This window comes from Somniosus microcephalus, chromosome 4, assembly GCF_052327205.1.
Source record: "Somniosus microcephalus isolate GS21.2 chromosome 4, FLI_Smic_1.0, whole genome shotgun sequence".
NCBI classification, from domain to species: Eukaryota; Metazoa; Chordata; class Chondrichthyes; order Squaliformes; family Somniosidae; genus Somniosus; species Somniosus microcephalus.
In genome coordinates, this window is record NC_140990.1 from 79440499 (window position 1) to 79512587 (window position 72089).

General features: G+C 47.8%; 2 pseudogenes; one reads left to right on the forward strand and one right to left on the reverse strand.

Annotated features, from left to right (window-relative positions):
• Positions 1–7018: 7018 nt before the first annotated feature.
• On the reverse strand, positions 7019–34587 carry LOC147119320 (uncharacterized; annotated as a pseudogene).
• LOC147119321 (uncharacterized) lies at positions 27856–28660 on the forward strand (annotated as a pseudogene).
• Positions 34588–72089: the final 37502 nt, after the last annotated feature.

Genomic DNA, 72089 nt, shown 5'->3' on the forward strand with positions numbered 1-72089 from the left:
ATATTCATTCGGACAGTTGGAGTTTGTTTCTGCTGATGTTAATAACCCCTATAACTAGGTTGGATTTTAATATTTTGATACCTGTCAAATAAATCAACTTTGTTTCAAACACACAGTGTGTTGAGTATTTGATTTCTCCAAGATAAGAGGAAACTAATTGATGTCCTGTTACTGACTGCTCCATTTTTGGGCCTTTTCTGCTTTCTAACTCTAGATTATTTCAGTTCTCATACCTTCGGTTACTCTCATGGACAAGTCCCAGCTCCCCATACCTTCCAGAGTGCCTCTCCCAGCCTTGGTATCCAGGGAAGGTATCGGTAACACGCCCGGGATCACTAAACACAAACCCAGTCTGTTAATCACTGTCAGCTACTGGACTTAGCGTGTGACCCACAGCATCTCTCTCACCTTCGATGTGTGAATAGAGCATCACGCCTCAGAACCTGGTTTTAAATTTAAATGCACGCAGAAAATGTATTGAACAAGAGATGAACAAGTAAACAGATCACGGCCCATCCTCCAGCTCTATATTGCAGGTCGATGAGACTCTGTTAAGGTGCCATGTGCTGCTGGACCGCTCTGCATTGTGCCTGTAATGAAAATAACTGAAGATTTGTCCCAGTGTAACCTTTGCTGTCATGAAATGAGTGTGTCTTTTAATGAGCCTCACGTCCTTGCTCATGTCGGCTGCAATTGTGTAGAAAGGGGATGTGTAAAGAGATGGTCTGTGTATGGAGATGTGAAAGAAGGAAACGGTGTGTGTGTGTGATAGTGACACAGCCTTGTGGTCACAGTCAGAACAATGACAGATATCCTTGTGGTTATAGTTTGGGCAGGGCCAGGTCAATAATGTAGTAAACAAGTTAAATATAAATATCGCCAGTGTAGTCGCAGCTTGTTAGAACAGACCTGGGGAAAAGAGAGCTCTGAATCCACTGTATTGTCTCTGTTCTCTGGATCGGGTAACTATACTCTGTCTGTATTTTTGCAGTGCTGTTAATAAAGTCAGTAAAAGACAATCTGTTGTTGTGAGCTTGATTATCTGGTGCATGAAATCACAAGACTCAAATTTTAGAGTCAACAAGATGAACAAGTAAACACATCATGGCCTAATACTCCAGCTCTATATTCACAGGAAAAAGTCTGTTATCACACTCCTCGAGTGGACAGAATAAAGAAAGATCCCAACTCGAAGAGCCTCTAGAATCATTTGTAAATATCTTTCAAATCCTGACTGATATCAATTGTCACTGTACATTCCATTGAAGTCAATGGAAGGTGAGAGAGGGGCTGGAGAGTAGGGGTGAAAGAGGAGTTGGGGTGAGGGGTTGGAGAGTAGGGGTGAAAGAGGAGTTGGGGTGAGGGGGGGTTGGGGAGTAGAGGTGAAAGAGGAGTTGGGGTGAGGGGGTTGGAGAGTAGGGGTGAAAGAGGTGTTGGGGTGAGGGGGTTGGAGAGTAGGGGTGAAAGAGGAGTTGGGGTGAGGGGTTGGAGAGTAGGGGTGAAAGAGGAGTTGGGGTGAGGGGGTTGGAGAGTAGGGGTGAAAGAGGAGTTGGGGTGAGGGGGTTGGAGAGTAGGGGTGAAAGAGGGGTTGGGGTGAGGAGGGTTGGAGAGTAGGGGTGAAAGAGGAGTTATGGTGAGGGGGGTTGGAGAGTAGGGGTGAAAGAGAAACATAGAAGATAGGAGCAGGAGTAGGCCATTCAGCCCCTCGAGCCTGCTATGCCATTCAATGAGATCATGGCTGATCATCCAAATTCAGTATCCCGTTCCCGCCTTCTCCCCATATCCCTTGATCCCTTTAGCCTTAAGAAATATATCTAACTCCTTCTTGAATATATTTAATGAATTTGCCTCCACTGCCTTCTGTGGTAGAGAATTCCACAAGTTCACCACTCTCGGGGTGAAGGAATTCCTCCTCTTCTCAGTCCTAAATGGCCTACCCCTTATCCTAAGACTGTGACCCCTAGTTCTGGACTCCCCGGCCATCAGGAACATCCTTCCTGCATCTAGTCTGTCCAGGCCTGACAGAATTTTATAGGTTTCGATGAGATCCCCTCTCAATCTTCTAAACTCCAGTGAGTACAAGCCCAATCGACCCAATCTCTCCCCATATGTCATTCCTGCCATCGCAGGTATTAGCCTGGTGAATCTTCGCTGCACTCCTTCCATGGCAAGTACGACCTTCCTCAGATAAGTCGACCAAAACTGCACACAATACTCAAGGTGCGGTCTCACCAAGGCCCTGTACAACTGCAGCAAGACATCCTTGTTTCTGTACTTGAACCGTCTTGCTACGAAGGCCAACATACCATTTGCCTTCTTAACCGCCTGCTGCACCTGCATGCTTACCTTCAGCGACTGGGCCACAAGAACTCCCAGGTCTCTTTGCACTTCCCCTTCTCCCAAGCTATTGCCATTCAAATAATAATCTGCCTTCCTGTTTTTGCCACCAAAGTGGATAACCTCACATTTATCCACATTATAGTGCATTTGCCATATTTCTGCCCAATCACCCAACTTGTCCAAATTGTACTGGAATTTAAACAACATCCTCCTCACAGCATACCCCCACACCCAGCTTTGTGTCGTCTGCAAATTTGGAGATACTACATCCAATTCCCTCGTCCAGATCATTAATATATATTGTGAACAGCTGGGGTCCTAGCACCGATCCTTGTGGTACCCCACTAGTCACTGCCTGCCACTCAGAAAACAACCCATTTATTCCAACTCTTTGCTTTCTATCTGCCAACCAGTTCTCTATCCAAGTCAATACCTTGCCCCCAAGCCCATGTGCCTTAATTCTACAAGCTAATCTCTTATGCAGGACCTTATCGAAAGCCTTTTGAAAGTCCAAATACACCACATCCACTGGTTCTCCCTTATCTATTTTACCAGTTACATCCTCAAAAAATTCCAGTAGATTAGTCAAGCACGATTTACCTTTTCTAAATCCATGTTGACTTTGTCCAATCATGTCACTGCTTTCCAAGTGCTCTGCTATTACATCTTTTATAATGGACTCTAGCATTTTCCCCACTACTGATGTCAGGCTTACCGGTCTATAATTCCCAGCTTTTCTCTACCGCCTTTTTTGAATAGTGGGGTAACATTAGCTACCCTCCAATCCATGGGTACTGTTCCAGAGTCTATCGAGTTCTGGAAGATGACCAGCAATGCATCTACTATCTCCAGGGCCACTTCCTTAAGTACCCTAGGATGTAGATTATCAGGCCCTGGGGATTTATCGGCCTTCAATCCCGTCAACTTCCCCAACACCATTTCCCTACAAATACTGATTTCTTTCAGTTCCTCCCCCTCATTAGTCCCTATGTTCCTGGACATCGCTGGGAGGTTATTTGTATCCTCCTTTGTGAAAACAGAACCAAAATATGTGTTTAATTGGTCTGCCATTTCTTTGTTCCCCATTATAAATTCCCCTGATTCTGACTGCAAGGGACCTATGCTTGACTTCACTAATCTTTTTCTCTTCGCATATCTATAAAAGCTTTTACAGTCAGTTTTTATGTTCCTTTCAAGCTTACTTCCATAATCTATTTTCCCTCACTTAATTAATCCCTTTGTCCTCCTTTGCTGAATCCTAAACTGCTCCCAGTCCTCAGGTTTGCTACTTTTTTTGGCGAATTTACATGCCCTCTCTTTGGATCTTATGTTATCCCTAATTTCCCTTGTTAGCCATGGTTGAGTCACCTTTTTTTATTTATTTTTATGCCAAACTGGGATTAACAAATTCTGCAGTTCATCCATGTGATCTTTGAATGTTTGCCATTGCCTATCCACCGTCGACCCTTTGTGTGACATTACCCAATCAATCCTACCCAACTCACGTCTCATACCATCATAGTTCCCTTTATTTAAATTCAGGACCTTAGTCTCTGAGTCAACTACTTCCCTCTCCATCTTAATGAAGAATTCGATCATATTATGATCGCTCTGACCCAAGGGGCCTCGCACAACAAGATTGCTAATTAATCCTTTCTCATTGCATAATACCCAGTCTAAGATGGCCTGATCTCTAGTTGGTTCCTCAACATATTGGTCCAGGAAACCATCCCGTATACACTCCAGGAATTCCTCCTCCACAGTATTGTTACTAATTTGGTTAGCCCAATCTATATCTAGATTAAAGTCACCCATGAAGACTGCTTTGCCCTTATTGCACGCTTCTCTAATTTCCCTTTTAATGCCATCCCCAACCTCTGCATTACTGTTTGGGGGTCTATACACCACTCCCACTAATGTTTTCTGCCCTTTGGTATTTCTCAGTTCTACCCATACAGATTCCACATCATCAGAGCTAATATCTTTCCTTACAATAGTGTTACTCCCCTCTTTAAGCAGCAATGCTACCCCACCTCCTTTTCCTTTTTGCCTATCTTTCCTGAATATTGAATACCCCTGGATGCTGAGTTTCCAGCCTTCGTCCCCCTGGAGCCATGTTTCCGTAATTCCAATCATATCATATTCATTTACCTCTATTTGCGCTGCTAATTCATCCACCTTATTACGAATGCAATAAGGTGAATGAAAGAGGAGTTGGGGTGAGGGGGTTGGTGTGAAAGAAGAGTTGGGGTGAGAGGGGTTGGAGAGTAGAGGTGAAAGAGGAGTTGGGGTGAGGGGGTTGGAGAGTAGGGGTGAAAGAGGTGTTGGGGTGAGGGTGTTGGAGAGTAGGGGTGAAAGAGGAGTTGGGGTGAGGGGTTGGAGAGTAGGGGTGAAAGAGGAGTTGGGGTGAGGGGGTTGGAGAGTAGGGGTGAAAGAGGAGTTGGGGTGAGGGGGTTGGAGAGTAGGAGTGAAAGAGGAGTTGGGGTGAGGGGGGGTTGGAGAGTAGGGGTGAAAGAGGAGTTGGTGTGAGGGGGTTGGAGACTAGGGGTGAAAGAGGAGTTGGGGTGAGGGGTTGGAGAGTAGGGGTGAAAGAGGAGTTGGGGTGAGGGGGTTGGAGAGCAGGGGTGAAAGAGGAGTTGGGGTGAGGGGGTTGGAGAGTAGGAGTGAAAGAGGAGTTGGGGTGAGGGGGGGTTGGGGTGAGGGGGTTGGAGAGTAGGGGTGAAAGAGGAGTTGGGGTGAGGGGGTTGGAGACTAGGGGTGAAAGAGGAGTTGGGGTGAGGGGGTTGGAGAGTAGGAGTGAAAGAGGAGTTGGGGTGAGGGGGGTTGGAGAGTAGGGGTGAAAGAGGAGTTGGGGTGAGGGGGTTGGAGACTAGGGGTGAAAGAGGAGTTGGGGTGAGGGGTTGGAGAGTAGGGGTGAAAGAGGAGTTGGGGTGAGGGGGTTGGAGAGTAGGGGTGAAAGAGGAGTTGGGGTGAGGGTGTTGGAGAGCAGGGGTGAAAGAGGAGTTGGGGTGAGGGGGTTTTGGAGAGTGGGGGTGAAAGAGGAATTGGGGTGAGGGGAGTTGGAGAGTAACAACAACAACTTGCATTTAGATAGCACCTTTAACGTAGTAAAACATCCCAAGGTGCTTCACTGTAGCGTTATCAAACAATCTTTGACTCTGAGCCACATGAGGAGATATTAGGGCAGATGACCAAAAGCTTGTTCAAAGAGATAGGATTTAAGGAATGTCTTAAAGGAGGAATAAGAGGTGGAGAGGCGGAAAGGTTTAGGGAGGGAATTCCAGAGCTTGGGGCCTCGACAGCTGAAGGTACGGCCGCCAATGGTGGAGCGATTAAAATCGGGGATGTGCAAGACGTCAGAATTGGAGGAGGGCAGAGATCTCAGAGGTTGTAAGGCTGGAGGAGTTTACAGAGATAATGAGAGGGGAGGCCATGGCGGATTCCTCTGGTACTGGAATCATGAACAAGAGGCCAGAATCTTAAAATTAGAGCTCGGCCGTTCAGGGGTGAAATCAGGCAGCACGTTCTCACACACAGGGTAGTAGAAATGTGGAACTCTCTCCCCCAAAAGGCTGTGGATGCTGGGGGTCGATTGGAGCTTTCAAGACTGAGATGATCGATTTTTGTGAGGTCATTGTTCCAAGGGATGTGGAATAAAGGCGGGTAAATGGAGTTAAGATACAGATCAGCCCTGATCTAATTGAATGGTGGAGCAGGCTCGAGGGGCTGAATGGCCTCCTCCTGTTCCTAATGTTCCTGTGACACACTCAGAAATGCCCTGGAGCAGTGAAATCCCACTGGGCCCCAGCACATGCTCAACAGAAAGCCCAGGTCAAGGGCAAAGCCAGCATGCCCTCTCTGAACCCAGTTTGCTGCTCCCTCTGTGCCCAGCATTGCCTGCACCCCCGGCACACGGCAGTGGAATTTCAAAAGAAGGAAGGAATGTGTCAGCATGTGAAAGACTTTTAGAAAGAATTCAAGGAGTTTTCAGAGAGTTGGGATCTTTCTCTACTCTTGGGGAGTTCGATATCAGCCTTTCTCCTGTGAATATAGAGCTGTCTTATAGGGCCGTGATCATCTTTGAAAGAGCTGCCAATTAATCCCACTCCCTTGCCCTTTCCCCATAGCCCCACAAACTTTTCCTTTAAGCAGATTCAATTCCCTTTTGAAAGTTACTATTGAATCTGCGTCCACCCCCTTTCAGACAGTGCATTCCAGATCACCACAACTCACTGAGCGAAAAATGGCTCATCTCCCCTCTGGCTTTTTGTCCATTATTTGACGTGATGTGTTTATTTGTGAAATATATTTTCTGAGTGGAATTAAATTTAAAACCAGGTTCTGAGGCGTGATTCTCTATTCACACATCGAAGGTGAGAGAGATGCTGTGGGTCACACGCTAAGTCCAGTAGCTGAAAGTGATTAACAGACTGGGTTTGTGTTTAGTGATCCCGGGCGTGTTACCGATACCTTCCCTGGATACCAAGGCTGGGAGAGGCACTCTGGAATGTATGGGGAGCTGGGACTTGTCCATGAGAGTAACCGAAGGTATGAGAACTGAAATAATCTAGAGTTAGAAAGGAGAAAAGGCCCAAAAATGGAGCAGTCGGTAACAGGACATCAAGTCGTCTCCTCTTATCTTGGAGAAATGAAGGACGTGTCACACTGTGTGTTTGAAACAAAGCTGATTTATTTGACATATCAAAATATTAAACTCCAGCCCAGTTATAGGGTTATTAACATCAGCAGAAACAAACCCGGACTGCCAGAATTAATATGGTTCAGTCCTGGATGTGATTAACAACAGCAATAACAGCAGAATCCAACCCCTGCAGTCGGTCTTGAACTCGCTGGTGTGTCTGCAGGTTGGATGACTGAGTGAATCCCTTCCCACACACGGAGCAGGTGAACAGCCTCTCCCCAGTGTGAACTCGCTGGTGTCTCAGCTGGTGAAATGATTTAATGAATCCCTTCCCACACACAGAGCAGGTGAATGGCCTCTCCCCAGTGTGAACTCGCTGGTGTACAGTGAGGTGGAATGACTGAGTGAGTCCCTTCCCACACACGGAGCAGGTGAATGGCCTCTCCCCAGTGTGAACTCGCTGGTGTCTCAGATGTTGGGAAGAACAAATGAATCCCTTCCCACACACGGAGCAGGTGAACGGCCTCTCCCCAGTGTGAACTTGCTGGTGTACAATGAGGTTGCATGAATGCCTGAACCTCTTCCCACAGTGAGAGCAGCTGAACGGTCTCTCATCAGTGTGAACTTGCTGATGCTGAATTAGTCCCTCAGAACTTTTAAAGCAGTTCCCACAATCAGCGCATTTAAAAGGTCTCTCATCACTGTGAACTCGCTGGTGTGATCAAAGGGCAGATGAGTGAGTGAAACCCTTCCCACACACGGAGCAGGTGAGCAGTCTCTCCCCAGTGTGACAGCGCTGATGAGTTTCTAGCTGGGATGGGTAATTAAATCTCTTCCCACAATCCTCACATTTCCAGGGTTTCTCCATGTGTCCTTGTGTCTCTCCAGGTTGGACGATCAGTTGAAGCCTCGTCCACACACAGAACACGTGTACGGTTTCTCCCCGCTGTGAACAGTGCGATGTTTTTTCAGGCTGTGTAACTGGTTAAAGCTCTTTCCACAGTCAGTGCACTGGAACACTCTCACTCGGGTGTGTGCATCTCTGTGGTTTTCCAGTCACACTGATGTTTGAAATCTTTTCCCACAGACAGAACAGACAAATATTTTTCCTTCCACATTCAAAGGCCGATGATATTCGGGTTCTGATGAATTGAGTGACTGTGTCAGATCTTGTTGTGATGTTTGGTTTGAGTTTCCCGTCTGTAAATCCTCACCTTCTAATACCCTGTAAAAGGAGTTTACAAAAGACATCACTGTAAGTACAGGATTAAAATTCAGAACAGACAATTCTAGTTTCTATGGAACATTTTTTCCTCTCTTGTTCCCACAGAGCTGTAAATCCCCATCCCACACACTCTCCCTCCTCCCTGTGCTGAAATCCAAACCCATTGCACCATCTCCAACATTTCTGTCCCACACTCCCAGTTTTCCCCCTCTCTCTACTCTGGTTGGGTTCAGTTCTACACCCGCTGTGTGCAGAGTGAGAATAAAATCAATGACTCAATGATTGTCTCTCCTGGTGACTGGGACCCTGAAGCCCCGCCCACTGTCTGTTCCTGTACAAAGATGGCTGCACATGCGCCGTGCTGCAGGTGGAACCGGCCTGTCTTTCCTCCACCAAGATGGCGGCGCGTAACCCGGGCCTGTCATCGAGAAAAAGCCTCACCGCTGCCGTCCGGTGGAACACAGACCGGGCCGCAGGATCTCATTCGGGCCTGAGGTCGTTCTCCAACCTTATAAACCCTGCAGCATGGCCTACCCGCAGTTTATTAATCTCCCGACCCCGCTCCCGCCGACCTGCAGCTCCGCCCAGCGACCGCGCAGAACCTGTCCTGCACCTGCGCGCTGGGGTCCTGACATCCTCCTCAGAAAACCTGACAGAGGAATCTGGATTGTCCCCGTCACTCATTCTTAAAGGGACAGCACCCTGTGTCTGGGCAGCTGCCATTAAAGGCACAGACACAGCTTCACCCTTCACTATTATAAATAAAAACAGGAAATACTCAGCATGTCAGGCAGCATCTGTGGAGCGAGAATCAGCGTTAATAGACAGATCTTCCCTAACCAACTTCTTTTGAAAGAGGTGACATCCCGAATTAAATGGGGTGTATCCCGAATTAAATGGTGTAGTGTACCTGGACATCAAAAAGACCTTTGACAAAGTATTGCATGAGGGACTTCTTTACAAACTAAGGTCCGTAGGTTTCAAGGTGAAACATGCATATTGATTGATTACTGTCGAGGTGAAGCTAGGTTGCAAAGGGAGGATACTGAGTGGGTTACCCCAGGGGTCCTTGCTGGGAATCCCTCCTGGTCTTGGTCTACAACAGTGACCTGGAATCATAATCATAATATAAAACAGTTACATTTGGAGATGACACCAAGCTAGGAAAGAATGTGAATTCAGATGAGGCAACTAGGATCTTATAAAGGGAGCTTTCAAAGAATGACCATTGGCAGATGAAACTCAAGATAGAAAAAGGCAAGATACTGCTTATATGGGAAAAATAGAAATGGGTGGGATAGAACTTGTCAAGTGGGAAGTTGAGACAAACCTTAGGGTGTTAGATGAGTCACCACTCATCATTCCTAAAAGGTGTGGCTCATCAATAAACAAAGGAAATAGCATGCTGGATCATTGTCAAATCAGTTCAGTTCAAATACCTAGAGCTAATGTCGAAGCTGCCCTGGTCACATTGCACTTGGTATGCTGCATATAGTCCTGGTCATCGTGATATTATGGGCGCCATCCAGGTCTTACTGGCAATCCAGAAGAAAGCAACAAACCCTGATCCATGGTGTTAGAGGGAGGAGTTATGATGTACAACTTGATCAGCAAGTCCTCTTCTTCAACCTCAAGAAGACAGGTCTTAGAAGCAACATTAATAGAGGAATATAAATACTTACCTGGATAGATGGGTAAATCTGGAACAATAATTTCAGATATGTCTGGGCAGCAGGACATGAGGGCACAGGGTTCATGGGTGTGAAGAGCAAATTTAGGATAGACGGCAGGAAATCTTTCTTTACTCAGAGGGTGATCAACAGCTGAAATGGGTTGCCAGCAGGGTGGTTTATGCCAGGACACTGGAGTAATTAAGAAACAGATGCTGTAATGGAAAGATGGTAAGGTTGGTATTCTAGAAGGAGATTAAATGGGCTGAAGGGCCATCTTCATCCAAACCTATCCTGTGATCTTGTACAAACAAAATTCAGAATATTCCACCAGGAATTGTAAAAGATTTTTGCTGTTTGCTTTAGATGCCAATAAGTCAGGCATCTTTTTAAAGCTGCTAATAGCCAATGTGTACCATCTGTCTAAATATAAGAACATTATAGCAAACGATTTTATGGTTTTCACAGGAAAAAATGGATGAATTGCAGAATTCAGCCTCCAAAACTCTGGTAACATTCGCAGAATCCCATGTAGTAAAAATAGAATTTGCCTTGTTCGGTCGCCAGTAGTCAGTGGTCCTGTGGGTGTTCCCTCCTCCTTCTAGCAACATTACATTTGGTTATTAGTCTCCCACAGGGCCACTATATCTGTAGCCAAAATTCCAATGTCGTCACATCATTGCCAGTCACTCTCACAGCTTGCTGTTTGAAATCCTCATAACCTTGGGTTTCGTTTTCAGCCACTTTACAAGGCTGCTTATGTTGTGTCAGGGAACATGAAGGGCTGTATTTAGTGTTTTTAATTTTTGGTGTTGACATGATCATTGAATTGCTTTATGCACCTGTTCCCATTTAAAAAAAAGCAAGTGTGACTTTATCCACAAAATATGGTGCAGCATCACTGATTAAATTATCTGCATTGCTTTGTGGAGGAAGGTTTCCTTCCTGTCATTGTATGTCCCAAAAGAGCAGCAAGGTTATGCTAAAATTGTATAAAACACTAGTTTGGACACAGCTAGAGTACTGAGTACAGTTCTGGTCACCACATTACACGAAGATGTGATTGCACGAGAGAGGGTACAGAGGAGATTCACGAGGATGTTGCCAGGACTGGAGAATTTTAGCTATGAGGAAAGACTGGATAGGCTGCGGTTGTTTTCTTTGGAACAGAGGAGGCTGAAGGGAGACCTAATTGTGATGTATAAAATTATGAGGGGCCGAGATAGAATGGATAGGAAGGGCCTATTCCCCGTAGCAGAGAGGTCAATAAACAGGAAGCATAGATTTAATGTAATTGGTAGAAGGATTAGAGGGGAGTTGAGGAGAACTTTTTTTTCCACTCAGAGGGTGGTGGGGGTCTGGAACTCACTGTCTGAAAGGATGGTAGAGGCAGAGACCCTCATCACATTTAAAAAGTATTTCGATATGCACTTGAGGTGCTGTAACCTACAAGGCTACGGACCAAGAGCTGGACAGTGGGATTAGGCTGGGTTGCTCTTTTTCGGCCGGCACAGACAAGATGGGCCGAATGGCTTCCTTCTGTGCCGTAAATTTCTGTGATTTCTATGATTCTAATAACGTTTCAGGTCGATGAACTTTCGTCAGAACTGGAAAAAGTCAGAGATGTAACAGGTTTTATGCAAGTACAGAGGCAGGGAAAGTGGTGGGGGGGGGGCGGGGGAGGAAAGAACAAAGTGGAAGGCCTGTGATAGGATGGAAGACAGGAGAGATTAAATGACAAAACGGATGTTGGTGGACGTCAAAAGGAGATGGTAAAAGGACTTTTAGCAATTTATGTGTGTGTATTTCCAGATTTCTTTGCTACTTTACTCCATTTAGTTTCTTACCTTCTTAGGAATAGGTGGCCTCCTTATTCCTCCCACCAAAATGAACCACCTCACATTTGACTATATTGAATTTCATTTCCCATTTATCTGCACAGTCTGCAAACCTGTTTATGTATTCCTGTATTTCTGTGCAGTCAAAATTATTAGCTATATATCACCCAATTTTACGTCATCTTCAAATTGCGACAATATGCCTCCAATTTCTGAGTGCAGTTTATGGTAAACAAATATTTACAATTGGGGCTTTCCATAGTGGGGCGTTTACCCAGAATCCCCCGCGCGGCAGACTGTGTCCCATCAATGAGCACAGGAGCTCAGTGCGCAGGCGCAAGACTGGGCGGTGCTCTGAGCATGCGCAGTGCCAGTGGAGGCTTTGGGCTGATGAGGAAGACACGGATCCAGGAGGCGGTAGGAGATTGTGGGCTCGGGAGGAATTGGACCCGCGGCTGGGCTGGAAAGCTGCATAAACACCCGGTGTTGGCCTCAGGCCCCGAATAAGAGCCCACAGGCCCCGTGTTTGCCCCGCGGTGACAGGCCCGGCCGCCCGGCGTCAATGGCCGCCATCTTGGACAGAGCGGGATCACGGCGCATGCGCGGCCATCTTGGCCAGGAGCAGAGAGTGGGCGGGGCTTCAGGGTCCCAGTGACCAGCAGAGACAATCATTGACTCATTGATTTTATTCTCACTCTGCACACAGCGGGCGGAAAACTGAACCCAACCAGAGTAGAGGAAGGGAGAAAACTGGGAGTGGAGGAAAGAAATGTTGCAGATGGTGCGATGGGTTTGGATTTCAGCACAGGGAGGAGGAAGAGTGTGTGGGATGGGGATTTACAGCTTTGGGGTTAAAATGTGTTATTTTGGTCATATTTCTAGGTTTGCCATTTTCTGCCCACAGGTCAATCACAGTGCACTGACTGACACCTTCGCTTGTCAGAATAGGGCAGGTGGAACCGAGCCAGAGGCAGCTCTGGGACTTCATTCTCTGAGCATTGGGTTGGGAAACAAGAATTCCATTGTTTATTGGGCCCTGGGCGAGCACTGCCCTCCCCCCCCACAATTTTAATATTTTGATGCATCTGTCTATTTATATACTGGGAATCTTTTAATTGCTTCCATAGCAAAATGCATTTATTATTAAACCTTCACAGAAGACAACTGTGGCAACAATTGAATAAAACTCAGAGAGTTGTCGGGATCTGGAACGCTCTATCTGGAAAGGTCATGAGCTGATTCCATCAATGATTTTAAAAGGGAGTTGGGCGGGTACTTGAGGATGAGGATCTTACAGGGTTACGGACAACAAGCAGGGATGTGGGACTAAGCACGAGTGCTCATTCTAAGAGCCAGCACAGGCACGATGGGCCGAATGGCCTCCTTCGTGCTGTACTTTTCCATGATTCTATGAAAACTAACAGAACCAAACAAAGAAATTATCTTCCTTGGTTATCGATCATTTCACTAAATTTCAACAGAGTACTCTATACACCAACAACAATTTACATTTATATAGAGCTTTTAAAACATCTCATGGCACTTTACAGTAGCGCAGTCAGACAATAATCGACACATACTTTGTTTGTGGTCCAGTGCACTGACACAAAGTTCCTTCACAACTGTAACAATTTTATTGCAGTTGCTGTGAAGGCTGCGCTCACTCTACTCGTAAACCTGGTCTCCAAAGGAGGCAAAACAGGACTAATGCTGCCGAGCTCAGCTCTTTTTGATCAGAAAATATCAACTGTTTCGCCTCGCCAGGAAATGCACAAAAGAGACAGCAGTGCTGATTGGCTGCTCAGGAAAGTCCTATTTAGATTAAACTCCTTCACCCAGAGAGTGCTGAGAATGTGGAACTTGCTGCCACAGGGAGTAGTTGAGGCGAAGAGCAGGGATGTATTTAAGGGGAACCTGGATAAACACATGGGAGAAAGGAATAGAAGGAGATGCTGATAGGGTGAGATGAAGAGAGATGGGAGGAGGCTCGTGTGGAGCATAAACACCGCATGGACCAGTTGGGCCGAATGGCCTGTTTCTGTGCTGTACAATCTGGGTAATTCTATGTAATAAGAGAGGAGAGAATGTTCCATAGAAACTGGAATTATCTGTTCTGCATTTTAATCCTGAACTTACAGTGATGTCTTTTGTAAACTGCTTTTACAGGGAATATCATCGGCCTTTGAATGTGGAAGGAGAAATGTTAGCCTGTTCTGTCAGTGGGAAAAGATTTCAAATATCAGTGTGACTGGAAAAGCACCAAGACACAGACCCGAGTGAGAGTGTTCCAGTGCACTGACTGTGGAAAGAGCTTTAACCAGTTACACAGTCTGAAAAACATCGCACCATTCACAGCGGGGAGAAACCGTACACGTGTTCTGTGTGTGGACGAGGCTTCAACTGATCGTCCAACCTGGAGAGACACAAGGACACCCGCACCACGGAGAAACCGTGGAAATGTGGGGACTGTGGGAAGGGATTCAGCTCCCCGTCCCGGCTGGAAATTCATCGACGCAGTCACACCGGGGAGAGGCCGTTCACCTGCTCCGTGTGTGAGACGGGATTCACTAATTCCTCCGACCTTCTGAGACACCATCGCATTCACACTGGGGAGAGGCCGTTCACCTGCTCCGTGTGTGGGAAAGGATTCATTCGGCCATCCCACCTGCTGACACACCGGCGAGTTCACACTGGGGTGATGCCATTCACCTGCTCCGTGTGTGGGAAGGGATTCACTCAGTCATCCAACCTGCTGACACACCAGCGAGTTCACACTGGGGAGAGGCCGTTCACCTGCTCAGTGTGTGAGAAGGGATTCACTCGGTCCTCCCACATGCTGAGACACCAGCGAGTTCACAAGTGAGTGCAGGGGTTGGATTCTGCTGTTATTGCTGCTGTTAATCACATCCAGGACTGAACCATGTTCATTCTGGCAGTCGGAGTTTGTTTCTGCTGATGTTAATAACCCCTATAACTGGGCTTGAGATTAATATTCTGAATATATAGCTGATTGACTTGTCGGGGCTGCAGTGTTCATTTAAGAACCGCTGTCTGATCTTTCCCCTTAATTTCTGATGAGAGTCCCTGAATTATTTTACAATAAAATTATGAACTTTTACTGTAATCGTATATTAATCTTTAGTATAAAATCTACAATTCAGTGCCTGAAAGGTTCCACTGATTAACATCTCCATTTAGAAAGTGCTGATGAATCCTCGCTGACAATTCTTACTGACTTGCACATTACACACAGTGGCACCTCCATTATCCACCAGAAAGAAGGGGAATGGGAATTGGTGGAGAATCGAGAGTCCCCAAATGTTGCCCCTCCCGTCTGGTACAGCAATCCCCTCGGCATGGGAATGGAGACAAGTCCAGTAATAGTAACGGGATGAGTTAATGATATTTACTCAGACGGGCGGAAGGTGGGAAGTGGTGTTCCACGGGGAGCAGTGCTGGGACCACTGTTGTTCATCATTTACATGAATGTTTTGGACTTGGGAATCAGAAGTACAATTTCAAAATTTGCAGTTGACACTAAATTGGGGGATGTAGTTAATACTGAGGAAGACTGCGATAGCATCCTTGTAGAATTATTCAGTTGTGTTCAGTAAATAGCAGCATCTTTTAATTTGCTTTGACTGATCACATCACTTTGTAGTTATGTGAAAAACAGAAATCATTAACAGCTCCCAATTTCAGAATTGTCAGATTGAAACTCACTTCTTCCAAGTACAATCTAACATTTCAAAAATTGTAATGATGTAGACGAGATATTAGGACTGTTGTCTAACACAATCCAAACACAGTGACACACAGACAGATGGGCAGGTGTAGCTTCAAAGCGAATCCTTTCAAGCCTCACTAAAAAGTGGCAGACTGGCAATCCATTGTTCACTAATGGAGTTGTGATCTTTGTAAATTAAGAAAGGAAATGCATGGGAATGTGTCAAAGAGTTGATTAACAGAGTGGGGCATCATCTCCCTTTGATTTCTATTTCTGACACCAGGCAACAGAAAAAGGTCATTACAACACGACATAAACAGACTCTTCAGGTGTGAGGCATCAGACTTCAGAACAACACGTCTGCCAGCTCTGGCCACAAACCTCAGTACAGTCAACCTTTCAGCAGCTGCAGCCCTGATTAAATAACTAGTAGTTTAACATGTCTAGTAGAGATTTTGTATTTCTATTCAAAATAGAAGAAATCTATTTGTGACACACACACAAAGGTCGCTACAAACTTCCCTGAACTCCAACCCTCTGATTTGTTTTTTGTAGTGATCTTTCCATCCATTCTGCTGCCTGGCCCTTCACTCCACACGGTCATCTTGTCGATCTTACAAACTGGATAGCAAGCTGGTTACAAAACAGGAAACAGAGAGTAGGGGTTGGGAGTAGCTAATCAGACTGGCAAAAGGTGGGAAGTGGTGTTCCACAGGGATCAGTGCTGGGATCACTGTTGTTCATAAACAATTTGGACTCGGGAATCAGAAGTACAATTTCAAAGTTTGTCGATGACACCAAATTGGGAGGTCGAGTTAATGCTGAGGAAGACAAAATGCAAGAAGACTTTAATAAATTTCAGAATGGGCGTGTAATTGGTAAATGAATTTCATGATAGATCAGTGTGAGGTTGTGTGTTAATGAATTTCACTATAGATCAATGTAAGGTGGTGTGTTAATGAATTTCACTATAGATCAGTGTGAGGTGGTGTGTTTTGGTGGGAAGAATAAGGAGGCCGCACACTACTTGGACAAGGGGGAGAAATTGGGTTGCTTTGCACCTCCCGCGATATTCAGCAGGAGGTTAGCGGTGGCGGTAGTCGGTAGTACCCCGCGGCACTGCACCGCCGGCAATGACGTCATCGACATGCACAGCACCCCGGCTGCAACCTTGGGTTGCGACCCCTGACCTATCGCCGGACGATATGTCTGACAGGGTCAGGGGTCGTTCCTGCAGCCGCGGCGGCGCCACTTAAAGGGCAGCTGTCGGGCGGCAACTTTTTATTTTGGCCGACTGCCAGCACCTGCCCCCTTCCCCTTCTTCGGGGTGCCGGCCGCGATCGCTCAGCCCGGCGCTCCTCTTGATCCGACACCCCACTCCCCGGTGGTCCAGCAGGGCCCTGGTGTGCGCAGTGATAGGCCCCTCCCCTTTAATCAGGGAGGGAGGTCTGCTATGACGCGGTGCTATGTGCCGACGGGTGTGACGCTGTTGAACGAAGTGCCGTGAAATTCACTGGTAGCGCCTCAAGAGGGAGGGGAGCGCTTCCAGTAGCACCCCGCCTCCTACCTGGGGCGCTACCACTGAAATTAATGCACAGGGGCGCTAACTTTTTCGGGGGGCTAAAATTAGCCCCAGCGACGTCAGCGACCCAAAGGGGGCGCCACCGAATTTTTCCTCCTAAGAGTCTAAATGGGCTGGAGGAGCAGAGGGATCCAGGGCTGCAGATACACAAATCACTAAAAGTAGCGACACACGTTAATAAGGCCATTTTTAAAAAAAACACTCGGGTACATTCCTGAAGGAGCCTCCTGTTCCGTGCCTAGGAGCTCTGAACCATGGCAGAGAGCGGCTGGGACACGTTTCTCACACGCCTCGAGATTAATCCACACGGGGACTTTGCTGTCAGTGCAGACAGACGAGAAAGACCAAAGTGCCATTTGCCCCTCTCAGTGTGGCCCTGAAGGACTGTGTCCAGGCTGAAGTTCTGTTCCCGCCGTACGATCCTCCCCCAGATTGTCCTTTCTGAGCTCCAGCCAGGTGATGCTAAACACTCAGGTGGGAAAGACAAAAATCTACAACAATGTGTTCAAAACAAAGCTGATTTATTTGACATCTATCCAGAATATTAAACTCCAGCCCAGTTACAGGAGTTATTAACATCAGCAGAAACAAACCCCAACTGTCAGAATGAACATGGTTCAGTCCTGGATGTGATTAACAGCAGCAATAACAGCAGAATCCAACCCCTGCAGTCACTTGTGAACTCGCTGGTATCTCAGCAGGTGGGATGACCGATTGAATCCCTCCTCGCACACGGAGCAGGTGAACGGCCTCTCCCTGGTGTGAGTGCGCTGGTGTACAGTGAGTTCAGATGACTTCCTGAACCCAGTCCCGCAGTGAGAGCATCTGAACGGTCTCTCGTCAGTGTGAACAGGTTGATGGTATGTCAGTTCCCAGGAACTTTTATAGCACTTCCCACAGTCCAGGCATTTAAAAGGTCTCTCATCAGTGTGAGCGCGCTGATGATTCAGCAGGTTGGATGACTGAGTGAATCCCTTCCCACACACCGAGCAGGTGAACGGCCTCTCCCCAGTGTGAACATGCTGGTGTCTCAGTAGGTGGGATGAATTAGTGAATCCCTCCCCACACTCAGAGCAGGTGAACGGCCTCTCCCCAGTGTGAACTCGCTGGTGTCGCAGTAGGTGAGATGAATTAGTGAATCCCTTCCCACACTCAGAGCAGGTGAATGGCCTCTCCCCAGTGTGAATGCACTTGTGTGTCGATCGGCCAAAGGATTGGCTGAAGCCTCGTCCACACACAGAACACGTGTACGGTTTCTCCCCGCTGTGAACGGTGCTTTTTGCTTCCATTTTCAGAGGCCGGTGATATTCAGATACGATGAGTCGAGTGACTCTGTCAGATCTTGGCGTGATGTTTGGTTTGAGCTTACCATCTGCAAATCCTCCCCTTCTACTATCCTGTAAAATTAATTTAAAACGGGGAGCGTGAGAGAGAACCCACAAGAAACCAGGTTGTGAAATTGAGCTCAATGAATCTGGTCATTTGTGGGGCCGGCACTAGAAAAAAGTGACCATGAAAGCTGCCGGATTGTCAACAAAACCCAACTGGTTCACTAATGTCCCTCAGGGAAGGGAATCCACCACCCGGTCTGGGCCTACACACGACTCTGGCCTCTATGGGAGGAGAGAGAGAGAGAGGGGGGAGGGGGGCGAAGGAGATGAACTTTATACATCTGCAACTCGACCAGAACTTTGACAGAACATCCAAAACCCACAACCTCCACCACCTAGAAGGACAAGGGCAGCTGTTGCATGGGAGCACCATCATCTCCAAGCTCCCCTCCAAGTCACACACCATCCTGACTTAGACATATTCATTGTTGCTGGGTCAAAATCCTGGAACTCCTTACTGAACAACATTGTGGGAGTACCTTCACCACGCAGACTGCAGGAGTTCAAGAAGGCGACTCACCACCACCTTCTCAACGGGCAACTGGGGATTGGCCATATTTGCTGCTCTTGCGAGCGGCGCCCACATCCCAAGAATAAATTAAAGCAAATCTGTAGATGTAAACTGGATTAAAAGCCTCTACAGAAATACTTGTTCCTAAAACAATACTCTTTTACATTGTAGGGACAGTGTCTGTTTAACAAGCTAATCTCCCCCAGAATCCACCTTCCTTGACAGTCTCACATTGGAAATTGTTGGGTCCTCCTGGGTTCAGAAGTACTGAGGGTTAAAGCCAACATCTTCTCCTCCATCTCCACTCCAGCTCAAACTGAAGCAATAAGAAGACCTACACAGGCGGCCAGGGACTTACCTTCCTTCAGCCTGCAATAAAACTCTTCCCGACAGCCGCTGACTAATGGCGGCTGCAGCACCCACAATCCCCCGCGCCCCAGAAACCGCTCTATCCAACGCGCTGATTTCCCCGCTGAGAGTGCGCATGCTCCCCGGGGCCGCGGGCCATTCTGGGAGCCTGGCTCCTGTCCTTTGACCTGAGTCGGACTCGGTGGAACCAGCTGAAGAAACTGGGAAGTGGCGGCTCGGATGGGGGAGGCGCTGCACCCTGGGTTTCCTGGTGCCGGGGCCCTGGCCGCACGTCCGCCGGACCCGGCCGCTTTGATTCTGATTGAGTTTTTTGATGATGTAACAGAGAGGGTTGATGAGGCTAATGCGGTTAACGAGGTGTACATGGATTTCCAAAAGGCGTTTGACAAAGTGCCACATAATAGGCTTGCCAGCAAAGTTGAAGCCCATGGAATAAAAGGGACAGTGGCAGCATGGATCCGGAATTGGCTAAGTGACAGAAAACAGAGAGTAGTGGTGAACGGTTGTTTTTCGGACTGGAGGAAGGTACACAGTGGTGTTCCCCAGGGGTCGGTACTAGGACCACTGCTTTTCTTGATATATATTAATGACTTGGACTTGGGTGTACAGGGCACAGTTTCAAAATTTGCAGATGTCACAAAACTTGGAAGTATAGTGAACAGTGAGGAGGATAGTGATAGACTTCAAGAGGACATAGACAGGCTGGTGGAATGGGTGGACACGTGGCAGATAAAATTTAACGCAGAAAAGTGTGAAGTGATACATTTTGGTAGGAAGAACGAGGCGAGGTAAAATAAACTAAAGGGTACAATCCTAAAGTGGGTGCATGAACAGAGAGACCTGGGGGTATGTGTGCACAAATCATTGAAGGTGGCAGGGCAGGTTGAGAAAGTGGTTAAAAAAGCATACGGGATCCTGGGCTTTATAAATAGAGGCATAGAGTCCAAAAGCAAGGAAGTTATGATGAACCTTTATAAAACACTGGTTCGGCCTCAACTGGAGTATTGTGTCCAATTCTGGGCACTGTACTTTATGAAGGATGTGAAGGCCTTAGAGATGGTGCAGAAAAGATTTACAAGATTGGTTCCAGGGATAGGGGATGAGGGACTTCAGTTACGTGGATAGACTGGAGAAGCTGGGGTGGTTCTCCTTAGAGCAGAGAAGGTTGGGAGGAGATTTGATAGAGGTGTTCAAAATCATGAGGGTTCTGAACAGAGTAGATAGAGAGAAACTGTTCCCATTGGCAGAAGGGTCGAGAACCAGAGGACACAGATTTAAGGGGATTGGCAGAAGAACCAAAGGTGACATGAGGTAAAACTTTTTTACGCAGCGAGTGGTTAGGATCTGGAATGCACGGCCTGAAAGGGTGGTGGAGGCAGATTCAATCACAGCTTTCAAAAGGGAATTGGATAAGTATCATTAAATATATTCAAGAAGGAGTTAGATATATTTCTTAAGGCAAAAGGGATCATGGGATATGGAGAGAAGGCAGGAACAGGGTACTGAATTTGGATGATCAGCCATGATCTTATTGAATGGCGGAGCAGGCTCGATGGGCCGAATGGCCTCCTGTGCTGTAACCATTCTATGATTCTATAAAATATTAGAAAGTTTATTCCACAGAAGCACGGGGTTTATCTGCTTTTATTGATGAATTTAAAAAGTCTCTATTAAAGCCTGAGCCAGTGTGTTGTGAGACAAAGAGCCTTGTGTCCAATAAGGGGAATAAAGGCCCACAGCCTCCCCTGGCCCCGGGCCCTGAACAAGGGACTGGAGAAACTCGCTGCCCTGTGGATCAGACAATCAGCCGGCGCTAGTCCCGCCCCTCGGGCTCCCCGATTGGTTGGAGGACCCGCCGCCGGCTCGCTCCTCCTGCCCCGCTCGCTCCCTATTGGTCGGAAGCTCCCGTCAATCAGGCCGTGGACCCGGGTCACGTGTTCCTCACCAACTTTACAAAGAAAGCCTCACGCCGTCGCCGGGTGGAGCTGCAGGTCGGCGGGAGCGGGGTCGGGAGATTAATAAACTGCAGGTAGGCCGCGCCGCAGGGTTTATAAAGTTGGAGAACGGCCTGAGGCCCGAATGAGATTCAGCGGCCCGGTCTGTGTTCCACCGGACGGCAGCGGTGAGGCTTTTTCTCGGTGATAGGCCCGGGCTACGTGCCGCCATCTTGGTGGAGGAAAGACAGGCCGGTGCCACCTGCAGCACAGCGCATGCGTGGCCATCTTGGGACAGGAACAGGGAGTTGGCGGGGCTTCAGGGTCCCAGTGATTTTACCTGGAATGCCCCACGCCGACTCCATCCGACAGGATCCGAGTGCGCAGGCACAGCTCCGAGTGGCGGAAGGGGGTTGGTCTACTCTGGGCATGCGCGGTTATTACCCTTGGTGACCAGGAGGGGTCGCTGTGCCGTACACGGCCGGAACCGCCGTCCCGTCTGCACATTCGCGGACTCTGGGCTGTCAATCAACCGTCAGCCAGCAGAGGTCACTGGTGAGACCAGTGAAGGAAGAAAGACTTGCATTTATATAGCGCCTTCCACCACCACCGGACATCCCAAAGCGCTTTATTGCCAATGAAGTACTTTTGAAGTGTTGTCACTGTTGTAATGTAAGAAATGCAGCAGTCAATTAGCGCACAGCAAGCTCCCACAAACAGCAATCTGATAATCTATCATTTTGTTATGTTAATTGAGGGATAACCATTGAAACATAGAAGATAGGAGCAGGAGTCGGCCATTCAGCCCCTCGAGCCTGCTCCGCCATTCAACGAGATCATGGCTGATCATCCAAACTCAGTACCCTGTCCCTGCCTTCTCCCCATATCCCTTGATCCCTTTAGCCTTAAGAAATATATCCAACTCTTTCTTGAATATATTTCATGAACTGGCCTCCACTGCCCCCTGTGGCAGAGAATTCCACAGGTTCACCACTCTGGGTGAAGAAATTCCTCCTCATCTCTGTCTTAAATGGCTTACCCCTTAGACTGTGACCCCTGGTTTGGACTCCCCAACCATCGGGAACATCCTTCCTGCATCTAGTCTGTCCAGTCCTGTTAGGATTTTATAAGTTTCAATGAGATCCCCTCTCGTTCTTCTAAACTCCAGCGAGTCTAAGCCCAATCGACCTAATCTCTCCTCATACGTCATTCCTGCCATCCCAGGTATCAGTCTGGTGAATCTTCGCTGCACTCCCTCCATGGCAAGAACATCCTTCCTCAGATAAGGCGACCAAAACTGCACACAATACTCAAGATGTCATCTCACCAAGGCCCTGTACAACTGCAGCAAGACATCCTTGTTCCTGTACTCGAACCTTCTCGCTACGAAGGCCAACATACCATTTGCCTTCTTAACCGCCTGCTGCACCTGCATGCTTACCTTCAGCGACTGGTGCACAAGGACACCCAGGTCTCGTTGCACTTCCCCTTCTCCCAATCTATTGCCGTTCAGATAATAATCTGCCTTCCTGTTTTTGCCACCAAAGTGGATAACCTTGCATTTATCCACATTATACTGCATCTGCCATGCATCTGCCCAATCACCCAACCTGTCCAAATCATACTGGAGTTTCTCGGCATCCTCCTCACAGCACACACGCCCACCCAGCTTTGTGTCGTCTGCAAACTTGGAGATATTACATCTAGTTCTTTACATAGGAGTAGGAGTGGCCATTCGGCCCCTCGAGCCTGCTCCGCCATTAAATGAGATCATGGCTGACCTTCTGCCTCAACTCCATTCACCCACCCTATCACCATATCCCTTGATGCCCTTACTGGTCAGAAATCTATCGACTTCTGTTTTGAATATACTCAATGACTGAGCCTCCACAGCCCTCTGGGGTAGAGAATTCCAAAGATTCACCACCCTCTGTGTGAAGAAATGCCTTCTCATCTCAGTCCTGAATGGCCGACCCTTTATCCTGAGGCTGTGGCCCCTGGTTCTAGACTCCCCAGCCAAGGGAAACATTCTCCCAGCATCCACCCGATCAAGCCCTGTAATAATTTTGTATGCTTCAATGAGATCCCCTCTCATTCTTCTGAATTCAAGAGAATACAGGCCTAGTTTACTCAATCTTTTCTCATATGACAGTCCCGCCATCCCAGGAATCAATCTCATGAACCTTCATTGCACTCCCTCTGTGGCAAGTATATCCTTCCTTAGGTAAGGAGACCAAAATTGTACACAGTACTCCAGGTGTGGTCTCACCACTGCCCTATATAATTGGAGTAAGACTTCTTTAGTCCTGTACTCAAATCCTCTTGTAATGTCAATCAACCAACAGTCAGAAGAGGTCGCTGGTGAGACCAGTGAAGAAAGAAAGACTTGCATTTATATAGCGCCTTTCACCGCCACTGGACATCCCAAAGTGTTTTACAGCCAATTAAGTACCTTTGAAGTGTAGTCACTGTTGTCATGTAAGAAATGCAGCAGTCAATTAGCGCACAGCAAGCTCCCACAAACAGCAATGTGATAATGACCAGATAATCTATCTTTTTATGTTGATTGAGAGATAAACATTGGCTCGGAGACTGGGGATAACTGCCCTGCTTGTTCCCACATTACAACAGTGACTACTTCATTGTAGTACTTCATTGGCTGTAAAGCACTTCAAGACATCTGGTGGTCATGAAAGCACTATATCAATGCAAGTCTTTCTTTCTTGAAATAGTGCCATGGGATCTTCTACATCCACCTGAGAGAGCAGACAGGGCCTCAGTTTAACGTCTCATCCGAAAGACGGCACCTCCGACAGTGCAGTACTCCCTCAGTACTGCACTGGAGTGTCAGCCTCGATTTTTGTGCTCAAGTCTCTGGAGTGGGACTTGAACCTACAACCTTCTGATACGGAGGTGAGAGTGCGAAAGAACAAGCAGTTCTGATGAAAGGTCATTGACCTGAAACTTTAACTCTGTTTCTCTTTCCACAGATGCTGCCTGACCTGCTGAGTAATTCCAGCATTTTCTGTTTTTATTAAAGAAACCAGGGAGTGATTGCTGACAGGAAGAATGTTGGGTTGTCCTGCGTATGCGCACCTCCCTGGCGGCTGATGCGGAACACTGACTCGCCCCCACCTGAGCCGCGCACACGTACCAGATGTTGCGACTCCGCATGCGCGCCCGGTGTTCCAACCGTGGGGTTTTGTGCGCTGAGCATGCACGTTGCGGACCGATCTGGACGGGCAATTGTGGAGCAGGAGGGAGAGCGCGGGGGCCATGAGCACATGCATGGGACTCAGAGTCAACAGAGTGCTTTCTGGAGTGCAGGGGCTTGTGGGTATTGCAGCCGCCATTACTGCTGATCCTTTCAACCAACCTGTGCAGCAGCTGGGGCCTGAAAATCAGCTTCACTGCCCCTAGCGTCGGAAAGGGGAAAATTAAACAACAGTTTGTCTCTGATCCTTTTCTGATCTCAATTTACAGGGTTATAGAAGTGGAGCAGTTACAGGCGGGAAGCTCAGACCAAACATCACGTCAAGATCTAACAGAGTCACTCGATTTATCAGGACCTGAATATCATCGGCCTTTGCACATGGAAGGAGAAAGCAGCGATCGCAGCGATGACAAACCGCACACGTGTTCGGTGTGTGGACGCGGATTCAGCCGATCGCCTGACCTGGCGAGACACATGCACCGTCACACCGGGGAGAAACCGGGTAAAGGTGGGGACGGTGGGAAGGGATTCAGTTCCCCGTCTGCATTGGAAGTTCAACGGCGCAGTCACACCAGGGACAGTCCGTTCACCTGCTCCGTGTGTGGAAAGGGATTTGTTTGTTCATCCCACCTGCAAACGCACCAGCGAGTTCACACTGACAAGAGACCATTTCAGTGTTCTGACTGTAGGAAGAGCTTTAAAAGCCCCAGGCATCTGAAGGAACACCAGCGAGTTCACACTGATGAGAGACCATTTCAATGTTCTGAGTGTGGGAAGAGCTTTAAAAGTCCCGGGGAACTGAAGCAACACCAGCGATTTCACACTGATGAGAGAACATTTCAATGTTCTGACTGTGGGAAGAGCTTTAAAAGCGCCAGGGATCTGAAGGAACACCAGCTTGTTCACACTGACGAGAGACCATTTCAGTGTCCTAACTATGGGAAGAGCTTTAAAAGCGCCGGGGATCTGAAGGGACACCAGCTTGTTCACACTGATGAGAGACCATTTCAATGTCCTGACTGTGGGAAGAGCTTTAAAAGCTCTGGGGAACTGAAGGGACACCAGCTTGTTCACACTGATGAGAGACCATTTCAATGTCCTAACTGTGGGAAGAGCTTTAAAAGCTCCGGGGAACTGAAGCGACACCAGCTTGTTCACACTGATGAGAGACCATTTCAGTGTCCTGACTGTGGGAAGAGCTTTAAAAGCTCCGGGGAACTGAAGGGACACCAGCTTGTTCACACTGATGAGAGACCATTTCAATGTCCTAACTGTGGGAAGAGCTTTAAAAGCCCTGGGGAACTGAAGCGACACCAGCTTGTTCACACTGATGAGAGAGCATTTCAATGTTCTGACTGTGGGATGAGCTTTAAAAGCCCCGGGGAACTGAAGCGACACCAGCTTGTTCACACTGATGCGAGACCATTTCAGTGTCCTGACTGTGGGAAGAGCTTTAATAGCCCCAGGGAACTGAAGGAACACCAGCTTGTTCACACTGATGAGAGACCATTTCAGTGTCCTGACTGTGGGAAGAGCTTTAAAAGCCCCCGGGATCTGAAGGGACACCAGCGAGTTCACACTGCTGAGAGGCCGTTTAACTGTCCTGACTGTGGGAAGAGCTTTAAAAGCCCCGGGCATCTGAAGGGACACCAGCTTGTTCACACTGATGAGAGACCATTTCAATGTCCTGACTGCGGGAAGAGCTTTAAAAGCCCCCAGGATCTGAAGCGACACCAGCTTGTTCACACTGATGAGAGACCATTTCAGTGTCCTAACTGTGGGAAGAGCTTTAAAAGCGCCAGGGAACTGAAGGGACACCAGCGAGTTCACACTGATGAGAGACCATTTCAGTGTTCTGACTGTGGGAAGAGCTTTAAAAGCCCCGGGGAACTGAAGGGACACGAGCGAGCTCACACTGATGAGAGACCATTTCAGTGTTCTGACTGTGGGAAGAGCTTTAAAAGCCCCAGGGATCTGAAGGGACACCAGCTTGTTCACAATGGGGAAAGACCATTTCAGTGTTCTGACTGTGGGAAGAGCTTTAAAAGCCCCCAGTATCTGAAGCAACACCAGCGAGCTCACACTGATGAGAGACCCTTTAAATGTTCTGACTGTGGGAAGAGCTTTAAAAGCTCCGGGGAGCTGAAGAGACACTAGCGATTTCACACTGGGGAGAGGCCGTTCATCTGTTTTGTATGTGGGAAGGGATTCACTGAATCATCCCACCTGCTGGCACATCAGTTTGTTCACACTGGAGAGAACCCCTTTAAATGTTCTGACTGTGGAAAGAGCTTTAAAAGCTCCAGGGAGCTGAAGAGACACCAAAACCTACACACTGGGGAGAGACCGCTCACCTGCTCTGTGTGTGGGAAGAGATTCACTCAGTCATCCACCCTCCTGTCACACCAGCTTGTTCACACTGACGAGAGACCCTTTAAATGTTCTGACTGTGGGAAGAGCTTTAAAAGCTCCGGGGAGCTGAAGAGACACCAGCTCCTCCACACTGGTGAGAGGCCGTTCACCTGCTCCGTGTGTGGGAAAGGATTCACTCAGTCATCCACCCTCCTGTCACACCAGCTTGTTCAAACTGACGAGAGACCCTTTAAATGTTCTGACTGTGGGAAGAGTTTTAAAAGCTCTAAGAACCTTAAGAGACACCAGCGTCTTCACACTGATCATAGAATCTAACAGCACAGAAGGAGGTGATTCGGCCCATCGTGTCTGTGCCGGCTCTTTGAAAGAGCTGTCCAATTTAGTCCCAAACCCCAGCTTTATCCCCAGAACTCTGCAAACTAGTCCTCTTCAAGTACATGTCCAATTACCGTTTGAAAGTTCCTGTGGAACCTGATTCCAGCATCCTTTCAGATGGTGCGTTCCAGATCTTAACAACCCTCTGTGTGAAAACAATTCTCCTCATTTCCCTCTAGTTCTTTTAGCAACTATTTTAAATCTGTGACCTTTCGTTACCGACCCACTTGCCAGAGTGAACAGTTTCTCCCTACTTGCTCGATCAAAACCGCTTATCATTTACGCGCCGCCATCTTGGTGGAGCGAAGACGGACCGTTTCCACCTGCAGCACGGCGCATGCGTGGCCATCTTGGTACAGGAACAGAGAGTGGGCGGGGCTTCAGGGTCCCAGTGACCAGGAGAGACAATCATTGACTCATTGATTTTATTCTCACTCTACACACAGCGAATGGAGAACTGAACCCAACCAGAGCAGAGGGAGGGGGAAAACTGGGAGTGGAGGAAAGAAATGTTGGAGATGGTGCGATGGGTTTGGATTTCAGCACAGGGAGGAGGGAGAGTGTGTGGGACGGGGATTTACAGCTTTGGGGGAACAAGAGAGGAAAGAATGTTCCATAGAAACTAGAATTGTCTGTTCTGAATTTCTATCCTGTACTTCCAGTGATGGCTTTTGTAAACTCCTTTTACAGGGTATTAGAAGGGGAGGATTTACAGACGGGAAACTCAAACCAAACATCACATCAAGATCTGACAGAGTCACTCCATTCATCAGGACCTGAATATCATCGGCCTTTGAATGTGGAAGGAGGAATGTTTGTCTGTTCTGTCTGTGGGAAAAGATTTCAAACATCAGTGTGACTGGAAAAGCACCGAGACACCCACACCCAAGTGAGAGTGTTCCAGAGCACTGACTGTGGAAAAAGCTTTAACCAGTTACACAACCTGAAAAAACATCGCACCATTCACAGCGGGGAGAAACCGTACACGTGTTCTGTGTGTGGACGTGGCTTCAACCGATCGTCCAACCTGGAGAGACACAATGACACCCGCACCACGGAGAAACGGTGGAAATGTAGGGACTGTGGGAAGAGATTCAATTATCCATCCAAGCTGGAAACTCATCGGCGCACTCACTACGGGGAGAGGCCGTTCACCTGCTCCGTGTGTGGGAAGGGATTCGCAGAGTTATCCAAGCTCCAGATACACCAGCGAGTTCACACTGGGGAGGGGCCGTTCACGTGTATTGAATGTGGGAAGGGATTCACTCAGTCATCCAGCCTCCATAGACACCAGCGAGTTCACACTGGGGTGAAACCGTTCTCCTGCTCCGTGTGTAGGAAGGGATTCGCAGAGTTATCCAAGCTCCAGATACACCAGCGAGTTCATACTGGCAAGAGGCTGTTCACGTGTATTGAATGTGGGAAGGGATTCACTCAGTTATACCATCTCCAGATACACTAGCGAGTTCACACTGAGGGGAGGCCATTTACCTGCTCTGTGTGTGGGAAGGGATTCACTCAGTCATCCCATCTTCTGATTCACCAAATTGTTCGCACTGTTAAGAGACCATTTAGATGTTCTGACTGTGAGAAGAGCTTTAAAAACACAAGCAACCTGCTGACCCACCAACGCACTCACACTGGGGAGAGACCATGCACCTGCTCCGTGTGTACGAAGGGATTCACTCAGTCATGCACTCTGCTGAGACACCAGTGAGTTCACACTGAGGAGCGATCTTTCACCTGCTCTTATTGTGGGAAGGCTTTCACTTGGAAGTCTAACCTTCTTAATCACCAGCAAGTTCACACTGGGGAGAGACCATTCACCTGCTCCGTGTGTGGGAAGGGATTCACTCAGTCATGCACTCTGCTGAGACACCAGCGAGTTCACCAGTGATTGCAGAGGTTGGATTCTGCTGTTATTGCTGCTGTTAATCACATCCAGGACTGAACCATGTTCACTCTGGCAATTGGGCTTTGTTTCTGCTGATGTTAATAACTAGAATAACTGGGCTTGAGATTAATATTCTGGACAAATATTAAATAAATCAGCTTTCTTTCAAATCAACAGTGTGTCTAATATTTGATTTCTCCATGATAAGAGGAGACGAATTGATGTTCTGTTACTGACTGTTCCACTTTTGGGCCTTTTCTTACGCTGGATTATTTCAGTTCTCATCCAGTTCACCTTCTACCACATCAAACCCCAAACTTGTTCCATTTGTGTACACGGCTTGTGGGTGTCATAGACTGAACTGCAGTGTCTCACTTTACACTCATCTGAAATTCCTTTGAACCGCCCCTTTACAGAACTACCTTGCATAAGATTTGAAATCTGTTTTTTTCTCTATCATTTAACATCTCTTGGATTCGATTTTTTTTTAAACTCCACACATACTGCATGTGACAGCCTTAGAAATGTTCTGATCTTTGTAATTGTCATTGCTGATTTTGATGGTCTCTTTGATTTAATCTCTTGTTACTAACATACCTTGCACTATTTCTTTAATCGAGATAATTGTTTCAAATACTTCCTTTATCAGGTCTTTAGCTCCTCCATTGATCCCTGTCAATAATCCTTGGTCAGGGGCTGGGGTTAAGGTGTAGGATTGGGGTTAGTGGTTGGGGCTAGTGGTTATTGGTTAGGATTGGAGTTAGTGGTTATTGGTTAGGATTGGGGTTAGTGGTTGTTGGTTAGGATTGGGGTTAGTGGTTGGGGCTAGTGGTTATTGGTTAGGATTGGAGTTAGTGGTTATTGGTTAGGATTGGGGTTAGTGGTTATTGGTTAGGATTGGGGTTAGTGGTTGGGGCTAGTGGTTATTGGTTAGGATTGGGGTTAGTGGTTGGGGCTCGTGGTTATTGGTTAGGATTGGGGTTAGTGATGGGGTTAGTGGTTATTGGTTAGGATTGGGGTTAGTTGTTGGAGCTAGTGGTTATTGGTTAGGATTGGGGTTAGTGGTTGGGGCCAGTGGTTATTGGTTAGGATTGGAGTTAGTGGTTGGGGCTAGTGGTTATTGGTTAGGATTGGAGTTAGTGGTTGGGGCTAGTGGTTATTGGTTAGGATTGGAGTTAGTGGTTGGGGCTAGTGGTTATTGGTTAGGATTGGGGTTAGTGGTTGGGGCTCGTGGTTATTGGTTAGAATTGAGGTTAGTGGTTGGGGCTAGTGGTTATTGGTTAGGATTGGAGTTAGTGGTTGGGGTTAGTGGTTAGGATTGGGGTTAGTGCTTGGGGGTAGTCGATAGGATATTAGGCTTAGGAAATAGTGATTAAGGTTAGAAACTACTATTGACAACGCCAGTGTCACTAGACGCGTCCTTTTCCATTTCATGTTTTTGAACCTCACACAGACGAGTCACAAAACAGCCTCATGAATTGTTCATTCAAGGAACCTTCTTTCTGGCCCGAGCCTGATTTCCTCTCTTTCACATCACTACAATTCTCACAGAAATAGACATCACGGACATTAGGCTTTGTGATTTTGGACAAGAACAGGCGGATCCAGATATTGTGCAGATTACATCCAGTCATCAGCCTGCCTGAAAAGGGCTTCTGACAATAACCTGTCACCAGGCCCCACCAATCACCATCTGATTCCACCATCATACCTTCATCCATTTTCGCCTTTCACCCTCACTAGAGCTGGTTTCACAACCATGACCATTCTCCACACTGAGGCTCTCTGATTCCCATTTATAGCCTCAGTGTAAGTGGTCCCTGGATTTGGTGCCACAGTGTAAGTGGTCCCTGGATTTGGTGTCACAGTGTAAATGGTACCTCGATTTGGTCTCAAAGTGTAAGTGGTCACAGGATTTGGTGTCACAGTGTAAATGGTACCTCGATTTGGTCTCAAAGTGTAAGTGGTCACAGACAATAACTTGCATTTATATAGTGCCTTTAATGTAATAAACATCCCATGTTGCTTCACAGGAACATTTTCAAACAAAATTTGACCGAGTCATATAAGGAGATATTAGGGCAGGTAACCAAAATCTTGGTCAAAGAGGTAGGTTTTAAGGAGTATCTTAAAGGAGGAAAGAGTGGTAGAGAGGCGGCAAGGTTTAGGAATGAAATTCCAGAGCTTGGCAACATAGGAACAGGAGTAGGCCATTCAGCCCCTCGAGCCCGCCCACCATTCAATGAGATCTTACTCCATATACCCGCCTTTACCCCATAGTCCTTAATACTTTTGGTTAACACAAACCTATCAATCCCAGATTTAAAATTAACAATTGACCAAGCATCAACTGCCGTTTGCGAAAGAGTGTTCCAAACTTCTAACACACTTTGTGTGTAGAAGTATTTCCTAACTTCACTCCTGAAAGGTCTGGCTTTAATTTTTACATTCTGCCCCCCAGTCCCAGACTCCCCAGCCAGCAGAAATAGTTTCTCTCTATCAGTTCCCCTTAATATCTTGAAAACTTCAATCAAATCACCTCTTAACCTTCTAAATTCCAGGAAATACAACCCTAATGTGTTTAATCTCTCCTTGTAATTTAACCCCTGAAGTCCAGGTATCATTCTGGTAAATACGCTGCACTCCTCCCAAGGCCAACATATCCTTCCCAAGGTGTGGTGCCCAGAACTGCTCTCAGTACCCCAGGTGTGGTCTAACCAGGGCTTTGTATAGCTGTAGTGTAACTTCTACCCACTTGTATTCTAGTCCTCGAGATATAAAGGCCAGCATTCCATTAGCCTTTTTGATTATTTCCTGTACCTGTCCATGACATTTTAATGATCTATGTACCTGGATCCCCAAGTCTCGTTGGACCCCCACTGTTTCTAGCTTTTCACCATTTAGAAAGTACTCTGTTCTGTCCTTTTTAGGTCCAAAGTGGATGACCTCACATTTGCCTACATTGAAATCCATTTGCCACAGTTTTGCCCATTCACTTAATGTATTAATATCGCTCTAATTTTATGCTTCCATCTACACTGCTTACAATGCCACCTATCTTTGTGTCATTGGCAACTTGCATATGTGGCTTTCTATCCCATCATCTAAGTCATTAATAAATATGGTGAATAGTTGAGGCCCCAACACAGATCCTTGCTGGACAGCGTTAGTCACATCCTGCCAATTAGAGTCCCTGCCCATTATCCCCACTCTCTGTCTCCCGCTACTCAGCCAATTCCATGGGCTTCAACTTTAGCTAACAGACTCTTATAAGGGACTTTATTAAATGTCTTCTGGAAGTCCATATAAATAACATCCATAGACATTCCCCTGTCTACTTCAATCACCTCTTCAAAATATTCAATCAGGTTCAGCAGGCATGACCGACCTTTCACAAATCCATGCTGGCTCTCTCTAATCTGCTGAAAATTTTCAAGGTGTTCAGTCACCCTGTCCTTAATTATAGACTCTAGTAATTTCCCGACAACAGATGTTAGGCTAACTGGTCTCTAATTCCCTGGTTTCCCTCTCTCACCATTCTGAAATAGCGGAGTGACATGCGCAATTTTCAAATCTGATGAAATGGTTACCAAATCGAGAGAACTTTGGAAGATTATAGTTTGGGCATCTGCAATGTTCTCACCTACTTCCTTTAAAACCCTGGCTTGGAAACCATCTGGTCCTGGGGATTTGTTACTCTTTAGTGCCATTATTTTCTTCATTATTATTATTTTGGTGAGTCCCCGTCCCTGATTCAATATTAGTTTCCTTGGGATGTCCGGCCTGCTATCCTCTTCCACTCTGTCAATACTGACACAAAATAATTATTCAACATGTCCGCCTTTTTATTATCATTTACAATGTCACCATTATCAGTTTTCAAGGGGCCCACATTGCTCCTTGACCCTCTTTTCCTTAGATAATTGTAATATAAATTGTGTTGATTTTGATAATCCTTACAAGTTTCTTTTCATATTCCCTTTTTGTAGCTCTTACTGTCTGTTTTGTCACCCTTTGTTGTTCTTTGTATTTCTCCCAATCACCATGATTTGTGCTATTTATTGTATTTCTATGTACTTGTTCTTTTAGTTTGATGTTGTCCCTTCTCTCTTTAGTCGTCCATGGCTGGGGTTTTTTGGTAAGTAGAGCTCTTGCCCCTCGGGGGTAGAAGCTGCTTCTGTATCACCGTAAATTATTTTTTGAACATCTCCCTCTGATCATCTGTTGTTTTACCCATTAACAGATTTCCCCAGTTTACTGTGGACAGTCTCTGTCTCATCCTGTTGAAGTTGCCCTGAACTAACACTAGAATCTTAGTAGCTGTTTTGCATTTCTCCCTTTCAAACATAATGTGGAACTCGATCATGTTATGATCGCTGTTAGATAAATGTTCACTCACCGTGAGGCTGTTCACTAAATCTGACTCATTACTAAATCTAATATGGCCTGCCCCCTTGTTGGTTCTAGAACATATTGTTGCAGAAAATTATCCTGAACACACGCGAGAAATTCACCCGAGAAGACGATAGAGACCAAAGTGCCGTTTGCCCCTCTCAGTGTGGCCCTGAAGGACTGTGTCCAGGCTGAAGTTCTGTTCCCGCCGTACGATCCTCCCCCAGATTGTCCTTTCTGAGCTCCAGCCAGGTGATGCTAAACACTCAGGTGGGAAAGAGAAAAATCTACAACATGTTTAAAACAAAGCTGATCTATTTAACATCTAGCCAGAATATTAAACTCCAGCCCAGTTACAGGAGTTATTGACATCAGCAGAAACAAACTCCAACTGTCAGAGTGAACATGGTTCAGTCCTGGATGTGATTAACAGCAGCAATAACAGCAGAATCCAACCCCTGCAGTCAGTTGTGAACTCGCTGGTGTGCCAGCAGGTTGGATGGTTGAGTGAATCCCTTCCCACACGTAGAGCAGGTGAATGGCCTCTCCCCAGTGTGAACTCGCTGGTGTGCCAGCAGGTTGGATGACTGAGTGAATCCCTTCCCACACAAGGTGCAGGTGAATGGCGCTCCCCAGTGTGAACTCGCTGGTGTGCCAGCAGGTTGGATGACTGAGTGAATCCCTTCCCACACAAGGTGCAGGTGAATTGCCTCTCCCCAGTGTGAACTCGCTGGTGTGCCAGCAGGTTGGATGACGGAGTGAATCCCTTCCCACACATGGAGCAGGTGAACGGTCTCTCCCCAGTGTGAACTCGCTGGTGTGCCAGCAGGTTGGATGACTGAGTGAATCACTTCCCACACACGGAGCAGGTGAACGGCCTCTCCCCAGTGTGACTGCTTCGATGAGTTTCCATCTGGGATGGGTAATTGAATCCCTTTTCACAGTCCCCACATTTCCACAGTTTCAGCGTGGTGTGGGTGTCCTTGTGTCTCTCCAGGTTGGACGATCAGTTGAGGCCTTGTCCACACACAGAACACATTTACGGTTTCTCCCCGCTGTGAACAGTGTGATGTTTTTTCAGGCTGTGAAACTGTTTAAAAGATTTCTCATTCTATGTTCAAAGGCCAGTGTTATTCAGGTCCTGTGAACCGAGTGACTCTGTCAGATCTTGAAGTGATGTTTGGTTTGAGTTTCCTGTCTGCAAATCCTCCCCTTCCAACAGCCTGTAAAAGGAGTTTATAAAAGTCAGCATTGTAAGTACAGGATAGAAATTCAGAACAGACAATTTTAGCTTCTGTGGAACATTGTTTGTTCTTACTCCTAAAGCTGTAAATCCCGGTCCCACACACTCTCCCTCCCCCCTCTCCTGAAAACAAACCCCATAGTATTTTCCTCCAATCCCAGTTTTTTCACTCACCTGACTCTGTCACAAAACCATGGCTTCAGAAGAGAGATTGAAGAAACTATTTGAAAGCAGGTGTGGTGGTGAAATGTTGGGCGGGTGCTCAGCATCTCACACATTGTGTAAGATTAACATTCTACATGTCTGAACCTTTCATTCCGTCCCTGATTTGGGAATTGTGTATGTACCTTTAAGGGAATAACTGGTCTCAGACTGCAGTACCGGCAGTGACCACCCCTGTATAAAAGGCCCTGGCAGGCTTCTGTAGTTTCATTTTCCAGGTTGTCTCCATTCAGTAAAGACTTGTTATAATCAACTCCTGCAGTCCGTGTCTCAATTATACACGGACATAATACTGGCGACGAGTAAGAAACGAACTTACCTGTAACTCAGCAGCACCTCAGACAACATTATTGAAGGTCGAAGCCAGAAGAAAGAAAAAAAAAATAATCCAAAGAAACTCGAGAAACGGGCGTCGACCGTGGGCAACCGCCCTCCAAATCATCGAATTGAAAAGTGCAGGTGAGACTGTCGAGAGCCAGGCTTGGTCTCCAGTCTGTGGTTTCCCAGCTAATCGGGCTGGTGGCAGGTAGTGCACTGATCCTTCCTGGGCTGCAGCGGGCTAGAGCTCGATCGGGTGGCTCTGCAACCGGGCCGGGCAGCGAGTCGGGAAGCAAAGAGAGAGAGGGTGAAGCACACAGGGCGCGGCCGGTGCTTCGCAGCTGGGCAGCGTTCGGACCTAAGAAGAGGGAGGGAAGTGTCCCAGAGGGTCCGCTCCACGACGGGAACGGTTCTTCAATTAACGGAGCAAATATTGAAGCGCAATAGAAAAATAAAAATACCGCGGAGAGCAGCGTTGGCAGCAGCAATCGGGGAGGCGCGAAGACCATAGGGCGTCGCTATTACAGGATAGTAAAATAAATATAATCGCCAGCAACAGTGTTGGCAGCAGCGGCAGCGGCGGGAAAGCGCGGGAGGCGCCATCGTAACTCGGCGGGGAAGAAGGAAAAGCGCGGGAGGCGCCATTTTGATCCATCGGGGACGAAGGCAAAGCACGGGAGGCGCCATCTTAGATTTTCAAGATGCCAAAGACTGGCGATATCACTGCCTTCGATAATGCAATAGAAGACTGGACCACGTATGTGGAAAGAGTCGAGGTATATTGCGAGGCAAACGAAATAGCCGATGAGAAAAAGGCATCGGTATTGCTAAATTTAATGGGCGCAAGAATGTACGGCCTATTGCGGGGCCTGATTACTCCAGCCAAACCGAAGGTGAAGAGTTTTAACGAAATAGTTGCTATCCTACAGGAACACTTAAATCCTACACCGCTGCTGATAGCAGAAAGATTTAAATTCCACAGGAGAAATCAGCATAAAAATGAGAGCAATGCTGATTACCTTACGGAACTACGCAAGCTATCAAAGCACTGCCAGTTCAGAGCAGGACTGGCAGATACCTTACGGGACAAATTTGTCTGTGGACTCCTGAGTGAAGGAACTCAGAAGAGGCTACTCTCAGAGAAAGAGCTGACGCTAGATAAGCCTTTCAGCGTGGCAGTATCGTACGAAGCAGCAGCAAGGGGAGCTGCGGAAATACAACAAAAGCCACAGGAATACGGCACCCACGAAATGACATGGGGATTTGCAAAATGTTATCGCTGCGGCAGAACAAACCATGACCAGAAGGACTGCTGGTCCAAGGACAAAATATGCAGGCAATGCGGAAAGATGGGACACATTGCACGAGTTTGCAGGTCTGGGAAGAAGACCAACGACAACAAAAAGGCTACTAAGGAACCGTACAGGAAAGTACAAAAGATGACGGACAGTAGTTCCGAAGACCAGATGAGCGATAGTGAATCCGGGAACAAGAGACTAAGCTGTCTCAAACTTCACAACGTAATCGCAAAAGAGGATCACCGAACCATTTGGGTCACCCTCACGATAGCAGGGTCCCAAGTCAAAATGGAATTGGATACAGGATCAGCTCTAACCGTCATGAATCGATGAGACTACGAGTGGCTATTCTCACACATACCCTTGAGAGAGACATCCATTGTCTTGAGGACGTATATGGGGCAAAAAGTATACCCCAGAGGAAAAATAAGGGTGCCTGTCGAATACAACAGCAAGAAAATACGAAAATTGTATCTCTATATTCTGCAAGATGGTGGACCACCGTTATTGGGACGTGAATGGATCAGAAAGATAAGTTTAGACTGGCACTCCATTCAGGCACTGACGGTGGCTGGTAAAAAGGATGACGACGTCACTCCTGGACGATTGTCAACAATCTTAGCTGACGCCAAAGAGGTATTTCAACAAGAACTGGGCACTCTTAAAGGCGTAACCGTCTCGATAAAAATAGAGGAGAATGCAATTCCCAAGTTTTTCAAAGCAAGACCGGTACCATATGCAATTCGCCCAGCCGTCGAGGCAGAGCTGGAGAATCTGGAGAATGCAGGCGTGTTATCTAAGGTAGACTGGAGCGAGTTCCTGTCATGAAGAAAACGTTAAACAATAAGTCTGAGGAGCCAAGGAAGGTTCACATCTGTGGGGACTTCAAGGTGATGGTGAACCCAGTCCTTCACACAGTACAATATCCTCTTCCAAGGATAGAAGATATCTTCGCCTCACTATCTGGAGGGAAGCGTTTTACAAAAATTGACCTAGCACAAGCATATTTGCAGATGGAGGTTGAAGAATCCTCTAGGAAATATCTCACGATAAACACTCACAAAGGTCTTTACCAGTATAATCGACTGGCATTCGGAGTTGCATCAGCTCCGGCTATATGGCAAAGAGCGATGGAACAAGTCCTGCAAGGGATTCCGGGGACTCAGTGTTACTTGGACGACATCCTAGTGACAGGTGAAGATGACAGTGAACACCTTGCCAACCTAGAGCAGGTGCTCATTGACTACGTGAACATGGGCTACGAGCCAATCACCCCAAGTGCGAGTTTTTTAAGAAACAGATATCGTATTGTGGCCACGTGATTGATGAAGAGGGGTTGCATAAGTCCCCTGACAAAATTGAAGCAGTAGTTAAGGCTCCAGCACCTGAAAATGTGTCGCAACTGAGGTCATTCCTCGGATTGGTGAATTACTACCATAAGTTTTTGCCGAATTTGTCCACAATTCTGCATCCACTGAACACCCTACTACGAACGGGAGTAGCTTAGAAATGGAGCGATGAATGTAAGCGGGCCTTTCAGAAGAGTAAGGACCTAATCACTTCAAGAGAAGTATTGGCTCACTACAACCCATCACTACCGATAAGACTGGCGTGTGATGCGTCTCCCTACGGCATTGGGGCGGTACTGTCACATAAATTCCTTGATGGTTCAGAGAGGCCAATAGCTTTTGCGTCACGCTCGTTAACTTCAGCCGAGCGTAACTATGCCCAGATTGACAGAGAGGCCCTTAGCCTGGTGTGGGGGGTGAAGAAGTTCAATCACTACCTGTACGGTCAGAAATTTACTCTACTAACTGATCATCAACCTCTCGTCTCCATTTTCAACCCTCACAAGGGCGTACCGATAATGACGGCACAACGGCTACAGAGGTTGTCCCTTTTCCTAGGGGCACACCAATATGACATAGAGTACAAAGGAACTAAACAGCATGGGAATGCTGATGGATTGTCGCACCTACCGTTGCTGACGGTGGAAGAAGACCTTGCAGTGGATCCAGTGGAGTTATTCCACTCGACTATCGTCGAATGTCTCCCTGTGACGAATGCAAACATAGAAAAGGAAACACGAAATGACCCGACACTCTCCTGGGTCTATGATTTAACGGTGAAGGGATGGCCAGCACATGGCGAACCACTGCTGCCAGCATTCTCCCCAAGAAGAGAACAGCTGTCAGTGTGCAGAGGAACCTTGCTGTGTGGATCCAGAGTAGTAATTCCACCAAAATTGAAGGATAGAGTGCTCAATGAGCTTCATGAGGGTCATCTGGGAGGGGTAAAAATGAACAACTTAGCCAGAGCGTTTGTGTGGTGGCCGGGAATCAATAGAGAAATCGAAGAGATGACCAAGAGCTGTACAGGATGCCAGAAGGTCCAAAACGCCCCACCACAAGCCCCTCTACATCCATGGGAGTGGCCCTCATCTCCATGGCAAAGGGTGCACATTGATTTTGCTGGTCCCTTTATGGACTCGATGTTTTTAATTGTGGTGGATGCACATTCAAAGTGGCCAGAGGTAATAAAAATGTCCTCAACCACCACAGAAAAAACTATCACAATCTTACGAACCATATTCGCCAGGAATGGGCTGCCTGAACAGATTTGCTCTGTCAATGGACCACAGTTTGTGTCTGAAGAGTTCCGGAGGTTCTTAAAGAACAATGGTGTTAAGCATTACACATCCGCCCCATATCATCCAGCCACTAATGGATTGGCCGAGAGGTTTGTTCAAACATTCAAGAAGGCTATCAAGGCAATGTGTAATGAAGATATACCCCTACAACAAAAGGTGGATAACTTCTTGTTTGCCTACCGGAATGCGACACATGCGGTTACCAACCAAACTCCAGCCATGATGTTCTTCAATCAAAGACTACGATGCCGCTTGGATTTGGTTAAGCCAAACGTCAGAGGAGATGTGGAGAACAGGCAGTTTCAGAATATGAATGAAAGGCCAACCAGGAGTTTTAAGATAGGTCAACCAGTTTTGGCCCGGGAATACCGCACAGAGAAATGGCAGCCAGGAACGATCTGTACACGGCAAGGACCTCTAATGTATACTGTGGACGTTGGAGAGAGCATTGTAAGACGCCATGCTGACCAGATTCTAGAGTCACTGGAAAACGTCAACTCCACACCACGATCTGATACACCTGGTGATGAAACTGAAGTACCAATTGCATCTACCGCAGAATCGGTGATATTGGAAGCAGACGAACCAAACAACATTGATCCCGACGCAACCTTGCCAGAAGAACCTGATATCCCAAAGAGGCGTTATCCAGACAGAATCAGGAAGCCTCCTCAAAGACTGAACTTATAATTGCTTAACTTCAACCAATGTATCTAGCAACCGTAATTGTAATTGTAATTAGTTATTATTTAGTTGTTAAATGAATGTTATGTGCTGTTTATCTAAAAGGGGAGGAATTATTGCGTATGTACCTTTAAGGGAATAACTGGTCTCAGACTGCAGTACCGGCAGTGACCACCCCTGTATAAAAGGCCCTAGCAGGCTTCTGTAGTTTCAGTTTCCAGGTTGTCTCCATTCAGTAAAGACTTGTTATAATCAACTCCTGCAGTCCGTGTCTCAATTATACACGGAGATAATAGGAATCTCTTGAGCTGGCACTTCTTGTCCCATTATACCGAGTTGGTGCAACAGGAGAGCCAGGGATCAGGGGGATATTGGACAGGAAGCACACAGCACGGACATTACACTGCAGGTAGGATATGTGAGAGTGTTACAGTGAGGGCTTCGGGCACTTTATTAAACACACACAGCAGAAGCACATTAATCTGATGGGAGATCACTGACACACGAGCAGTCAGCGGTGTGGAGCCTCCTGAGAGTCCGGCCCCTTTCCAGCCAGTATTTACAGGAGCTGGGACACAGAAAGAGTCTCATTAAAATCACTGATATATTTGTTCACACAAACCAACCCCCAAAAAATGCTGAATGATTTCTCCCTCACCAGTCTCCATTTCTCCTCCATTTATAGACGCTCCCTGACCAGTCCCCATTTCTCCTCCCTTTACAGATGCTCCCTGACCAATCACCATTTCTCCTTCATTTACAGACACTCCCTGACCAGTCCCCATTTCTCCTCCATTTACAGATGCTCCCTGACCAGTCACCATTTCTCCTCCATTTACAGACGCTCCCTGGCCAGTCATCATTTCTCCTCCATTTACACACGCTCCCTGACTAGTCACCATTTTTCCTCCATTTACAGACTCTCCCTGGCCAGTCACCATTTCTCCTTCATTTACAGACGCTCCCTGACTCACTTCCTGTCTGTCCCGGAGATTGGCGCTTTGTTGAGATTCGGACCGGAGCGAAACGTGAACCCGCAGGTGGGGGCGGATAATGTTCACTGCTCTTATAATCGGGCCTGGGGCCGCACTCGAGGTGTGTGTGAAGCCCGCGTCCCCCCGGGGTTTATTTTTTCATTTTAACATTCAAGTACAATAGTACTTGTACAACTCATCAATTACATATGGGCCCAGAAATTCGGGTCCCAACGCGTGAGTACGCATGGAGTACTCACGTGTGGACCCGATGGAAGTGCCGGTTTCTTGCATGCACTAAAGATGTGCGGGAAACCGGCACTTCCGATCCTCTGAACGAAGGGGTTCAGAGGTCGAACGCGTGCGCGCGGGAGTCTGCGCGTGCGCGTTGAACTTCCTTTTTTTTTACAGATTTTTCCGTGCGGGTAAGTCTCTACATTTTAGAAATTTAAAAACCAGGCATAAGGACTTCATTTTAAAAGGTAAGTGGTCAATTAATTAAAATTAAAACATTTTTTCCACAAGTTTATTATTTTTAAATAGTTTAAAGTAAGGTAAGTGTAATTTTAGCCCCGTTTTTTAATAAAAAAAAAATTTCAATAAATTTAAATTATTGTTTAAAATAGTTATTTAATGTTATTTATAGTTTATTTAAAAAGTGTGATTTAAAAAAAAAATTATTTGAAGGTTAACTATTGTTTTGGGGGCTGGAGTATTCATAAGTTTGACAAGTCTTTCTGTCATTATGAATGGGCTTTTCCCTCCTCCGATTGGTTGCCCATGGCTCATGTGATCCCAGCGGACGCATCGCACTAACTACGCCCCTGGGACACGCAAGCACAGCGCGCCGGGAGCTGGACTGGGCCACAGAGAGGAAATCCACGCAGGCCCAGGCCTCAACTGCCGGCGCGCTAGGTAAGTGTAGGTCGGGGGCTTGCACCCGCGGGAAGCCCCCGACACGAATTTCTGGGCCATAGTAAATCCATTACATTCATTGACTACAATTAAAAGGATAAAGCCTCAAACAGCTTCATGGTCAACAATATAAATACAGTAATAAATTTTTCAGCTAACTCAATAATGTTTACAGTACAAACTGCCACTATTTAATAAACCAAGAAAGAACCCGTATACGCCAGTCCTACTGGCATCGCTCAATCATTCGGTCATTCATTCCTCCGTTCGTTCGTTTGCTCAAGCGTAACTTCCATTGTGCATGTCTGTGTGCGCGTGTGTCATTTGTCTACCTGCGTGCATTCGTTCATCTGTCCTGACAGGCCTCACGCTCACCAAGCCGGCCATCATCCTGGGGAGCGAGGGCCCTTCATTCGGTCGAACGTAAGTTCCATTATGTATGCGTGTGTTATTCCTTGCCGATATTACTTTGTTTTGCCTTTTTTCCTTTTTTCCTTTTTCACTATTATCCCGTTCTCTTTTCCCATCTTATGGCCACTCAAGCACCATACTATAGATGGAAACAGTCTGTCTTTCCTCCACCAAAATGGCAGCGCACAAACCGGCCCCCATCACCGAGAAAAAGCCTCACAGCTGCCACCAGATGGAGCACAGACGGGGCCGCAGGAACTGATTCGGGCCGGAGACCGTTCTTCAACTTTAGAAACCGTGCAGCATGCTCACCCACAGCATCTCCCGACTCTGCTTCTGTCGACCAGCCGCTCCGCCCTAGGCCCCCCGCCTGGGGTCCTCCGTGCTGGGCCTCCTGCCTAGGACACTCTCCTCTGGGTCTTCCACCCTGGGCCTTCTGCACTGGGCCCTCCACACTGGCATTCCCCGTGAGCAGCCGGGGTGTGGAGCAGCCCGTTCACGCAGCACCAAGCAGAGCTGAGCTGCTGAGAATCTCGCAGCCTCCCCCGGGGTTCATGAACCCGCTCCCTGAACTCGGGGTGTGAGCAGCCGGAGTCCCCCCCCGGGGTTCATGAACCCACTCCCTGAGCTCTCTCACTTGATGTGTCAGCGGCTGCTGCCAAGGTCTGCGCATGTTCAGCTCACACTGCCCGGGAGACTGACGGAAGCTCCGGACCAATAGGGAGCAAGCAGGGCGGGGCTGGAGGAGAGAGCCGGCGGCGGGTCCTCCAACCAATCGGGGAGCCCGAGGAGCGGGACTAGCGCCGGCTGATTGTCTGATCCGCAGGGCAGCGAGTTTCTCCAGTCCCTTGTTCAGGGCCCGGGGCCAGGGGAGGCTGTGGGCCTTTATTCCCCTTATTGGACACAAGGCTCTTTGTCTCACAACACACTGGCTCAGGTTTTAATAGAGACTTTTTAAATTCATCAATAAAAGCAGATAAACCTGTGCTTCTGTGGAACAAACTTTTTAATATTTGGGAGTAAAAGTACAAATTTTTTTCCCTCTGGGGAATTTATTATTAGTTTCAGGAAACAACAACCACTTGTATTTATAAAACGCCTTTAATGTAGTAATTCGAAAGGTGGGGAACCAGGGAGTGTAGAACTGAACCCAGTCAGAGTCAGCACCTTCAGGGGAGGAGAGAGAGGGGAACCAGTGAGTGTAGAACTGAACCCAGCCAGAGTCAGCACCTTCAGGGGAGGAGAGAGAGAGGAACCAGTGAGTGTAGAACTGAACCCAGCCAGAGTCAGCACCTTCAGGGGAGGAGAGGGAGTGGAACCAGTGAGTGTAGAACTGAACCCAGCCAGAGTCAGCACCTTCAGGGGAGGAGAGAGAGAGGAACCAGTGAGTGTAGAACTGAACCCAGCCAGAGTCAGCACCTTCAGGGGAGGAGAGGGAGGGGAACCAGTGAGTGTAGAACTGAGCCCAGCCAGAGTCAGCACCTTCAGGGGAGGAGAGAGAGGGGAACCAGTGAGTGTAGAACTGAACCCAGCCAGAGTCAGCACCTTCAAAGGAGGAGAAAACTGGGAGCTGAGGAAAAAATTTGGAGATGGTGCGATGGGCTTGGATTTTAGCACAGGGAGGAGGGAGAGTTTGTGGGACAGGGATTTATAGCTTTTGGGGAACAAGAGAGGAAAGAATGTTCCATAGAAACTAGAACTGTCTGTTCTGAATTTCTATCCTGTACTTACAGTGATGACTTTTGTAAACTCCTTTTACAGGGTTTTAGAAGGGGAGGATTTGCATACCGGAAACTCAAACCAAACATCACATCAAGATCTGACAGAGTCATTCGATTCATCAGGACATGAATATCATCCGTCTTTCAATGTGGAAGGAGAAATATTTGCCAGTTCTGTCTGTGGGAAAAGATTTCAAACATCAGTGTGGCTGGAAAAGCACCGAGACACACACACCCGAGTGAGAGTGTTCCAGTGCACTGACTGTGGAAAGAGCTTTAACCAGTTACACAGCCTGAAAAAACATTACACCATTCACAGTGGGAAGAAACCGTACACGTGTTCTGTGTGTGTGGACGAGGCTTTAACTGATCATCCAACCTGGAGAAGAACAAGGACACCCGCACCACGGAGAAACCGTGGAAATGTGGGGACTGTGGGAAGGGATTCAATTACCCATCTGAGCTGGAAACTCATCGACACAGTCACACCGGGGAGAGGCCGTTCACCTGCTCCACATGTGGGAAGGGATTCAGTAAATTATGCCACCTTTTGACACACCGGCGTATTCACACTGAGGAGAGGCCATTGACCTGCTCCATGTGTGGGAAGGGATTCACTAACTCCTCCAGCCTCACTGCACACCAACTTGTTCACTCTAATAAGAGACCATTTGAATGTACTGACTGTGAGCAGAGCTTTAAAAGCAGAACACATCTGATGCAACACCAACGCACTCACACTGGGGAGAGGCCGTTCACCTGCTCCGTGTGTGGGAACAGATTCACTCAGTCATCCACACTCACTGCATATTAACTTGTTCACACTGATAACTGACTGTGAGCAGAGCTTTAAAAGCAGAAGGGACCTGCTGAAACACCAACGTACTCACACTGGGGAGAGGCCGTTCACCTGCTCCGAGTGTGGGAAGGGATTCACTTGTTCATCCCAACTTCTGACACACCGGCATATTCACACTGGGGAGAGGCCATTTACCTGCTCTGTGTGGGAAGGGATTCACTCAGTCATCCAACCTGCTGAGACACCAGCGAGTTCACAAGTGACTGCAGAGGTTGGATTCTGCTGTTGTTGCTGCTGTTAATGACATCCAGGACTGAACCATGTTCATTCTGACAGTTGGGGTTTTTTCTGCTGATGGAACTCCAAACCATCGTTAACACCTTCACCGAAGCGTACGAGAGCATGGGCCTTACACTAAACATCCGTAAGACAAAGGTCCTCTACCAACCTGCCCCTGCCTCACAGTACTGCCCCCCGATTATCAAGATCCACGACAAGGCCTTGGACAACGTGGACCACTTTCCATACCTCGGGAGCCTACTGTCAACAAGGGCAGACGTCAACGATGAAGTCCAACACCGCCTTCAGTGTGCCAGTGCAGCCTTCGGTCGCCTGAGGAAGAGAGTGTTTGAAGACCAGGACATCAAACCCAGCACTAAGCTCATGGTCCACAGAGCAGTAGTAATACCCACCCTCCTGTATGCCTCAGAGACATGGACCATATACAACAGGCACCTCAAAGCACTGGAGAGGTACCACCAATGCTGCCTCCACAAGATCCTGCAAATTAATTGGCAGGATAGGAGCACCAACGTCAGTGTTCTTGCTCAAGCTTACATCCCCAGCATTGAAGCTTTGACCACGGTCGATCAGCTCCGATGGACGGGTCACATCATCCACATGCCCGATACGAGACTCGCAAAACAAGCGCTCCACTCGGAGCTCCGGCACAGCAAGAGAACCCCAGGTGGGCAGAAGAAATGCTTCAAGGACACCCTCAAAGCCTCCGTGAAAAAGTGCAACATCCCCACCGACACCTGGGAATCCCTGGCACAAGACCGCACAAAGTGTAGGAGAAGCATCCGGGAAGGTGCCGAACACCTCGAGTCTCTTCGCGGGGAGCAAGCGGAAGACAAGCGCAGGCAGCGCACGGAGCACACGTCAACCCAAGCTCCCCACCCACCCGCCCCTTCAACCACCGTCTGCCCCACCTGTGACAGAGACTGTGGCCTCGATTTTGATTGGGCCCTGAGGCAGGCGGGGGTTTCAAATCGCAAAAAATGGCGGGCGGGACCCCACCCCCCCGCCTGGTTTCCGACTCCGAGCAATTTTAACTCAGGCGTGTCTGACGGTCCCGACTCCGTCCCGCATCCAACAGGTGGGACTGGTCTTTAAGGCCCTTAATTACCAATAAATGGCCTCTATAATCCTATTTTAACAGTCCCTTGCAGCCATGATCACATTGAATGGCGGAGCAGGCTCGAAGGGCCGAATGGCCTACTCCTGCTCCTATCTTCTATGTTTCTTCTATGTTTCTATGTTAACCCTTTTCCCACGTAAAACACGCCTGGAGTAGGGGTGAAAGAGGAGTTGGGGTGAGGGGAGTTGGAGACTGGGGTGAAAGAGGAGTTGGGGTGAGGGGGTTGGAGAGTAGGGGTGAGGGGGATTGGAGAGTAGGGGGTGAAAGAGGAGTTGGGGTGAGGGGCAGTTGGAGAGTAGGGGTGAAAGAGGAGTTGGGGTGAGGGGTTGGAGAGAAGGGGTGAAAGAGGAGTTGGGGTGGGGGGGATGGAGAGAAGGGGTGAACGAGGAGTTGGGGTGAGGGGGGTTGGAGAGTAGGAATGAAAGAGGAGTTGGGGTGAGGGGGGTTGGAGAGTAGGGGTGAAAGAGAAGTTGGGGTGAGGGGGGTTTGGAGAGTAGGGATGAAAGAGGAGTTGGGGTGAGGGGGTTGGAGAGTAGGGGTGAAAGAGGAGTTGGGGTGAGGGGGGTTTGAGGGTAGGGGTGAAAGAGGAGTTGGGGTGAGGGGGGTTGGAGAGTAGGGGTGAAAGAGGAGTTGGGGTGAGGGGGGTTGGAGAGTAGGGGTGAAAGGAGTTGGGGTGAGGGGGGTTGGAGAGTAGGGGTGAAAGAGGAGTTGGGGTGAGGGGGGTTGGAGAGTAGGGGTGAAAGAGGAGTTGGGGTGAGGGGGTTTGGAGAGTAGGGGTGAAAGGAGTTGGGGTGAGGGATTTGGAGAGTACGGGTGAAAGAGGAGTTGGGGTGAGGGGGTTGGAGAGTAGGGGTGAAAGAGGAGTTGGGTGAGGGGGATTGGACAGTTGGGGGTGAAAGAGGATTTGGGGTGAGAGGGGTTGGAGAGTAGGGGTGAAAGAGGAGTTGGGGATAGGGTGTTTGGAGAGTTGGGGGTGAAAGAGGGAGTTGGGGTGAGGGGTTTGGAGAGTTGGGATGAAAGAGGAGTTGGGGTGAGAGGGGTTGGAGAGTAGGGGTGAAAGAGGAGTTGGGGTGAGGGGGTTGGAGAGTAGGGGTGAAAGAGGAGTTGGGGATAGGGGGTTTGGAGAGTTGGGATGATAGAGGAGTTGGGGTGAGAGGGGTTGGAGAGTAGGGGTGAAAGAGGAGTTGGGGTGAGGGGGTTGGAGAGTAGGGGTGAAAGAGGAGTTGGGGTGATGGGAGTTGGAGAGTAGGGGTGAAAGAGGAGTTGGGGTGAGGGGATTGGCGATTAGGGGTGAAAGAGGAGTTGGGGTGAGGGGGGTTGGAGAGTAGGGGTGAAAGAGGAGTTGGGGTGAGGGGGGTTGGAGAGTAGGGGTGAAAGAGGAGTTGGGGTGAGGGGGATTGGACAGTTGGGGTTGAAAGAGGATTTGGGTGTTGCTTGTTTTCAATGGGCAATGGATGCTTTTATAAGTGATAACTCTCTGACACCTTTTCATATTTAGTTGGTATCACGATGTGTGGTAAATCAAGGGTGGAACATGATTCTAATTTAGAAAGATTCCTTCAAGCTCCGGAAAAAGTTGGTTTAACTTTTAATAAAGAGAAGTGTATCTTTTCGACTACTGAGGTAAATCTACTGGGGTATATTATCTCGGGAAATAAGATTAAACCAGATCCAGAACGTCTGCGACCATTGATCGATTTACCTTATCCTTCTAATTCTAAGGCTTTGCAACGAGTTGTTGGACTGTTTTCTTACTATTCTAATTGGATTGCAAACTTTTCACAGAAGATCCGGCCCCTTATATGGGTTACGACATATCCTCCATCATGGAAGGCCAGGACATGTTTTGATAAATTTAAAAAGGATGTCCTAGGAGCAGTTGTGCATTCTATTCATGAGCAGGTTCCCTTTGTGATTGAGACGGACGCTTCTGATTTTGCAATTGGGGCTACTCTGAACCAAAATGGAAGACCTGTGGCCTTTTTCTCACGTACTTTGAACAATAGTGAAAAAAGGCATTCTTCAATCGAGAAAGAGGCATATGCAATAGTAGAAGCACTGCGTAAATGGAGACATTATTTATCGGGGCGACATTTCACGTTGGTAACCGATCAAAAATCTGTGTCCTTTATGTTTGATGTTAAACATTTTGGAAAGATTAAAAATGATAAAATAATGAGGTGGAGGATTGAGTTGGCATGTTACCATTTTGATATAGTTTATCGTCCGGGGAAGGATAATGTTGCTGCTGATGCACTGTCGAGGGCTTATTGTTCTGTGATTCACGGAGATACGCTTATTAATCTTCACAATGCCTTATGCCATCCTGGGGTTACGAGGATGATACACTTCGTACGCAGTAAGAATTTGCCCTTTTCAGTTGAAGACGTCAAGCGGATGACTTCATCATGTTCTATCTGTGCTCGGTGTAAACTGAATTTCTTTAAGCCTCAACGAGCTCATCTTATAAAGGCTACTTCTCCTTTTGAACGTTTGAGCATCGATTTTAAGGGGCCTCTTCCTTCAACTACTCAAAACCGATATATCTTTACTGTTGTGGATGAGTTTTCAAGGTTCCCTTTTGCTTTTCCTTGCGCAGATGTATCAGCTGCTACAGTTATCAAATGTCTGACTCAACTTTTTGTTATCTTTGGGATGCCTGCGTATATCCATTCGGATCAGGGAAGTTCTTTTATGTCTTCCCAGTTGAAGGAATACCTTCAGAGTCGGGGAATTTCTACTAGTAGAACTACCCCGTATAATCCCCAGGGTAATGGACAGTGCGAACGATACAATGGGGTGATCTGGAAGGCAGTTATGTTGGCTTTGACATCCCGGAACCTTAAGAATACACAGTGGGAAATGGTACTGCCTGATGCCCTGCATTCCATTAGATCATTGCTTTCAACGGCTACTAATGTGACCCCCCATGAAAGGCTCTTTAACTATCCGCAGAGATCTACTACGGGATATTCGGTACCTTCATGGCTTACTATGCAGGGACCTGTGCTGCTTCGACGCCATGTTAGATTGTCAAAATATGATCCTTTAGTGGAAGAGGTGGAGCTGTTGGAGGCAAATTCCCAATATGCTCATATTTGATTCCAAGATGGGAAAGAAAGTATCGTTTCAATTAAAGACTTGGCTCCTTGTGGTGGCCAGCCCTCTTCTGAGGATATTAACAATAGTCATGATTCAGATAATGTGGATGCTGTTACAGATACTATGAATATTTCCAATCCGATTGCAGATAATTATACTTCTATTAGTCAGCCCTCGATGGATGTTTATGACCGTCCTAGTTTACCTCCTGATGGGATTTCTAATCCGGAAACCGTTGAGAATCGGGATATGGATAGCCTTCCTGCAGAAGATACTTCTGTGTCTCCTGGTGTGGGAGGGCAAGGAATTTCACCAAGGTTAAGAAGGTCGACACGAGCAAGATATCCGGTCGACCGATTGAAAATGGACTTTTAAATTGATAGTGGTGTTTTAAAATTGTTGAAATGTTATATTGTTTTAGTTGAGAGATACTTAATACTTATGTGCAATGCTACTATTTGTTGTTGTCACTTAGTATTGTGTCATGTTGAATAGTTTTATTCTTGTCTGTGCATAGTTTTAGTTGTAAATAATTAATTATAAATTGTAAAGGTTATTTAGGTTGGAGTATATTTTAAAAGGAGGGGTGAATGTGGTGATTATTCTTTATGTTAGTAAGAAGTATTGTGATTGGTTGTTTGTTTCCTGCCTTGGGATATATGCTGTAATCTCATTGGTAGTTGATGTCATGTGATTTGTGGTGGCCATCTTAAATTCAGTTCTCTCTAGTCATTGTTGGAGACTGGTGTTGAAAGATGTGCTACTGGGTTTTTAAAGTTAATAAAGCCTAGATTAGAAAGGCAAATCTATTCTTTATTTCAGGGGGTTGGAGAGTAGGGGTGAAAGAGGAGTTGGGGTGAGGGGGGTTGGAGAGTAGGGGTGAAAGAGGAGCTGGGGTGAGGGGGGTTGGAGAGTAGGGGTGAAAGAGGAGTTGGGGTGAGGGGGGTTGGAGAGTAGGGTGAAAGAGGATTTGGGGTGAGGGGGGTTGGAGAGCAGGGGTGAAAGAGGAGTTGGGGTGAGGGGGTTGGAGAGTAGGGGTGAAAGAGGAGTTGGGGTGATGGGAGTTGGAGAGTAGGGGTGAAAGAGGAGTTGGGGTGAGGGGGTTGGAGAGTAGGGGTGAAAGAGGAGTTGGGGTGAGCAGTTGGAGAGTAGGGGTGAAAGAGGAGTTGGGGTGAGGGGGTTGGAGAGTAGGGGTGAAAGAGGAGTTGGGGTGAGGGGGGTTTGGAGAGTAGGGGTGAAAGAGGACTTGGGGTGAGGGGGGTTGGAGAGTAGGGGTGAAAGAGGAGTTGGGGTGAGGGGGATTGGACAGTTGGGGGTGAAAGAGGATTTGGGGTGAGGGGGTTGGAGAGTAGGGGGTGAAAGAGGAGTTGGGGTGAGGGGGTTTGGAGAGTTGGGGGTGAAAGAGGATTTGGGGTGAGCGGGTTGGATAGTAGGGGTGAAAGAGGAGTTGGGGTGAGGGGGGTTGGAGAGTAGGGGTGAAAGAGGAGTTGGGGTGAGGGGGGGTTGGAGAGTAGGGGTGAAAGAGGAGTTGGGGTGAGGGGGTTGGAGAGTAGGGGTGAAAGAGGAGTTGGGGTGAGGGGGGTTGGAGAGTAGGGGTGAAAGAGGAGTTGGGGTGAGGGGGTTGGAGAGTAGGGGTGAAAGAGGAGTTGGGGTGAGGGGGGTTGGAGCATAACAAAAACAATTTGCATTTAGATAGCGACTTTAACGTAGTAAAACATCCCAAGGTGCTTCACTTTAGCGTTATCAAACAAAATTTGACTCTGAGCCACATGAGGAGGTATCAGGACAGATGACCAAAAGCTTGTTCAAAGAGGTAGGTTTTAAGGAATGTCTTAAAGGAGGAACGAGAGGTAGAGAGGCGGAGAGGTTTGGGAAGGAATTCCAGAGCTTGGGGCCTCGACAGCTGAAGGCACGGCCACCAATGGTGGAGCGATTAAAATCGGGGATGCGCAAGAGGCCAGAATTGGAGGAGGGCAGAGATCTCAGAGGTTGTAGGGCTGGAGGAGTTTACAGAGATAAGGAGAGGGGAGGCCATGGAGGATTCCTCTGGTGCTGGAATCAAGAACAAGAGACCTTAATCTTAAAATTAGAGCTCGGCCATTCAGGGGTGAAATCAGGCAGCACTTTTTCACACACAGGGTTGTAGAAATGTGGAACTCTCTCCCCCAAAAGGCTGTGGATGCTGGGGGTTGATTGCAGCTTTCAAGACTGAGATGATCGATTTCTGTGAGGTAATTGTTCCAAGGGATGTGGAATAAAGGCGGGTAAATGGAGTTAAGATACAGACCAGCCCTGATCTAATTGAATGGTGGAGCAGGCTCGAGGGGCTGAATGGCCTCCTCCTGTTCCTAATGTTCCTGTGACAGACTCAGAAATGCCCCGGAGCAGTGAAATCCCACTGGGCCCCAGCACATGCTCAACGGAAAGCCCAGGTCAAGGGCAAAGCCAGCGTGCCCACTCTGAACCCGGTTTGCTGCTCCCTCTGTGCCCAGCACTGCCCGCACCCCCGGCACACGGCAGTGGAATTTCAGCCTCAGTGTTACAAGTTTCATCGGTTACAGGCTGGAGAGAGGGATCATTCAATCTGTCACGGAGCCGTGTGATTGGTTCAGTCTCCACTAATAGTGACTGTCAGAAATGCCCAAGAAGCAGTTTTTGACTAATATCGGCTCCCACAGGGATGAGGAATTCACAGAATTACAGAGAGTCTGCAGCACGGAAACAGGCCATTCGGCCCAACTGGTCCGTGCCGGTGTTTCTGCTCCACATGAGCCTCCTGCTGCTCCTCTTCATCCAAACCTATCAGCAGATCCTTCTATTCCTTTCTCCCTCATGTACTTATCGAGCTTCCCCTGAAATGTATCCGTGCTATTCACCTCAACCACTCCATGTGGTAGTGAGTCCCACAATCTCACCACTCTCTGGGTAAAGAATTCCACGTTGGATTTACTGGTGACTGTCTGATATTTATGGCCCCTAGTTTTGGATTCCCCCACAGAAGGAACATCTTCTCTACATCCACCCTATCAAACCTCTTCACAGTTTTAAAGACCTCTATCAGGTCGATAGAATAGAGCTCCAGCCTGTCCAGTCTTTCCAGATAAGTACATCCTCTCAGTTCTGGTATCAACCCTGTGAATCTTTTTTACACTGACTCCAGTGTCTTTATATCCTCTTTATAATATGGAGACCCGAACTGCGCAGAGTTCTCCAAGTGTGGTCTAACCAAGGTTCGACACAAGTTTAACAGGACTTCTCTACTTTCAATTCTGTCCCTCTAGAAATGAAGCCCAGTGCTTGGTTTGCTATTTTTAACGGCCTTATTAACCTGCTCATCGGAAAACCCCGGGTAAGGTGCACCCAGCAAGCCCACTCTGAACCCAGTTTGCTGCTCATCGGAAAACCCCGGGTAAGGTGCACCCAGCGAGCCCACTCTGAACCCGGTTTGCTGCTCATCGGAAAACCCCGGGTAAGGTGCACCCAGCGAGCCCACTCTGAACCCGGTTTACTGCTCATCGGAAAACCCCGGGTAATGTACACCCAGCGAGCCCACTCTGAACCCGGTTTGCTCATCAGAAAACCCCGGGTAAGGTACACCCAGCGAGCCCACTCTGAACCCGGTTTGCTCATCGGAAAACCCCGGGTAAGGTACACCCAGCGAGCCCACACTGAACCCGGTTTGCTGCTCATCGGAAAACCCCGGGTAAGGTAAACCCAGCGAGCCCACTCTGAACCCGGTTTGCTCATCGGAAAACCCCGGGTAAGGTACACCCAGCGAGCCCACTCTGAACCCGGTTTGCTGCTCATCGGAAAACCCCAGGTAAGGTACACCCAGCGAGCCCACTCTGAACCAGGTTTGCTCATCGGAAAACCCCGGGTAAGGTACACCCAGCGAGCCCACTCTGAACCCGGTTTGCTGCTCATCGGAAAACCCCGGGTAAGGTAAACCCAGCGAGCCCACTCTGAACCCGGTTTGCTCATCGGAAAACCCCGGGTAAGGTACACCCAGCGAGCCCACTCTGAACCCGGTTTGCTGCTCATCGGAAAACCCCAGGTAAGGTACACCCAGCGAGCCCACTCTGAACCAGGTTTGCTCATCGGAAAACCCCGGGTAAGGTACACCCAGCGAGCCCACTCTGAACCCGGTTTGCTGCTCATCGGAAAACCCCGGGTAAGGTGCACCCAGCGAGCCCACTCTGAACCCGGTTTACTGCTCATTGGAAAACCCCGGGTAAGGTGCACCCAGCGAGCCCACTCTGAACCCGGTTTGCTGCTCATCGGAAAACCCCGGGTAATGTACACCCAGCGAGCCCACTCTGAACCCGGTTTGCTCATCGGAAAACCCCGGGTAAGGTACACCCAGCGAGCCCACTCTAAACCCGGTTTGCTGCTCCCTCTGTGCCCAGCACTGCCTGCACCCCCGGCACATGGCAGTGGAATTTCAAAAGAAGGAAGGAATCTTTCAGCATTTGAAAGGATTTTAGAAAGAATTCAAGGTGATTTCAGAGAGTTGGGATCTTTCTCTGTTCTCGGGGAGTTTGATATCAGCCTTTCTCCTGTGAATATAGAGCTGCCTTATAGGGCCGTGATCATCTTTGAAAGAGCTGCCAATTAATCCCACTCCCTTGCCCTTTCCCCAGAGCCCTGCAAACTTTTCCTTTAAGTAGATCCAATTCCCTTTTGAAAGTTACTATTGAATCTGCGTCCACCCCCTTTCAGACAGTGCATTCCAGATCACAACAACTCACTGAGTGAAAAATGTCTCATCTCCCCTGTAGCTTTTTGTCCATTATTTGATGAGACGTGTTTACTTGTGAAATATATTTTCTGAGTGGAATTAAATTTAAAACCAGGTTCTGAGGCGTGATGCTCTATTCACCCATCGAAGGTGAGAGAGATGCTGTGGGTCACATGCTAAGTCCAGTCGCTGGCAGTGATTAACAGACTGGGTTTTGTGTTTAGTGATCCCGGGCATGTTACCGATACCTTCCCTGGATACGAAGGCTGGGAGAGGCACTCTGGAAGGTATGGGGAGCTGGGACTTGTCCATGAGATTAACTGAAGGTATGAGAACTGAAATAATCTCGAGGTAGAAAGGAGAAAAGGCCCAAAAATGGAACAGTCAGTAACAGGACATCAGTCTCCTCTTATCTTGGAGAAATCAAGGATTCGACACACTGTATGTTTGAAACAAAGCTGATTTACTCGACAGATATCCAGAATATTAAACTCCAGCCCAGTAATAGGGGTTATTAACATCAGCAGAAACAAACCCCAACTGTCAGAATGAACATGGTTCAGTCCTGGATGTGATTAACAGCAGCAATAACAGCAGAATCCAACCCCTTCAGTTGATCGTGAACTCACTGGTGTGTCAGCAGGTTGGATGACTGAGTGAATCCCTTCCCACACACGGAGCAGGTGAACGGTCTCTCCCCAGTGTGAACTCGCTGGTGTCTCAGATGGTGAAATGATTTAATGAATCCCTTCCACACACGGAGCAGGTGAATGGCCTCTCCCCAGTGTGAACTCACTGGTGTACAGTGAGGTGGGATGACCGAGTGAATCCCTTCCCACACACAGAGCAGGTGAACGGCCTCTCCCCAGTGAGAACTCGCTGGTGTCTCAGATGTTGGGAAGAACAAATGAATCTCTTCCCACACATGGAGCAGGTGAAAGGCCTCTCCCCAGTGTGAACTTGCTGGTGTACAATGAGGTTGCATGAATGCCTGAACCTCTTCCCACAGTGAGAGCAACTGAACGGTCTCTCGTCAGTGTGAACTCGCTGATGTTGAATTAGTCCCTCAGAACTTTTAAAGCAGTTCCCACAATCAGCGCATTTAAAAGGTCTCTCATCACTGTGAACTCGCTGGTGTGATCGGAGGGCAGATGAGTGAGTGAATCCCTTCTCACACACGGAGCAGGTGAACGGCCTCTCCCCAGTTTGACAGCGTTGATGAGTTTCCAGCTGGGATGGGTAATTGAATCCCTTCCCACAATCCTCACACTTCCAGGGTTTCTCCATGGTGTGCATGTCCATGTGTCTCTCCAGGTTGGACGATCAGTTAAAGCCTCGTCCACACACAGAACACATGTACAGTTTCTCCCCGCTGTGAACGGTGCGATGTTTTTTCAGGCTGTGTAACTGGTTAAAGCTCTTGCCACAGTCAGTGCACTGGAACACTCTCACTCGGGTGTGTGTGTCTCGGTGCTTTTCCAGTCACACTGATGTTTGAAATCTTTTCCCACAAACAATTCTCCTTCCACATTCAAAGGCCAATGATATTCAGGTCTTGATGAATTGAGTGTCTCTGTCAGATGTTGAGGTGATGTTTGGTTTGAGTTTCCCGTCTGCAAATCCTCCCCTTCTAATACCCTGTAAAAGGAGTTTACTAAAGTCATCGCTGTAAGTACAGGGTAGAAATTCAGAACAGACAATTCTAGTTTCTATGGAACATTCTTTCCTCTCTTGTTCCCCTAAAGCTGTAAATCCCCGTCCCACACACTCTCCCTCCTCCCTGTGCTGAAATCCAAACCCATCGCACCATCTCCAACATTTCTTTCCTCCACTCCCAGTTTCCCCCTCTCTCTACTCTGGTTGGGTTCAGTTCTACACCCGCTGTGTGCAGAGTGAGAATAAAATCAATGAGTCAATGATTGTCTCTCCTGGTCACTGGGACCCTGAAGCCCCGCCCACTCTCTGTTCCTGTACAAAGATGGCCGCGCATGCGCCGTGCTGCAGGTGGAACTGGTCCGTCTTTCCTCCACCAAGATGGCAGCACGTAACCCGGGCCTATCACCGTGAAAAAGCCTCACCGCTGCCGTCTGGCGCAACGTAGACCGGGCCGCGGGATCTCATTAAGGCCTGAGGCCGTTCTCCAACTTTATGAACCCTGCGACGCGGCCCACCCGCAGTTTATTAATCTCCCGACCTCGCTCCCACCATCCTGCAGCTCCGCCCGGAGACCGCGCAGAGCCTGTCCTGCGCCTGCGCGCTGGGCTCCTGACCTCCTCCCCAGAAAACCTGAAAGAGGAATCTGGATTGTCCCCGTCACTCATTCTTAAAGGGACAGCACCCTGTGTCTCGGCAGCTGCCGTTAAAGGCACAGACACAGCTTCACCCTTCACTATTATAAATAAAAACAGGAAATACTCAGCATCTGTGGAGAGAGAATCAGAGTTAAAAGGTAGATCTTCCCTAACCAACTTCTTAGACTTATTCTGAAAGAGGTGACATCCCAAATTAAATGGGCGCATCCCAAATTAAATGATGTAGTGCACCTGGACATCAAAAAGGCCTTTGACAAAGTATTGCATGAGGGACTTCTTTACAAACTAAGGTCCGTAGGTTTCAAGGTGAAACATGCATATTGATTGATTACTGTCGAGGTGAAGCTGGGTTGCAAAGGGAGGATACTGACTGGGTTACCCCAGGGGTCCTTGCTGGGAATCCCTCCTGGTCTTGGTCTACAACGGTGACCTGGAATCATAATCATAATATAAAACAGTTACATTTGGAGATGACACCAAGCTAGGAAAGAATGTGAATTCAGATGAGGCAACTAGGATCTTATAAAGGGAGCTTTCAAAGAATGACCATTGGCAGATGAAACTCAACATAGAAAAAGGCAAGATACTGCTTATATGGGAAAAATAGAAATGGGTGGGATAGAACTTGTCAAGTGGGAAGTTGAGACAAACCTTAGGGTGTTAGATGAGTCACCACTCATCATTCCTAAAAGGTGTGGCTCATCAATAAACAAAGGAAATAGCATGCTGGATCATATTGTCCAATCAGTTCAGTTCAAATACCTAGAGCTAATGCCAAAGCTGTCCTGGTCACATTGCACTTGGTATGCTGCATATAGTCCTGGTCACCGTGATATTATGGGAGCCATCTGTTGTGTATGTAATATGTGTGCTACTTTGAACCTATGGACAGGACTGCACTACTTGTAGGGCGTAGTGATACGCAGTACCACTCCTGGCCATAGGGGTATAAATAGTACTGTGGGTACTGGTCTCCCCTCAGTTCCTGCCTGTGGGCATGAAGTAAAGACCTACGTATAGTCCCTACCTCCAACCAGTAAAGACCTGTTTTATTGTTACTGATTAAGTCTGAGTATTAATTACTTGAACAACTCACAGATTTAACACTGGCGACGAGTCTGATTCGGATCCTGCGGCAGTCACTCCACGGCAGCTTCGTCCACAGCCAGGACGTTGCAGAGAGGTTTCCACCCTCTCCACCCCACTGGAAGACATCCTGACCTCGGAGCCTCCATCGGCGACCGTCAGCTTCTTCTCCAGCTTGGTGGTGGGTAAGCCGTTGTCTGAGCCGGGCAGCGACGCGACAGGCAGTCGACCGCGTTGGCCGCACGAACGGGGCTGGGGGAGCTGGAGGAATAGGGCGCGAGAGCCGCTTCGAGCGGGAGGCGTTTCAACAGAGCGATCGCATCTCCTGATAAGAGCCGAGAGCCGCTTCACGATCCAGCGATCGCATCCGCTGATAAGGGCCGCACTCGGGCGATCGCGGCGAAGATAAGGGCCGCACTCGGGGGCTGAAGGGAGACGGCGTTGGGGGACGGGTGAAGACCGCCAAGCGCGGGAAAACCGCCATTTTGTGGGCGGAGGACGACGGCAAGAGCGGGAAGCCGCCATCTTGGATAGCAGTAAAAAAAAAGAAAATCTGAGAAATTGCAAATCTACAATGCCTAAACACGGGAATATTAGCACCTTTGATAGTGACCTCGAAGATTGGGCCATATATGTTGAAAGAGTAAAAAATTATTGTAAGGCCAATAAAATTCGTGACCAAGATAAAGCTCTAACATTATTAAATTTAATGGGTGCGAAGACATACGGGCAATTGAAACACCTGTTATCACCAGATGAACTGGCGGATAAGACGTTCGATGAGATTGTTACTGTCCTGAAAGATCATCTAAACCCCACGCCGCTGATGCTAGCGGAACGATTTAAATTTTACGACAGAAGGCAGCTACAGCATGAAAGCAATGCTGAATATTTGCTGGAATTGCGTAAATTAGCGAAATATTGCCAGTTTGGAACGGGACTGACAGATGCACTACGAGACAAATTTGTGTGTGGTTTATTTAAACAGGATACACAAAAGCGACTGCTCGAGGAGAATGAGCTGACGCTTGAGAAGGCGGTCACTATGGCAGCAGCACACGAAGCCGCAGCGAGAGGCACGGCAGTAATGCAGCTACGGTCACCGGAGCTCAGTGCACACAAATTGGGTGTGAGTTCTGGCAAATGTTATCGTTGTGGAAAGACAACGCATGATCAGAACCAGTGTTGGTTTAAAAACCAAGAATGTAGAACTTGTGGTAGGCTTGGACATATAGCTAGAGTATGCAGGTCAGGGAAGAAGACCAGCAACAAGAAGTCACCGCAAGGAAAATACGCAAAGGTACACAAGGTGACCGAACAGGAGTCCGATTCAGATGCTAGCAGTAATGAACTGGCTAGCTTAAGCTGTAATGAACTGGCTAGCTTAAGGGTACTCAACGCTGGTAAGGGTGCAGACCTCCAGACAATTTGGGTCACTCTTCAGATAGAAGGAGTCCAAGTAAAACTGGAATTGGACACTGGATCGGCATTGACGGTCATAAATAAGAAAGATTACGGAAAGTTATTCCAACATATTCCCCTACAGGATACGGGGATTATATTGAAAACATACACGGGGCAAAGAGTGTACCCCATCGGGAAAATAGAGGTTGCAGTGGTCCACAAGGGCGAAGACAGTCAAATAATGGACTTATATGTGATATCTGAAGGAGGTCCTCCACTACTAGGACGGGAGTGGATTAGGAAAATGAATATGGACTGGCATTTCCTACAAACAATAACGAGTGAGAACTCGGTGAAGATAGTCGGCCCAGACTCTGGAACGGATGATGGTAAGCCCAACTCAGGTGCAAAAGACAAAGTTTCAGCACAGAATTCCACTGAGCAACAACAACATAGTTTAACTGTGGATTCTGAGTCTGGCAAGTCTACTGATGTGCCCATTTCTGAGGGACACCGGGCTCGAACTCAACTCCATTTCAAACTACAACAGCAATTAGAACAAATGCTTCGCCGTTTTGAGCAAGAGTTGAATGCAACGAAAGAATTCTTTGATATAGAGTTGGAGAATCTGGAAAGACAACAGAAGCAGCTGATGGAGAAAATGGAGCAGGAGCACACAAAATGTCTGATGTCAGAGGAGTTAACGGTCAGCCAACTCCTGCATATGCTGAAGGACAGGACTCTGAAATGGGAAAAACTTGAACACGAACTTCAATATTCAAACGAAAGGGGTTCGGAGCTCTCAAAGGTTATTGGAAGAGCTGAGGTGGCAACACAGACTGAGATGACTGCAACAGAGCAGCCCTTGGATGCCAAAAGTACGCTGACTCACGTCAACGTAGAACAACAGACCGCTGAAACAGCTGCTCCGGTAGAGGGATTGAATAGTCCGATCAATCAATCTCCAAAAGAAGTTGAAGTAGTAAAATCTCAAATGAGGTCATTAGTAAACGACTTGCTGAAAGCCCAGAAAAAGCTGGATGAAGAGGTACGCATGAAGAAGTCTCTTCAGGAAAGATGTCTGGACTTGGAACAAAAGCTGGCTAACGCCCAGCTGGGTATGGAGGAAATAGAAGACCCTCTCGCTGGCCTAGATCAGGACGACACCGAATATTACTATGTCCTGTCCTGCCCAACTTGTAACTTCGACTCCCACCATACAGAAATCATGGAGGAGCACCGAAAGTCTACGGAACATCGGGAGAAGGTGGCTCTACTACGGAAAAAGGAGGAAGAGAAGGAGGAACTGCGCATGCAGCTGGCAGCTGACAGTGGAGCCCAGAGAGTCTCCAAGAAGCAGAAAAGGAAAAGTCGAAACAGAAGATGACCCATCTGAACCATTATTACCTCTACCAGATCACACACGTGGTCCCTCCGAACGGAGCCAATTCAGTTCGGAAGTTCAAACTGTTAAATCCATGGAAGGACTATTGAATGAGTCACTCCAGCAACGTGAACCGACTACACCACAGAGATTGAATCTGTGAACTGTTTTCCGCAGAGACTGAATCTGTGATCTGTTTTGACATGAAGTTATCTATGTATCTATGTTATTCTGTTATGTAAACCTGAAGTTATATATGTATATATGTTATTACGTTATGTTAAATGGGGAGATGACTGTAAAGCTAGGAAGGGAGGAATGTTGTGTATGTAATATGTGTGCTACTTTGAACCTATGGACAGGACTGCACTACTTGTAGGGCGTAGTGATACGCAGTACCACTCCTGGCCATAGGGGTATAAATAGTACTGTGGGTACTGGTCTCCCCTCAGTTCCTGCCTGTGGGCATGAAGTAAAGACCTACGTATAGTCCCTACCTCCAACCAGTAAAGACCTGTTTTATTGTTACTGATTAAGTCTGAGTATTAATTACTTGAACAACTCACAGATTTAACACCATCCAGGTCTTACTGGCAATCCAGAAGAAAGCAACAAACCCTGATCCATGGTGTTAGAGGGAAGAGTTATGATGTACAACTTGATCAGCAAGTTCCCTTCTTCAACCTCAAGAAGACAGGTCTTAGAAGCAACATTAATAGAGGAATATAAATACTTACCTGGATAGAGAAAGTAAATCTGGAACAATACTTTCAGATATGTCTGGGCAGCAGGACATGAGGGCACAGGGTTCATGGGTGTGAAGATCAAATTTAGGATAGATGGCAGGAAATCTTTCTTTACTCAGAGGGTGATCAACAGCTGAAATGGGTTGCCAGCAGGGTGGTTTATGCCAGGACACTGGAGTAATTAAGAAACAGATGCTGTAATGGAAAGATGGTAAGGTTGGTATTCTAGAAGGAGATTAAATGGGCTGAAGGGCCATCTTCATCCAAACCTATCCTGTGATCTTGTACAAACAAAAATTAGAATATTGCACCAGGAATTGAAAAGATAAACTACTGTTTGTTTTAGATGCATCTTCTTAAAGCTGCTAATAGCCAATGTGTACCATCTGTCTAAATATAAGAACATTATAGCAAACGATTTTATGGTTTTCACAGAAAGAAATGAATGAATTGCAGAATTCAGCCTCGAAAACTCTGATAACATTCCCAGAATCCCATGTAGCAAAATAGAGTTTGCCTTGTTTGGTCGCCAGTAGTCAGTGGTCCTGTGGGTGTTCACTCCTCCTTCTAGCAACATTACATTTGGTTATTAGTCTCCCACAGGGCCACTATATCTGTAGCCAAAATTCCCATGTCATCACATCATTGCCAGTCACTTCACAGCTTGCTGTTTGAAATCCTCATAACCTTGGGTTTAGTTTCCAGCCACTTTACAAGGCTGCTTATGTTGTGTCAGCGAACATGAAGGGCTGTATTTAGTGTTTTTAACTTTTGGTGTTAACATGATCATTGAACTCTTTTATGCACCTGTTCCCATTAAATAAGCAAGTGTGACATTATCCACAAAATATGGTGCAACATCACTGATTAAATTATCTGCATTGCTTTGTGGAGGAAGGTTCCCATCCTGTCATTGTATGTCCCAAAAGAGCAGCGAGGTTATGCTAAAACTGTATAAAACGCTAGTTAGGCCACAGCTAGAGTACTGTGTGCAGTTCTGATCACCAGATTACACGGAGGTGTGATTGCACTCGAGAGGGTACAGAGGAGATTCACAAGGATGTTGCCAGGACTGGAGAATTTTAGCTATGAGGAAAGATTGGATAGGCTGGGATTGTTTTCTTTAGAACAGAGGAGGCTGAAGTGAGACTTAATTGAAGTGTATAAAATTATGAGGGGCCTAGATAGAGTGGATAGGAAGGGCCTATTCCCCTTAGCAGAGAGGTCAATAACCAGGGAGTGGGAGGAATTGCCCAACATTCACTACAAGCCCACTGCCTCCCACAACTACCTGGACTACACTTCCTCCCACCCCGCTTCCTGTAAGGACTCTATTCCATTCTCCCAGTTTCTCCATCTCTGCCGCATCTGTTCTGACGATGCCGCCTTCCATACCAGTGCTTCCGGTATGTCTTCCTTTTTCCTCAACCGAGGATTCCCCTCTACTGTGGTTGACTCGGCCCTCGACCGTGTCCGTTCCATTTCCGGCACTTCTGCTCTCACCCCTTCCCCTCCCTCCCGTAACCACGATAGGGTTCCCCTTGTCATAGAAACATAGAAGATAGGAGCAGGAGTAGGCCATTTGGCCCCTCGAGCCTGCTCCGCCATTCAATGCGATCATGCCTGATCATCCAAATTCAGTACCCTGTCCCTGCTTTCTCCCCATATCCCTTGATCCCTTTAGCCTTAAGAAATATATCTAACTCCTTCTTGAATATATTTAATGAATTGGTCTCTACTACCTTCTGTGGTAGAGAATTCCACAGGTTCACCACTCTCTGGGTGAAGAAATTCCTCCTCATTTCTGTCCTAAATGGCTTACCCCTTATCCTTAGACTGCGACCCCTGGTTCTGGACTCCCCGACCATCGGGAACATCCTTCCTGCATCTAGTCTGTCCAGGCCTGACAGAATTTTATAAGTTTCAATGAGATCCCCTCTCATTCTTCTAAACTCCAGCGAGTACAAGCCCAATCGACCCAATCTCTCCTCATACGTCATTCCTGCCATCCCAGGTATCAGCCTGGTGAATCTTCGCTGAACTCCTTCCATGGCAAGAACATCCTTCCTCAGATAAGGCGACCAAAACTGCACACAATACTCAAGGTGCGGTCTCACCAAGGCCCTGTAAAACTGCAGCAAGACATCCTTGTTCCTGTACTCAAACCCTCTCGCTACGAAGGCCAACATACCATTTGCCTTCTTAACCGCCTACTGCACGTGCATGCCTACCTTCAGCGACTGGTGCACAAGGACACCCAGGTCTCGTTGCACTTCCCCTTCTCCCAATCTATTGCCATTCAGATAATAATCTGCCTTCCTGTTTTTGCCACCAAAGTGGATACCCTCACATTTATCCACATTATATTGCATCTGCCATGCTGCTGCCCAATCACCCAACCTGTTCAAATTATCCTGTAGTTTCTCGGCATCCTCCTCACAGCACACACGCCCACCCAGCTTTGTGTCGTCTGCAAATTTGGAGATATTACATCTAGTTCCCTTGTCTAGATCATTAATATATATTGTGAACAGCTAGGGTCCAAGGACCGATCCCTGCGGTACCCCACTAGTCACTGCCTGCCACCCTATAATCCGGTGTACCGCGCGGTAAAAGCGGCCCCGGTAAAAACTGAAGTAATCCCAGGACACCCGGAGATCCCCGGTACCGCCATAGTCCCCGTGGCAGGAGGAAACCCGGAAATCCCAGCGGTCCCCGCAGTTCCGGCAAGACCCCAGATGATTCGAACCACCTACCAGCCCTTCAAACCCTTAGCGAGACAAATGCTGGTGGACAAACTACCCCAGCTGCAACCTCGAGGGAATAACTACCCATTTTGGCAAAAGATGAGGGAATTGAGGATCAGTCATAATTTACACAATAAAGATATAAACCAGTTGGTGCGAGCAAAAATTTCGGATGACCGTTGGGACCAATTACCCGTGAATTTCAGGGACGGAACTTGGTGCCTAGCGTGTAATCCCGCCCCGCAACAGTCAGACCAAAACTACGAGGCCTTCAAGCGAGCAGTAGAGGAGGTTATGGGACAGGCCCCAGTAAATTGGGCAGCCATACCAATATAATTCGGGATAAGGGGGAATCTGCCGTAGACTATAGTAAACGGAAATGGGAAAGGTTTGTAGGATGTTCCGGCATCCTAAACCGCACCACAGAGAACCAATGTTTCCTGCAATTATTTAAAGCCGGACTAGGCCCCACACATCAGGCAGCCATACGATTAGGAATCGTTACAATGAACAACTATGAGGATTTAATTAGGTGGGCGACCAAAGTAGATAATATGCAAAAGGCTAAGACAGCTGCCACAGAGGAGTTGGGGGAACAAGAGGAAGCAGTGGGGATAGCAAGCTGTTATGCTTGCGGGGAAGAGGGACATTTTGCTAAAGAATGCAAACAGAAGCAGAGAAGAGATGTCAGACCAGCATCGGATCCAAAACCAACTTGTTATAATTGTAACAAGCCAGGACATAAGAAATTAGACTGTTGGAGGAAAGGGGGAGGAAGGGAAGGTCAGGGGCCAAACCAAAGGGGGCGTCCCCAAAGAGGACAGCCCGGAGGAAATGGGGGAAAGGAGGATTTTAAAAGATGGATGAGGGAAGAAAAAGAGGAACAGGAGGAAAGGGATAGAGACAGAGATAGAGATAGGGAGAGACAGCGACGAAGGGATAGGGAAGAAAGGGAGCTTAGGGAATATTGTAACTGGAAAAATTCCCGAGGTGAGAGGCGATATGGGTCTGATTCAGAGGACGGGGAAGGAGGCGATGTGTGCACTACGAGGCAAAGGAGAGACATGATGAAGTTGAATATTAAATGAAAGATAGCAGCCCTCGGGGAGAATGGTGAGGAGGATCCAAGGATGTTTGTTAACGCATTGGTAGGGGGCCGGCAGTGCAAAATGTTGACAGACACCGGAGCCTCAATCTCACTGACAGATTTACCCTTACCCCGAACTAAACTTTCAATTAATGTGGCGGGAATAGAAAACATAGAAAAATAGGAGCAGGAGTAGGCCATTCGGCCCTTCGAGCCTGCTCTGCCATTCAATATGATCATGGCTGATCCTCTATCTCAATACCATATTCCCGCTCTCTCCCCATACCCCTTGATGCCTTTTGTGTCTAGAAATCTATCTATCTCCTTCTGTGGTAGAGAATTCCACAGGTTCACCACCCTCTGAGTGAAGAAATTTCCCCCCATCTCAATCCTAAATGTCCTAAATATCCTGAGACTGTGACCCCTCGTTCTAGACCCCCAGTCAGGGGAAACATCCTCCAGTCTGTCTAGCCCTGTCAGAATGTTATACGTTTCAATGAGATCCTCTCTCATTCTTCTAAACTCTAGTGAATACAGGCCTAGTCGACTCAATCTCTCCTCATACGACAGTCCTGCCATCCCAGGAATCAGTCTGGTGAACCTTCGCTGCACTCCCTCTATGGCAAGTACATCCTTTCTTAGGTAAGGAGGCCAACACTGCACACAGTACTCCAGGTGTGGTCTCACCAAGGCCCTGTACAGCTGTAGTAAGACATCCTTGCTCCTGTACTCAAATCCTCTTGCAATGAAGGCCAACATACCATTTGCCTTCCTAACTGTTTGCTGCACCTGCATGTTTGCTTTCAGTGACTGGTGTACAACTACACCCAGGTCCCTTTGTACATCAACATTTCCCAATCTATCACCATTTAAATAATACTCTGCCTTTCTGTTTTTTCTACAGAAGTGGATAACTTCACATTTATCCATGTTATACTGCATCTGTCATGTATTTGCCCACTCACTCAACTTGCCTAAATTGCCTTGAAGCCTCTTTGCATCCTCCTCACAACTCACAATCCCACCTAGTTTCGTGTCATCAGCAAACTTGGAAATATTACATTTGGTTCCCTCATCCAAATCATTGACATATATTGTGAATAGCTGGGGCCCAAGCACTGATCCCTGCGGTACCCCACTAGTCACCGCCTGCCACCCCGAACAAGACCCATTTATTCCTACTCTCTGTTTCCTGTCTATTAACCAATTTTTAATCCATGCCAGTATATTACCCCCAATCCCATGTGCTTTAATTTTACACACTAACCTCTTATGTGGGAATTTATCAAAGGCCTTCTGAAAATCCAAATACACCACATCCACTGGTTCTCCCTTATCTATTCTACCAGTTACATCCTCAAAAACTCCAGTAGGTTTGTCAAACACGATTTCCCTTTCATAAATCCATGTTGACTCTGTCTAATCCCACTGATATTTTCTAAGTGTCCTGTTATCACATCCTTTATAATCGAGTCTAGCATTTTCCCTACTACTGATGTTAGGCTAATAGTGGGGTTACATTTGCCACCCTCCAATCTGCAGGAACTGTTCCATAATCTATAGAATTTTGGAATTGCTGTTTGTGGGAGCTTGCTGTGCGCTAATTGACTGCCGCTTTTCCTACATTACAGCAGTGACTCCACTTCATTGGCTGTAAAGCACTTTGGGACGTCCGATGGTCGTGAAAGGCGCTATATAAATGCAAGTCTTTCTTTTCATTCTTTAAGTTCTTTGTTGCTCTTTTTCACTCCATTTTGACCCAGACTGTCTCGCAATGGAGGGGTTATCATAGAATCATAGAAATTTAGGGCACAGAAGGAGGCCATTCGGCCCATCGTGCTTGAGCCAGCCGAAAAACAGCTTTCCAGCCTAATCTCACTTTCCAGCTCTTGGTCCATCGCCCTGCAGGTGGCAGCACTTCATGTGCATATCCAAGTACTTTTCAACTGAGATGAGGGTTTCTGCCTCTACCACCCTTTCAGGCAGAAAGTTCCAGACCCCGACCACCCTCCGAGTGAAAAAGGTTCTCCTCACCTCCCCTGTAATCCTTTTACCAATTACTTTAAATCTATGGCTCCTGGTTATTGACCTCGCTGCTAAGGAAAATGTCGTGAAACTCCAGTACGATTTGGACAGGTTGGGTGACTGGGCAGAAACATGGCAAATGCACTATAATGTGGATAAATGTGAGGTTATCCACTTTGGTGGCGAAAACAGGAAGCCAGATTATTATTTGAATGGCAATAGATTGGGAGGAGGGGAAGTGCAAAGAGACCTGGGTGTTCTTGTGCACCAGTCGCTGAAGGTAAGCATGCAGGTTAAGAAGGCAAATGGTATGTTGGTCTTCGTAGCAAGAGGGTTCGAGTACAGGAACAAGGATGTCTTGCTGCAGTTGTACAGGGCTTTGGTGAGACCGCACCTTGAGTATTGTGTGCAGTTTTGGTCGCCTTACCTGAGGAAGGACGTTCTTGCCATGGAAGGAGTGCAGCGAAGATTCACCAGGCTGATACCTGGGATGGCAGGAATGATGTATGAGGAGAGATTGTGTCGACTGGGCTTATACTCACTGGAGTTTAGAAGATTGAGAGGGGATCTCATCGAAACCTATAAAATTCTGTCAGGCCTGGACAGACTAGATGCATGAAGGATGTTTCTGATGGCTGGGGAGTCCAGAACCAGGGGTCATAGTCTAAGGATAAGGGGTAAGCCATTTAGGACTGAAATGAGGAGGAATTTCTTCACCCAGAGAGTGGTGAACCTGTGGAATTCTCTGCCACAGAGGGCGGTGGAGGCCAGTTCATTAAATATATTCAAGAAAGAGTTGGATATATTTCTTAAGGCTAAAGGGATCAAGGGATATGGGGAGAAGGCAGGTACAGGGTACTGAATTTGGATGATCAGCCATGATCTCATTGAATGGCAGAGCAGGCTCGAAGGGCCGAATGGCCTACTCCTGCTCCTATCTTCTATGTTCTATGTATGTAAAATAGGTCCTTCCTACCCACTCTATCCAGGCCCCTCATAATTTTATACACCTCAATCAAGTCTCCCTCAGTCTCCTCTGTTCCAAAGAGCAGTTAGTAACAGAGATTGGAGAAGTTTTGGGCTTTTTTTTTGCACTGAAGCAGCGAAGGATCAGGGCCAGCCTGATGGAGGTCCTCAAGACCATGAGGATTGTTGATGAAAGGCAAATGACAGATTCCTCTCCAGGCACCTCAAAATCCACATGCGCCGCTCTTGTTGGGGTTTAGAACGCGCATGCTCAGGGGAAGCAGAGTCCCAGGACCAGCTGCTAGTGGGCATGCTCAGGGGGCAGCAGAGTCCCAGGAGCAGCTGCTAGTGGGCATGCTCAGGAGCAGATTCCCAGGACCAGCTGCTAGTGGGCATGCCCAGGGGGCAGCAGAGTCCCAGGACAAGCTGCTAGTGGGCATTATCAGGGGCAGAGTCCCAGGACCAGCTGCTAGTGGGCACACTCAGGGGCAGAGTCCCAGGACCAGCTGCTAGTGCGCATGCTCAGGCGGGCAGAGTCCCAGGACCAGCTGCTAGTGCGCATGCTCAGGCGGGCAGAGTCCCAGGACCAGCTGCTAGTGGGCATGCTCAGGGTTAGAGTGTCCCAGGACCAGCTGCTAGTGCGCATGCTCAGGGGGGCAGCGGAGTCCCAGGACCAGCTGCTAGTGCGCATGCTCAGGGTTAGAGTGTCCCAGGACCAGCTGCTAGTGCGCATGCTCAGGGGCAGCGTCGCAGGACCAGCTGCTAGTGCGCATGCTCAGGGGTGACACACTGGTTAACTGTTGAAGAGTCGGAATTACCGGCGGAAAGCGAGTTTTTTCAGCTAGACGGATGAGCGGAGAGAGACGGGGAAATAAATGACGGTAAACACAAACCTGGGACTCCGAGGGTCCCGGGAAGCGAACGGAGCAGATTCAGCCTCGCGGAGCGGGTCAGACTTCCTCAACGACATGTGATCGGGGCCCGCGGCCTCAGTGACGTCATCGCCTCATTGACACGTGATCCGGGCCCACGGGAGCGTCCGACCAATAGGGAGCGAGCGGGGCGGGCCTGGAGGAGCGAGCCGGCGGCGGGTCCTCCAACCAATCGGGGAGCCCGAGGGGCAGGACTAGCGCCGGCTGATTGTCTGATCCGCAGGGCAGCGAGTTTCTCCAGTCCCTTGTTCAGGGCCAGGGAAGGCTGTGGGCCTCACTGGTGTTTGTGGGATCTCTCTGAATCCACTGTATCAAAGCATTTCATAATTTTGAAGACCTTTATTAGGTCACCCCTCAGCCTTCTCTTTAAGAGAAGAGACCCAGCCTGTTCATCCTTTCCTGATATGTATACCTTCGCATTTCTGGTATCATCCTTGTAAATCTTCTCTGCTCCCTCTCCAGTGCCTCTATATCCTTTTTATAATATGGCGACCAGAATTGTACACAATACTCCAAGTGTGGTCTGATGAAGGTTTGATACAAGTTTAGCATAACTTCTCTACTTTTCAATTCTATCCCTCTAGAAATAAACCCTACTTTTAGTGATTTGTGCAGTTGTATTCAGAGATCCTTTGTTCCTCTACCCCACCCAGGCTCGCGCCCACCAAGTAATAGGAGACCTCCCTATTCTTCTGACCAAAATGTAATACCTCACATTTATGTGTTGAAATTCATTTGCCAATTATATGCCCATTCTGCAAGTTTATTAATGTCTTCCTGTAATTTGTTGCAGTCCTCCTCAGTATTGACTATACCCTCCAATTTGGTGTCATCCACAAATTTAGAAATTGTGTTTTTGGTTCCAAAGTCTACATCGTTAATGTAAGTTGTGAACAACAGTGGTTACAGCACTGATCCTTGTGGAACACCACTTATTAAAGCAGCGGCAGTGGCGAGAGGATAAAGAGCGGCCCGAGAGTGGACCTGAATTAAAGCAGCGGCAGTGGCGAGAGGATAAAGAGCGGCCCGAGAGCGGACCTGAATTAAAGCAGCGGCAGTAGTGAGAGGATAAAGAGCGGCCCGAGAGCGGACCTGAATTAAAGCAGCGGCAGTGGCGAGAGGATAAAGAGCGGCCCGAGAGCGGACCTGAATTAAAGCAGCGGAGAGGGGATAAAGAGCGGCCCGAGAGCGGACCTGAATTAAAGCAGCGGCAGCGGAGAGAGGATAAAGAGCGGCCCGAGACTGGACCTGAATTAAAGCAGCGGAGAGAGGATAAAGAGCGGCCCGAGAGTGGACCTGAATTAAAGCAGCGGCAGCGGCGAGAGGATAAAGAGCGGCCCGAGAGCGGACCTGAATTAAAGCAGCGGAGAGAGGATAAAGAGCGGCCCGAGAGTGGACCTGAATTAAAGCAGCGGAGAGAGGGTAAAAGAGCGGCCCGAGAGTGGACCTGAATTAAAGCAGCGGAGAGAGGGTAAAAGAGCGGCCCGAGAGTGGACCTGAATTAAAGCAGCGGCAGCGGTGAGAGGATAAAGAGTGGCCCGAGAGCGGACCTGAATTAAAGCAGCGGCAGCGGAGAGAGGATAAAGAGCGGCCCGAGAGCGGACCTGAATTAAAGCAGCGGCAGCGGAGAGAGGATAAAGAGCGGCCCGAGAGCGGACCTGAATTAAAGCAGCGGCAGCGGTGAGAGGATAAAGAGCGGCCCGAGAGTGGACCTGAATTAAAGCAGCGGCAGTGGCGAGAGGATAAAGAGCGGCCCGAGAGTGGACCTGAATTAAAGCAGCGGCAGTGGCGAGAGGATAAAGAGCGGCCCGAGAGTGGACCTGAATTAAAGCAGCGGCAACGGAGAGAGGATAAAGAGCGGCCCGAGAGCGGACCTGAATTAAAGCAGCGGCAGCGGAGAGAGGATAAAGAGCGGCCCGAGAGCGGACCTGAATTAAAGCAGCGGCGGCGCGAGGCTCCGATTCAAAAACAACAAAGAGTGATGTCACAGGAGAGCAGGTAGGTGATTGGTTGATGAGTATGACAGCTCTTTTTTTCTCCCTAAGTTAGGGAAGGGGGTTAAATTAAAAGCTGAGAAACTGTAACTTGCTGGTGCTGATTAAATTAAAATTAAAATTAAATAACAATCAAACGATAAACCTAAAATATTGATTGAATAAAATCTTTAACGAATTAATTAATGAATAAAACAAGGTTTGAGATGCCAGGGCAGGTGGTGTGTCGTAACTGCAGCATGTGGGAGTCTGTGGAGAGCATCACGATCCCGAGCAACCACATCTGCAGGAAGTGTCTGCAACTCGAGGAACTTCGGCTCAGAATTGTTGAGCTGCAGTACGAGCTGCAGACATTGCGATGCATCAGGGAGGGGGAGAGTTACCTGGACACTTTGTTCCAGGAGGCTGTCACACCCTTTAGGTTAAGTACTACTTTAGAGTTCGTCAGTGGTCAGGGACAGGAGGGTGTGACTGTGAGTCAGGAAGGTATGGGGACCCAGGATGTAGTGATGGAGGAACCTCAGTCCTGGACCTTGTCCAACAGGTACGAGGTACTTGCTACCTGTATGGATGAGGAAAAGGACTGCAGGGAGGATGGGCAAACTGACCACGGCACTGTGGTACGGGGGCCATCCAAGTGGGGGGAGAAAGAAGGAATGTGGTAGTAGTAGGGGGACAGTATAGTCAGGGGGATAGATACTGTTCTCTGCAGACGCGAAAGAGAGTCCTGTGTTGCCTGCCCGGTTAAGGATATCCCCTTGCGGCTGGAGAAGAACATGGAGTGGGTGGGGGAGGATCCAGTTGTCGTGGTCCAATGACATAGGTAGAACTAAGAATGAGGTTCTGCTGAGGGAGTTTGAGGAGCGAGGGTCTAAACTAATAAGCAGAACCACAAGGGTAATAATCTCTGGATTACTACCTGAGCCACATGCAAATTGGCGTAGGGTCAAGCAGATCAGAGCGTTAAATGTGTGGCTCAAGGAGTGGTGTGGGAAAATGGGGTTTCAATTCATGGGGCACTGGCACCAGTACTGGGGAAAGAGGGAGCTGTTCCGTCGGGACGGGCTCCACTTAAACTGGGCTGTGACCAGCGTCCTGGTGAATCGAATAACTAGGGCTGTAGATAGGGCTTTAAACCAAAAAAGGTGGGGGGAGAGGTCAGTTATGGGGAAATTTAGAAATCTAAAGAGAAAGGTCAAGGCAATAGAGCAGTGTAGCGATTTGGGTAAAAATAAGCAGAGTGTGAAAGGAAGGGACAGAGTTTAATGGTAGCAGTGCAGCAGAGAATAAGGTCAAAGCATGGAATAATGGTAAAAAAAATTAAATTCAAGGCTCTTTATCTGAATGCACGAAGCATTCATAGAAACATAGAAGATAGGAGCAGGAGTAGGCCATTCGGCCCCTCATTGATCTCATTGAAACTTATAAAATTCT